This window comes from Fukomys damarensis, unplaced genomic scaffold, assembly GCF_012274545.1.
Source record: "Fukomys damarensis isolate Sample0158 unplaced genomic scaffold, DMR_v1.0_HiC HiC_scaffold_3, whole genome shotgun sequence".
Lineage (NCBI taxonomy): Eukaryota > Metazoa > Chordata > Mammalia > Rodentia > Bathyergidae > Fukomys > Fukomys damarensis.
The window spans coordinates 7,555,186-7,627,274 of record NW_022900915.1 but is presented as its reverse complement, the minus strand read 5'-3'; the positions used below and the strand labels follow the sequence as shown (position 1 = coordinate 7,627,274).

Below are 72,089 nucleotides of genomic sequence, written 5' to 3'. Positions count from 1 at the left end.
CATTGTTATTAACCCTTACAGTTTGTGCCTCTGGGTTGCCCGGGTTCAGCTGATGGCTGTGGGAAAAGGAGTTTGGGCTTCTTCATTTTCGTGGTGGAGCCTTATCAGCTTGACTGGAACTTCTTGGAGATAGTCGGGCATCTCCCTCTTTGCTGTGTTACTCGTACATGAGTATCACAAGCTTCCTTACAGCACGGCAGCCTCAGGTACTCAGGCTTCTTCCATGGAGGGTAGCTTCCTACAGAGTGAGGTTCTGAGGGGTCAGAATCAAGGCAGGCTTTGCGAGTCCTGGCCTCGGAAGTCCCTTGGCATCTCTGGCTGCCCTGTACTGGGTAAGTGAGTAGATGTGGAAGGGGAACAGGGAGGGACGTGAACAATGGGAGGGGTGGTTTACTGATGAAGCCGTAATTCGAGATTAGTTTATAAGGCATAGGTTTTTTATTGTTTCAGTAGGTTGAGCCAAAAACTAATGTCAAAATGAAATGAAGATTTATAGAAAAACAAGTCCCAAATTAATGGGGTAAACATTTTTAGCTTTGTCACATTACTTGCCTCAGTGAGGTCTTGAAGTCCTTAAAGCCATACATTCTTCTGAGTTGATCTATGAAAAATGGATACATGTTGAGGATATGCTCCTAAGTGAAATAAGTAAGTCGCACATGTGTAAATGCCAAATAGTTTCTCTGGAGTGAAAAACTATAATGGTACATAAGATCCTAACGGTATAATTGACAATGTGAAATAGGAAGAAAAGGGCCAAAGGTGTAGGGGAAGTGGGTAAGGTAGGGGAAAGGAAATAAGGGACAAGAAAAAATATGAGAAAATGAAAAAATGGAAACAAAGTCTTTGTAAATAGGGGAGGGTGGGAGGGTGAAGGGAGGGCAGGGGTCTGGGGGAAAAATGAGAACCAAGACCTGTCATGTAAAGGTACAAGATCCCAATGATGAATGTAACTGTACTGTGTACCTAAAATGTACCAATAAACTCTATGAGAAAAAAAAGAAATGAAAAGTGGTTTTAGTACAGTGCCAGTTAGGAATAGGGAAGTTGAGGGAGCCACTCTCATCCTTCATTCAACTATAAACTTAAACCATATTAATTGTTCATCTGGGGCAAGAGCACTGCTGCTCTGTTGTCTGAGCAGCCCACCTGGATTGTAACTTAGCCCCATAATACATTAGAGGGGCAAAGTTTAAGGAAGACACTATTTATAATGAGGAAAAGGAGGGAGAAAGGAGAAGGTGTCTGGATAAGAGAGAGTTAGGGGGCTCTGGAAATATGGGGGACCACAGGCTCTTTGTTCTGTGCTGTGTTCAGGGTAGTGGGTGGTGGACTTTCTCTTCTCAGAACCTGCCATAACTGGATTGGCTCCCAGGCACCTCTGCCGAATGTCTTTCTTCCAGTGGTCTGTGTGCAGCCTTCTGTGTGCTTATTTGTCCTTCATCTATTTTTTAAGGCCTTATCTTTGGAGTGACTGGCTAGTTGTCAAAGGGGTGCCTTACTTATGGTTAGCTTAGAGTTAGTAAGGGGGCGTGTGGATGTCTACTGCATTCTATGATGACCCTAGAGTGAATAATGTAGTGACTTTAGAGTGAATGCACATGTATATAAGTGTGTACAATAGTGCATCAGTGTGAGCACATACTGTTTTAAAGTTAATCAGCCCCCTCTTTTCATCCCCTATACTTTATTGGAGGTAGGGGCTGCTGATAGTTTCTGCCTCTGGCTTTCTCTCTGTGTCCTGCCTGTCAGCTCTATTTTCTAGTTTCATGGTACAAGTCCCAAGGGCATTTGGTGCCTTTCCTTATCTTTTTTTTTCTTTGCTTCCCTGAGAATATCTCCAGTAAAGTTTGTTTTTAGCTCCTTCCAGTCTGGATCAGCTAGAAGACCTAAGGAGGCCCATATTTTATTTTATTTTTTTGTCTACAGACCCCTGTCCCTACGTAATTGTCCATGTTTAAATTTAGGAGGTCGCGATGCCCAAGGTGGCAGATCATCAACATCAGTGAGACAGAATGGGGGGCCCTGGAGTCAGACGTGTCTGACCACAGTGGAGCGCACCTGGGTCTGACCCTGGCTGTAACCCTGTGTCATCCAGGTTTCCCCTTTCTCCTCTTCTGGGGCCCAGGCCAGCCAGGAGCCCGCAAGTCCATGTGCCAGCCCGAGCGCACCCCCTTGGACAGCTCTCATCACTGCTACCAGCTCCTTTGCCAAAAAGTTCTCCACTCTAGCAGCAGCTTCATCTGCGACTGTGAATTCCTCTTTCTTGAAAGCTCCTCCTTTCCCCCTTTGTCCTTCCTGCCTGTCGCCGCTGCTCCTGTCCCATGATATTGGCGATTCTTGTTGTGCACCAGCACCCGGACTATTTTTGGCCCATTCAACTGTAACCGTTTTGTAGAATTAAATAGTCTAGTTGCAGGAATCCAGATATTATAGACCTTAGATGTTTTTATTTCCTTTCTCCCACTTTGTAGATAAGGAAACCAGGGCCCAGAGTAGTTAGACATGTCCTAAGCAATTGGTAGAAGCAGTTTGTGTTAGAAGCAGAAATAGTTCTCAGGACTTCTAATTTTCTTTTCTATTTCATTATGAATCAGTCTCACTGGGTGATAGTATGTTTCTTATAAGAAGGTGTTTTTATTCTTGTAAATGTCGGAGTAATGGTAGCATTTATTACTTTCAGATAAGGCTGTGAGTCTAATCCTTTTTGTAAACTGTTTGCAAATGGATTTTATGACCTATCCCTTAGGAGCACTGCATGCATCGCTTCATTTCACTTGGTGATATTTCACAAAAAAAGAGGTTTTAATGCGTAGTTTAGGACTGAAAAATCAGGGATCAACTTGTTTCACAATATGGAATCTAGAGGCTGATTGAAGGACTTTTGTTTCCCAGCTCATAGTTTATCCCTGTTGTTGGGACTGCCAAGAGAATATAAGCACGCTTCCTGCAGGGATCAGAAATACCTGGAACAGATTAGATACGATATTTCTAAGAAATCTGTTTTGGATTTTGTAATAAAAATCTATTAATTTCTTCCAGAGCGTCCTAGAAGTTTGATATGGATGTTATGAAGGATGGATGAGCACTAGGTGAGTCCCGTGATTCTCATGGCATTCAGACACCTATCAGGGATGGATGCCCAGACTTAGAGCTTGAAGTAGAGCTGAGCCATAGTGCTCAATTACTTTTCACATTTTTTGTTGTCGTTGCTGCTCTGGAAGGAGATAAACCTGAATGATTACCAGAAGCAGCTGCAGGCCAGATGGGACGGGCAATGCTTGCTGCAATCTAATTGCCAGGATCTTCTGAGCTGAGGAGGAAAGGCATATGGTTAGTCCCACTCTGCCTCCACTAAAGATCAAGATAATTCCGTCCTTCATTCTTTTTTTTCTCTTCTGGGTTCTCTCTTCCGCCTACTCCAACCTCACTCAGACTTCAATACTAACTTTAAGTTTCCAGACGGCTTTCTCCTATAACCTCCATCTGTACTTGGTTGCACAACTCCCAGATCTATAGATTATTTTTGCAAAATCTTTGGAATGGCTCTTCTACTCAAGTTCATATCTGCTCCGCCTCAGTGGCTGCATAGTAGAGTCATCTAGGGAGATTTCAAAACAAATTCTAATATCCAGATTGTGGCCCAGATCAATTAAATCTGGATGTGTAGAGATGAGATCCACCCACCCACATTGTCTTTGAAAACTTCCCCAGGTGATTTCAGTGTGCACCCAAGTTTGTAAAGCCTGCTCAGCATTTGTGTTGTCATTTCCGAGAGGTAGGGAGGGGGCTAACTTCTTTGTTGTGTGCCTCATGGTCCTTAGCACAGGCTTGGTCATAGAGTAGTGATTTACAAATGCTGGAGCTTGATTTATACCCTGGGAGAGCCCAGTCCACATGTCTGATTACTCAGGGACTTGGTTGCCACACCCCTTTGGCAGTCTGGGCAGGAAATAAAGAAGGTGTTAAGCAGAAGGATATGAAAGGATATCTGGGTTAAGATCCTGGCTATACCACTCGGTAGCTTGGGCAAGACCTTGGGCAAGTGAAGAGAGCCCTTTGCTTCTCAGATTAGCTATTTGTAATTTAAGGAAAAGCATACTGCTTGTAAGATTGATTCTTCTGAGAATGACTTTTGTAAATGTTGTTGTTAAAACTTGTAACACGAACTCTAATTAACACATTTCCGAGTGTATAGCACAGTACTGTTAACCATTTTTACATTGTCAAACAGCAGATCTATTAATCTCTTTTCATCTTTGCAAAACTGAAGCTATATACCCATTGTATAGTAGCTCCTCATTTTCTTCTTTCCTCAGCCCCCAGCAGCCACTATTTTACCTTCTGCTTCTGTGAGATTGAGTGCTTTCTACACATCACAGATAAGAATCATCCACATTTGTTCTCTTGCGACTGGCTGATTTCATTTAGCATGATGTACTCTAGCTTCATGCATTTTGCAGCACATGTCAGAAATTTCTTCCTTTTTAAGGGTGAATAATATTCCAAAACATGTATATACCACATTCGATTTATCATTCATTTGCCAGGGGACACCTCCCCCATGTTGTGAATAGTGCCATAATGGACATGGGGTGAATGTATTTTGCTTTTTTCAAAATTTTCTCTTTGCTTTTAACTTTTGACAATTTGACTATAACTCATCTCTCTGGTTTTTGAGTTCATTCCTGATAGCATCTGGTGAGCTTTGTGAATCTGGATGTCCCTTTCCTTCCCCACAATTGACAAATTTTCAACTAGTGTTGCTTCTAACAAGCTTTCTCCTTCCTCCTTTGTCTTTTTCTTCGATTCCCACAATGCTTCTGTTAATATGGCTGATACTGCCCTATCGTTCCTTCACTATTTTTATTCTTCATTCTTCCTCCCTCTTTCTGCTTTTTGGTACTCTGACAGAAGAATTTTAAAATCACCTCTGCTGTTTGATCAAGTCTGTTGTTGGACTCCTCTAGTTAAATATTGGAGTCATCTATTTTTTCTTTAACTCCAAAATTTATATTTCTTAATTTTAAATATGTTCTCTTTGTGTATTTCATTTTTCATACATCATTTCCCTGCTCTTGGTAGTACCTTTATGAAAATTATTAATTCTTTATTAGAAAATTGATATATTTTCTCTTATGGTTAGAACATGCTTTTCTGCCCATGCTTTGGACCTCATGTTGAGATACCTGAATCTGGAAAAGTAGCCATTTCTCTCAGTCTCTGCTCACCTCATGTAGGGAGAGCTATTTACCAGTCACTCCAGCTAGGGAATTTTAATGACCTCTCAAATTTTTTCTGGGGATGAATCTTCTCAGGGTTTGCACATGCAAATTTCCAGTTTCAAATTTTTGTTTTTAAGCTCACACTTTTATTGTCTATGGTATTTGTCTGCAGTATTACAGGACATCTGGAGCCACCATTTATTAACCAGCTCTTTGTGGTTCTCAGTGGTACCTGGTAACTACGGTATGAGGGGTCTCATTCTCAATGGCACTCCACAAGGATTAGACAGAAACCAGCCCTGCAGGCAACCTCTGGAGAAGCTGAGACATTGGACACATATCTGCCACAGCCCTTTCTAGAGAGAACCTAAGTTTTGTTGGCCTCTAGATGCTGTACTGTGGGTCCTCAGCAAGTCACAAGGCTTTGTGGTGGTGCTAATGTTCTTAATGGTTCTCCAGTGCCTAAAATACACTGAATCCCTTCAGTGCTTCAAGTCGGATGAGACAGAAACCAGTCTTTTGGTCTGCCCCATGAAAAGCTGAGAATGTTGGACACAGGCACCAAGTAATTTTTTCCCAAGGGAGGAATCAGAAGCTGTTGGTGAATTTTTCTCCCACTTGGACTAAGTTGGAGTTGGGGGGAGATGGCAAATGAATGTATGTCATTCTGTATCATACCCAGAAGATACTTGAACTGGTGTTTGTAGTGGGTTCCAACTTGGCATCATTTTCTGTCAGTACTTGTAGTCAGGTACTAGCTCTTTGGGTAACTCTCAAAACCTTTGCTCCTCTTCTCTTTCCCACCCCAGGAAGAAGCTGGGAGATGGGAATTACTTCCTGAGTACATTGTGCTGTGTTGGGGAAAGGGACCCTGCTGAGTAAATACCACAAATTTTTTTACCAGTTTTGATTGATTGTTTTCATGCTTACGTGGGTTTCTTGATTTCTCACAAAGGAATCGGTCCCTGTACTATGGTGGAATCAGTATTTCTGCAAGGGAAGGAGGATCTAAGACTTCCTATTCTGTCATTTTGTGGAAGGGTGAGTGTTAATGCTGAAAGGACTTAGAAAAGCTCGTGGCATTCAATAAGCACTCAACAAATCAGAGCTTCTTTTCTGCTTCTGCCTTGAGGCTGATGTTGTTTTTTCCTTTACATTCTCTTATGCTTCTTCAAAAATTCAGAAAGTGACATAGTGAGAACTGCAATAAGAATAAAAAATCCTAGTATGCCAAATTCAACCTCAAAAGAGTAAGCAGAAGAACTAAATGTAAACCGCCTCTATTTCTTCTATAGCAATAAAATGCTCAGGAGACGTTGCAATTACTGGGCCTGATAAAGTTGGCCTGAGGCACATGGATAGGAAACAGGAAACAGTGGGGCTGCATGACAGTTTCAGGACAGCATAGCGATGTGTGGCCTAAGCCACCGCAATACCGAAAGAACTGGACCAGCAGCACTCTCAAAACAAATGACGTCCAGGCCGAGCAGAGCCTCTTGACAAACTACGACAGAGTCAGTTCTTATTGAAATCAGTGAAGTGCCACTGACTTCTACGACTTCTGTGCTTAGACAGGTGTTACCTGACTTTGAAATGATACTTGGAGAGGGCTTGTACACAGGAGTGGGTTTGTATGTTTATACTCTGTGGATATGTTGAATATCGTCGTGGCAGTTTCAGAGTCACACTGTACAGAAGATATTATATGTGAACTGGAGCATTTTTGAGAGCAGTAGAGGGCACTACTACTAGCTGTGCCAGATAAGGACTAGAGTACCCCAGAACTTGTAATCATCCTGAGGTCACTAAGACATCTCACATCCACGCATGGCAGAAGGAAGACGTTAAAACTTGGGAGATTGCCCCTCTTTGACTCCCTCCTGAAGGCTTCTCTGCTTGGTTCTGTTTTTCTGTATGTCCCAACCTTTGTATACTTCTGGCAATGACTGATTACCTAATACTATAGATAAGAACAGTTTTTTAAAATAGCATTGGTTTTAAAAATAAAAGATTGTAGCAGCTGTATGGAGTTAAAAATTAGATACTTTTCTCTAAAGGAAAACAAATATCAGAGGAAGAAAGCCATTTGTCTTAAATTGTAATGGAGAACTTAGCAGCTATATTTGTGCCTATGTGTCTATTTCTCTCTCTTTTATTTATCTTCTTCTTGGTCCAAGCAGGCCTGTCCTGTATCAGTTAGGGAAAATTACTCTTTGGTGATAAATTAAAGAGAAATTAAAAGTAAGCAACACAGTGACAGGGAAACCACAGTACAGGCCTTCCTTTTCTCTGGAATTTTTCTGTGGTGTGACACTGATAATACATAAATACTTTTTAAGCTTTGTGCCAAATTCCTTATGAATCTTTCTAGGATGCTTCTATGTAAACCTAGAAACTGCTGGAACTTAGTACAGTGTTGGGCTCCCATGGGGCCTGCAGAATGTGAGAAAGATGATGTCATTATTTGAGTGAGACCTCATTTCGGTTGCTTGAGGTTACAGGCCAGTTAAGCAGCTGTGGTTTTGTGAGGTGCAGCTTGTCTGCGTGCTGCATGTTCCCTCTTGGAGTTTCAAAAGGCATATTCATGAGGCTCTGCTGCTCTACACAGCACAGTAGAGTCCTGGTTTTCCCTTTTCACTGTTGAACAGGTGATCTTTTTCGACCTGATACAAGTGACCCTGAAATGGAGGCGCTGACCCCTGGGGGTCTTAGGTTTCAGACCATTGTGTTTTCCTCTGTAGACTAAGAAGCATTGTCATGGTGTGCATTGGCTTACTGAAGATTCTCTGGAGTTTTGGACTATGCCACTTTAAATTTCCTGCATTCTTTCTTTATATCCTTCTCCGCCCCCCCTGCAATGTAGCATCAAGGCAAGTTTTCTGACGAGAACAAGTGCAAAGAATGTACCTCTATGGGGAAAGGAAGTATGAGTAAAATGACCTCTGGTTTTCGAAATACAGGATGCTTTTTTCTTGTTGAAATTTTTTCTCCCTAACAGATTACCTCTAAAAAAACCTTTATATGAAACTAGCTGCAGCAAGTGCATTAAAAAAAGCCTCATCTGTAGGGAATCATATTCTGGAAAGCCTATTAAAAAGCAGAATTTTAATTAAAAGATCTTTGCATGACTCTTATATCCTTGGTTAGTATGAATCTACTTTCTTATAGCCAGCAGTGTAAAGGCTGGTTAGTACGGGTGGCTGTGTGGATACGGAAAGCTCACATAAGCCCAGAGAAGCAGGACAACAAGGTAGGAAACCTCCATTCTTGTGTTTGAATTCCTAAACCTGTGCTTGCTGGGGCGGCCTTTGGCATGTTACGTAGATTTTCTGGGTCATAATTTCTTCATCTATACAATTGGGTAATGATTACATGCTTCTCCTTGCTGTTGTGAAGGTTAAATGAAATAGAGGAATAAAGCCCAGTACCTGCTACATCAAAGCACTCAATAAGCACACGACACGTTTTCTCATTTATAGCACCAATGAATGTGGCAGCGCAGTCTGACCTTGCCATACTTCTTGGCTCATTTTTATTCTGCTGTGTTGTCTTTCATCAGTACTAGGAAAAGTAAAGCCTCCCACCACAATGCAAATGAAATCTCTTGAAAGTTTAAGGGCCATTTAGATAACTAATCTGTATTTTTCTTTTCTAACCCTGTTCATGTTTATACTCTTCAAAGAGTGTGGATACAGCCAAAGAATCTTTAATAACTTCGTTTCTCAACAGCAACAACACACACAGGGTTACGTAAATCAATATAACACCTTTTCTTTTATTACCAAGAAGCTTGCACATTGCTTCTCAATAAAACTCATACAGCGTTGATTTATTACAGCTGCTATTTAATATAATTTTGTTAAATTCGATAGCAAATTATAGCTCATGTAGAAGGCTATGCACTCAACATGTGTTAAGCGCATCCTGGAGATGGGGTCTTCACAACAGTTTTCCTTATTTTATGTCATCTGATTAATAGGTGAGAAAACTGAATTTGAAAGAGGTCTGGGAGCACAGCCAAGCAGGAGAGCTGGCATCTAGGAACTTTGCCTGGAAAGGTCACAGGTCCAATAAGCTGTTGCTGTACACATGGTTTACAGCGAACGCCTGCCTTAAGTGGGAGTCTAGAATTTTGGCAGTCAGGGCCAGGCACAGTGGAGTGCTTGTATGACCAGACTCGGTAAAACCCTGGATCTGAGTCTCACACAGGCTCCCCTGGGTAGAGACAGCTCTGTTTCAGTGCAGGTGGGGCGTGAGCTCTTTGCGGCCCCCACAGGAGAGTAGAGGAAGCCTGTGGATAGCTGCTCCTCCCTGCTGAGACGTTTTCCCCCCTTGCACATCTGGCCGTGCAGCCTTGCTGTAATTAATTTTAGCTATGACTACAAGTGTACAACCACACTCCGAGATCCTTCAGTCCCTGTAGTGAAGTACACATGTGTGGTCATGGCGCTGCTGAAACAAGTAGAGTCTGAAGTGTCAGCACTGCTGTTGATGGGAGATAAATGACCCACCCGTTAAGAACTTTCTTTGGTACAATTAGTAGGGCTAAAGTTCCAAGCCTTGTAGGAGTCTCACTACCAGTGACTCTTCTTGAGTTATTATTTGGAGCATAACGTGCACTTTAAAAAACATGCGCATACTAACACATGATGGTTAGAAAATACACCAATATATTTGTTTGCCTTCTCCTTGTGTGTCTTGTGTGTCCTGTGTCCTCTGTTTCTAGTTTTACAGCTGAATGCCCAACATCAAATAGAATTACAAATATTCAATTACACAAAAGAGGGCATAAAGTACAAATGGGAGACATGACTTTAAAAAATAAATACTTAAAAAGAATTCAAGTTCTACGAACCTTAGGGCACTTTGTCTGCTCAGCTGAGCTGCTTCATCTGTGGGCTCAAGGTGATGGTCATAACTCCCTCCTCTGCAGTGCTCAAGACATGGAATTAGTGCCAGTGGTTGAATATGATCATAATGAGCCCCTTTTCTAGAGCTTTATCTCTTTAGAGACAATTGATAGTCTTCTTAAGTAAGATTTTAAGTGATTTTTACCTTTACATTTCCTGTTTTCCAAATCATATACAATGTGTTTACATTGTTCTTATGACAATAAAACTTGAAAACTTGACATTTAATAATCAGTACTGTAACATTTTGAGTGTACCAGATAATCAAAAAACAAACTTTTACACATCTGCAAGATTGCAAGGGGATGAACAGTAAAAGTAGGATCTCTGGGTCATAAAATTATTTTAAAAACCCCTGTTTTCCTGTTTTTACTTTCTAGTTTTGTTTTTCACAACTTCCCTGAGCAAACGTTACTTTTATAAGGCAAGCTATCTTATGTTAATGCTCATTATTTATTACAAAAGCTAGAAATCTTATAGGATGTCATAAAGATGAAGCACACTCATCAAAATATTTCTTTTTGAGAAATAACCAATGCCCAGTGTACACAGAACACATAGGTGCTAGAGTGATGGAGGAAGGAGAGGAGACTTGGGCCCCACAGAGGAGAGGAGCAAAATGTCAACACCACAGCCTGGGAGCATCCAAGTATTGCTTTTAGTGCTAGGTTTCAGGATTGGTTTCATTGACAAGGTATCAAGCTATGTGATACATACACAATTATTTTCAGTCATCAATAAACTAATTTTATTTCATAAAATTTTATAGTAGAAGCAGCTTTGGGAAACATTTATTCTTCGTTATTAGCACAGTGGGTTTCATTGTGACATTTTCTCATACATGAGTATAACAGGCTTTGATTGGTATCCTGTTCCCCATTACCCTCCTTGGCTCTTCCCCCTCACCCCACACTGATTCCCTTCGTCTTCTCTAATTGTCTTTATGCCACTTTCATGCCAACATTGTTTTCTTTTCTAGATACACATATGAAAAAGAACATGCAAAACTTGTGTTTGAGTCTGATTTATTTGCCTTAACATAATGATCTCCAGTTCTACCCATTTTCCTGTAAATGATATGCATTTGTTGTTCTTTATGGCTGAATAATACTCAGCTATGTATATGTTTCACATTTACTTTCCTGTTTTCCCTTTAGTGGGCACCTAGGCTGATTCTATAACTTGGCTGTTGTGAATAGTGACACAGTAAACGCAGGTGTTCAGGTACGCTGGTAGTATGCTGACTTTCATTCCTTTGTATATACACAAAGAGTGGTATAGCTGAATCATACGGCAGTTCTATTTAGTTTTCCCCCAGTTTTTTATTAGTTAATTTTATTGGTACATTTAAGTTATACAATGCAGTGACATTCATCATTGGAAATTTGCACCTTTACATAATCCATCTTGGTTCTTATTTTTTCCCCATTCCCCTGCCCTCCCTTCAACCCCTCTACCCTTCCCTATCTACAGAGTCTTTGTTTCCATTTTTTCTTTTTCTCATGTTAATTACATTCCCATCTTTCTTTTCCCCTACCCCTCCCATTTCCCCTTCTACTTTGTACCTTTTCTTCCGATTTCAAATGGTCTATTACACCATTTAGTTCTTATTTACACTTTCAGTTTCTCACACTAGAGAAACTATTCAGTATTAACACATATGTGTCCTATTTACTTCACTTAAGAGTATCTTCTCAATGTTCATCCATTTAGCTACAAATGTCTCTAAGTTTCTCATTCTTTATGGCTGAGTAGTACTCCATTTTATTTAAAAAAACACATTTTCTTATCCAGTCTTCTGTTGATGGGCAATTTGGCTGCTTCCAGGTTTTAGCTCTCATGAATTGTGCTGCTATGAAATGGGTGCACATATATCGCTGTGGTATGATTCTTTTAATTCTTTGGGAAAGATACCCCTCAGGGGGATAGCAGGGTCAAATGGGACCTCCAACCCTAGGTCTCAGAGGTGTCTCCATGCTGATTTCCACCGTGGTTGCCCCAGTCTGCACTCCCACCAGCCGTGGAGCAGGGTTCCTCTTTCCCCACAGCCCCACCAGCATTTGTGTTTCGTTGATTTCTTTGTAGCAGCCATTCTTTCTGGGGTGAGGTTGGATCTCAGTGTTGTTTTCATTTGCATCTCTCTAATGCCCAGTGATGTTGAACATTTTTCATATGTTTATTTGCTATTTCTACCTATATAGCTTTTTGAAGAACTTCCATTCTGATCTGCATAAGAGGCTGTACTATTTTACATTTCCATCAACAGTGACTAAGATTCCTCTTTCATTCTTGCTGGTATTATTTTTTGATGATAACCATTCTCACTGGGATGGGATGGGATCTCAGAATAATTTTGATTTAAAGTTTTGGTTTAAAGTTTCTTGATGGCTGAAGATGTTAAACTTTTATTTTTTAAAACATTTATTTATTTATTTATTTATTTTGGTACCGGGGATCGAACTCAGGACCTTGCACTTGTGAGGCAGGCAGTGGAACCACTAAGCTAAATCCCCGGCCCTATACTTTTAAATGTAATTATTGGCCACTTGTATTCATTCTTTTGAGAATTGCCTGCTCAGTTTTTTAGTCCGTCTATTGATTGAACTATTCTTTTGGTTTAAAATTTTTCTAGTTCTTTGTTGTTTTGTTTTGTTATTTTGGTACTGGGGATTGAATTCGGGTTCTTGCGCTTGTGAGGCAGGCCACCAAACCACTCAGCTAAATCCCCAGCCCTCTAGTTCTTTATATATTCTGGATATTAATCTTTTGTTGGAAGAATATGTGACAAAAACGTTCTCTCATTTTGTAGCTTTCTTTTTACTCTTTTGTTTCTTTTGTTATACACAAGCTTTTAAATTTGATGTAATCTCATTTTTTGATTCTTGCTATTATTTCCTGAGCTATTAGAGTCCTGTTCAGGAAGTCACTGCCTGGCCTATAGGAGGAAGTGTTTCTTCTGTTTTCCTCTAGCATTTTCAAAGTTTCACATCTTCAGCTCTTTGATCCACCCTGAGTTGATTTTGTAGCGGGCGAGAGATGTTTGCCCAGCTTCCATCTTCTACAGGTGGATATCCAGTTTTCCCAGTGCCATTTGATAAACAGACTGTCTTTTTTTCAACATATGTTTTTGCAACCTTTGTCAACCACCAGATGACTGAAGCTTCGTGAGTTTATTTTGGGTTCTTCTGTTCAATTTCATGCTTTGTATGTCTTCTTATGCCAATACCTTGCTTTTTAAAAAAATAATGGCTATATATATCCCATTTTGAAATTAGTATTGTAATACTTCCAGCACTGCTCTTTGTGCTGAGTCTCTGATAAAATGATTTTTCACAAGGAATAATAAAGGAGTGGCACAACTAAACTCGAGGCCTTGCTTTCATCACTGCCATCTGGTCTATTTGTACTGAAGGTATTAACAGTGGTGACATCCAGTGATGACTTTGACTTTTGAATTTGAGCTGCTTTATTCATAGAAAAGCTAGACAGTGACAAGCATATCAAGTTCCTCAGGGCTTAAGGAATGTTGAAGAGTAACCCAAAATTTGCCCTTCCCTGTGACTTACATAAAGTGTGTACTAAGGTGAAATGGTCATGTTTTGAGGCACCGTGTTTTCTGATGAGATCCATCTGTTCCAGATGAGGGCAGTAATACTCCGTGAAGATAGTTGAAACGCGTACTGGGTTTGTGAGGCAGGGTTTTATGTTACTTTTTGTACATGCTCTTCAACTGTTGGCTTTCTTCTTTATAAATGATAGGAACAATGTTTTAATATTCCTTAAGAGAGGAAAGAGAAAGGAAAAAGGAGAAATAGTGAGGGGGAGAGAGAGAAAAAACTTCTTCTACATTTTAATAAACTCTACTAAATAGAAAACTGTGGTTTAACAGAGCTAAGAGCCAACCTACAATGTGGGAAAAAAACTTTTACCAGCTGCTCCTCAAAGGACTATTATCTAGAATAAAGAACTAAAAAAAAATCAGACCCCTCCCAATATAAAGGCCCAGTTCTAAAATGAGCATCTGAAACGATCAGACATTTCTCAGACAAAGAAGTAAAAGCAGCAAATAAATATATGAAATAATGTTCCACATCACTGGTCATTCAAGAGATGCAGATGAAAACAACACTAAGATTCCACCTCATCCCACAAAGAATGGCTGCTAACAAGAAATCAACCAATAACAAATGCTGGTGGGGTTGTGGTGAGAAAGGAACCCTTCTCCACTGTTGGTGAGAGTGCAGACTGGTGCAACCACTATGGAAATCGATATGGAGATACCTCAAAGAGCTGGGAGTAGAGATTCCATTTGACCCAGGCATCCCTCTGCTGGGTATCTTTCCAAAAGAATGAAAAGAATCATACCACAGTGATACATGAGCACCCGTGTTTATAGCGGCACAGTTTGTAATAGCTAAAACTTGGAAACAGCCCAATTGCCCATCAGTTGGAGACCGGATAAAGAAGATGTGCTTTTTCTATAAAATGGAATACTACTCAGCCATGAAGAATGAGAAATTAGAGTCATTCATAGGAAAATGGATGCATATTGAAGATATACTTCTAAGTGAAATAAATAAGTCACACACGTGTAAATACCAAATAGTTTCTCTGGTGTGAAAAACTAAAAGTTTAAATAAGATCCAAATTGTGCAACTGATAAAATGAAATAGGAAGAGAAGGACTAAAGGTGTAGGCGAAGTGGGAAGGGAAGGGAAAAGGAAATAAGGGACAAGAAAAAATATGAGAAAATGAAAAAATGGAAACAAAGTCTTTGTAAATAGGGGAGGGTGGAAGGGTGAAGGGAGGGCAGGGGGATGGGGAAAAGTGAGAACCAAGACCTGTCATGTAAGGGTACAAGATCCCAATGATGAGTGTAACTGTACTGTGTTCTTAAAAAGTACTAATAAACTCAATACGGTTAAAAGAAAGAAAACAATTTCTCTTGATACCTATTACATTTTCTTTTCTTTTTTTGGTACCAGGGATTGAACTCGGGTCCTTGTGCTTGCAAGGCAGGTCACTGAACCGTTGAGCTAAATCCCTGGCCTCCGATTACATTTTCAATTAAATTTGATTTAATAGGAACAAATTATTTAGGGTGAAGTTGTCATAAAAGTATACTAGAAGAATTAAAATCAGGAATAATTTTCTAATTGAGGTTATTCTTGTGTTTAAAAGATGAAGTCAGGAATGAGACCTAACAATCTACTTTCTAAGGTTACATATACATATTTCAGATAAAATGGCCATTACCTGCGCTGGCAGGCCTGAAAAGAGGCATCCTCCTCATGTGGAGAATGTGGTCTGACTTTTACATTTAGAAAATGTCCAGGGGAATCTGAATGAACTCATCTAGAGACCAGTTTCCACCCATTATTTTTCCTCTCTTTTCCTTGTTTGTGGTTATCATCTTCTAGGATTTATACCACAGGAAGCAGCAAGATGAAGGAGGGATGAAAAAAAGTTTTTTTAAGACATCTCTGGAAGGGGAGAACATCATTTTTTATTATAATCTTGTGCATAAACATTAGTCACTTGGCAATACCTAAAGTAAGTGGCTGGGAAAGTTAGTTCATATTCTGAGCAGTCAGATGCTCAGCAGAAACCAAGCATTCTATTCCTTTGAGACTTGATATGGGGGAACAAGTAGTAGTCTCTTCTATACTGTTTGATAGTAGCATCACTTTGGGAACTTATAAAACACATAGTCCTAGGCTATAATCCTGAAGATTTTGATCCAGTAGGTCTGGTTTTGTCTCACTGGCAAAATTATTTCCATATTCTATCTTAGTGATAAGGTAAATCACCAGAAATTAACATTCCAGTAGAATTTGCATTTGTAGAAAATCTATTCCTTCAGCTTTCAAAGGGAAATATATATAATAAATAGCTATATATGAAGCATCTTTGTAGTTTTTTCTATTGAGAACTTTCATGAAAGATATTACTAATTTCTTTCAACATTCAGACCTAGGCAAACGTGTTTAATTATACTCTAGGATTCTTTTACTAGACAATTGGACCCGTGTAATATACTGAAATTTGCCCTTTGCCTGAGCTGTAGAAAGCAAAGAACTTTATGTTCTACTTTTCTTAGAATTTGTGCAGGTAATTTGTTTTATTCCCAGATCCTCTTAAATATATTAAGTATTGTTGGACTTTGATCTTTCCATTTATATGCATCTTTTATAGGGTTCCTTAAATTCCAATTAGATTTATAGGAGCCATAAAATAATAAAACAGGAATTTCTAACCTTTGTGAGTATAGAATATATGGTGAAAGCGACAATAATATTTAATTTTGAGTAATTCATCTGTGAGAATTATGCTGTAAGCATTTTGTAACACTGACCTACATATCACCAATCGGTGTGGTTCAAATAAATTTCCATCCCAAAGTGATTCAGTTTTAGTGTAATATATGCAGAAACATAGTCCAGTCTAACAAGCGTAATAAAAAACAAGACTCAAGCTTTACTTAGATATCTCCAAGATGTCCATTAACAGAGATACAAGTAATTAAGCTCGGCAGAAGATCCCTAAACTCCACTTTCTCTTCACATTTCTTGTACCCTCTAGAAACCACAAGTTGCCAAAATTCCTAGCCTCTCTGACACTCAGCCAGTTTTCTTCCCTTCTCTTTTGGTTTTTTCCTGTGCAACACTGTGTCATCTGCTTTCCAAGAGACCAGGATTCATTTCCACTCTCACCCACTGTCAGTTTAGGCAACTCTTCGCTTCCTATGCTTTCTCACTTCCCACAGAGGGAATTGTGGGACTCCCGGACACGTCTCCTCTCCGTGGGTCCTCTGGCTGGTCACACTGTAGAGGTATTCCCGTTGTTCTAAGGCACTAAGGTGCTGCGAAATTAAGCAACCTCTTCAAAGTTAACTGGCTAAGAATGAAGATATTAAAGTACAGGAACACAACTTGAAAAGTCTGCTTCAGAGTTGCTTAAACTGTATTCTCTTGCTGCACCTTATGACAGAGGTGATCGCGTTTCAAATATATTTCTAGAAGCAGGGTTCTTCCTCTCAGACTACTTATCGTGTTTGCTTTTCATTGCTCAGTGCTGTCTTCCACTGTATGCGTTGTAAGTTCAGTTAGATAGTTTTGTCTTAGTGCTGAATTTTCAGCATCACATGCACTGCTGGGTAGAGAATAAGCAAAAACTATGGAATTAATAATCTGATGATTGGATTAAAAAAGGGTGTAGCTTCCCTACAACTATGACTTGTCATTGAGTACTTATCTCTGTCATCCCAAGGCTCTTCAGAAATGAAGAATACGTTACTTGCCACAAAAATATAAGGACTCTGGTACATAGTTATGAGTTTTCTTTCTTTATTGGTTCATAAATTGATGTTGAAGGACATTTCCAAAGGATGGCTTAAAAATGTTTCAAGCAGTGACAGCACTGTATATGCCATAATGGTGAAGCCACAGCATTTGGTAGGCAGAAAGTTAAAATATAAACCGAGCTGTGAACACTCTAGGGTAAAAACACTGAATAATTTGAATTTCAAACTTTCCACTTTAATTTGGGGATACCACTTGCAACGCATGGTTTATTTGTTGGTACCCAATGTGGGATATTGTGTGCCGAATTTCTTTGAAAAATCTCATAATGTTTTCTTATGTGAATCTCAACATTTTAAAATTGATAAAATGTCACAAATAATAACTACATCATCTTTGGATGCATAAGTGTACAATAGTGACTCATTTGTGTTTTTATTTTTTTGTTTTTTTGCCGGACATTGAACTTGGGACCTTGCACTTGCAAGGCAGGTGGCGGCACCACAGCTAAATCCCTGGCCTGTGTTTTTATTTTTTAAAATAAAAGTTTCAAGAGAAAAGGATGTATGGAGCTTTAACTTTCTTCATCTATTTTTGAACAATAAATATGCCTGTTATCAAGTGTGTTTTTAGTGGTGATTTCCTAAGCTCAGTGATACACTTATCATACCACACATTTTATGGAGTAGTAAGCCACCTTGATTTGTATAAATATGGCTTAGCAAGGCCATTCTATGGTTTTATAAATATTTAAAAAAATAGAACATTATTTATTTTAGTAAACATTTAGCAAAATAAAATCAGATTCTAATTCTCCATCTCGCGTTTGCTCTGAAGACCTGTTTCCAATTTTCCATCTTATCAAGAAATACAATTTGGACAATAAACATCTCCATTTTGACAGAACTAAACAGTTATAAATCTTTCATAGTGTTTTTCTGGTTTCATCAAGATTATGAAAATCATTATATGTGAAAGACTGAGCCTAATGAAGCATAATTAAGTCCCACCAAATGAACAATGAGTGCACTTCAGCAAAGTCAGTAATTCAGAATGTGTATTAAATAAAATTGGAACTCAAGACAATTACTTTTAATTAGGTTATAGAATTTGAGCGATAGAGAAGTGGCAAGTCTCTGTAGTGTAGCAGCAATTACATTGAAAAGGTCAGTGGAAAACAAATATATTAGGGTGCAATAGGAGAATAAACATGATGAGCTCTAATTTTACAGTGCTGTACTATTTTTTCAACATATTCCCATAATGTGCTTCCACCTTTATCCTAAGTATTGAAGTGAAATATGCAGGTTTGCCATAACATTTATGCAAAAACACAATGCAAAGGATAGATGACATCCTTGTATTTACTTTCAAAACTTAACTCTAAAAATGTATTTTGCTAGCATAATATACATTGAACTGGTACACGTGGCCAAGAAAACTATCTTGCAAATGTGTGTATCAGCTAAATCACTTCCTTCTCAGGGTTCCCCTCTCGCTTGTTTTAAGCTAAGCATCATCTTCCCAGGTTGTTTTAAAATAAATTGCACTGTGCCTTTTCCCTCATGTTCTTAATCTAAGAGCTCATCTAATTTACTACACATGCATGAACTGTAAAACTATAAAAACTTTAGTACCAAGGCCTCTTTTAAGCATCATTTTAATAAGATTGAGACTCTCTAAGCTTTGAAGAATTGATTTGATTAGCCCTTTGGGAAGAATTAGACCCACATTTTGGGATGAAATACAAAATTGTAAATCATTAAGCACAATTACAAAAAGACCATGGGTAGATTTCTATGTAACTTTTGGTCCATTATGAATTATCTCCGACTTAGATGTGATCAAGACCAAAATGTTTTCCTGGTTCTGTTTGGGAACTTGTAGGACGGAGTGCATTTTATTTAGCATCATTTGCACGTTCCTTTTCTGTGTCTTGCACCCATTGTATCTCATGTGGTTCCATGACGTTTTACATTGGACAGACGGATTAGGCAACATTTGTTTTATTCCAACCAACAGAAAGAAAATGACTGAGAAACTCAAGCAGAAAAGGGAGTCATTGGAGGTTGTTAAATAAAATTCAAAAATAGTTAGACAGTCATGCTTCTGGGTGGCCAGAGTGAGGGGAAGACCTGGGATCTTAGCAACTGCTGTTCATGGAGACACTCAGTCCCCCCAAAAAGGACCATGCGTCTTTTGTTTAAACTTCAGATTCTCAGGAGAAATGCAGACATTAATCCAATGTTATTACTAATGTTCCTACCTCTACGTCCATCATCCATGGCCACCAGTGTAATGGAAGGGCACAAATATGGCAGGGTTGTGTTGCTGTGGGCCAAGATACACCCTGATTCTGTGTTTGTCCCTGCTGTTCACTATTGCCGGGTTGCTGGTGAGGTTATATAAGGAAGAGTTTCCTTTCTTTATATCAGTGATTCTCTACATTTCAGCATTTGAGCCCTGAGTGCCTCTTAGGTTTTTGTCCACAACTCTGTGTATTTCTCTTTGTTAGTTTCTTGCTCAGACTGAGCGATGCTGCAATTGTGACTTTTGCCACCAATTAGGGCACAGTGATCCTTTCTGCACTTCTGCGGAAGGTGGACTCCCATGGCTTTTCATGGAGGAGATATAACTTCTGAGTGGAGGGCCATCTGCAAGATACTTTCAGGGTGAGAATCTAGCCACCCTGGAGTTAATTCCTAACTTTGTTACCAAATATTTTCTCCTCAATTTCTACAGATCTGCTCGTAATGGCTTGTTGGTCTCTTGGAGTCTTTGCTATTTAATTATTTTATGTTGATGGATGCATGAAATCAGCCTGAATAGTGCTTCATTTCAATCTACCTGCAAGGCCCAGGAGAGATTTACTGACTACGACGAGCTTTGCTTTAATGTTCATTCAGTTCTTTCATGTCCACTTACCATGGAAAAGAAGCACTGAGATAAACGATGGCTCCCTGGCATCTTTTCTTGTCCAGCTGAAAAATTCTTGCTGCTGCTTTCAGAAAAGCCTTCAAACCTAAATTATAGCCATACTCCTTAAATTTAAAGTGCCAAGAGATAAACCTATGAATATTATGAACTAGATACTTGTTTTCAATAGCATGCTTTTTGATAATTTCTTTTAATTTTCTAGTGTTTCAGTTTTAATGAGTCAACATGACACCTTTTTCATATAAATAATAGTATTAATAGACACAGTAACTAATTGTATTTCTGGTTCATTGCATGAAATTAGGCATGTCACTTGAACTTTTTTTTCTTTTTATTGAGTTCATTGCTACATTCTAGGCATACAATACAGTCACATTCATTATTGGGATCTTGTACCTTTACATGACAGGTCTTGGTTCTCATTTTTTCCCCTTGTCCCTGCCCTCCCTTCACCCCCTCCTCCCCCCCCCATTTACAAACACTTTATTTCCATTTTTTCATTTTCTCATTTTTTTCTTTTCCCTTATTCCCTTTCCTCTACCCTTCCCACTTTCCCTACACCTTTAGCCCTTTAGGTCACTTGGACTTTTGAGGACCCCGTTACTAAAATCATGAGGCCATCAGTATTTATATTTTTCATGAAAGTGAATAGAGTTTTTGCATGAAGCATCATGGGTGCGGCTGAGATGTTAGTTACACCCACTACTCACTGCGTTTCATTTTTCCCTATTTTCAAAGGGTCCGAGTCTGGGTATGTTTGATAATTGTTTCTTGTGTCACAGAGGCAGTTATTCTGACAGTTATTCAGATCACGATGGTATGAAAGATATGCATAAAAGCAATTGGCCTCAGATTCCTTCGGTGGAGTCATTACCCGGGCCGTCATGTGGAAGGTAATTTTGATTTGCGTAAGCTATGAGTGTATTTTGGGTACTAAAATGGCTTCCTAATATTAGAGAAACCCTTTACTTCTTCCAGAGCCTATTAAACCTGATTACATTAATTATATTTTAAATATCTCCACAATTCTCTCATTAACATATGGAGCTTTAAAACAAAGATTACAGCAGACAATCTGATATGAAACTGCATATCTCTGGAACTTTCTTCAGCTGCTTTGTTTGCCCTCTCAGAGTTTACAGTTGAATAAGATTAATATCTTTTTTATTATCAGATTGCCCAGAATCTAATTGTACACCTTTGCTGTCTCTGATATTCACTATAAATATTTTAGGTCTAGGACGTTGCAAACACTTTGGAACTATAAATGGTTCAATAAATATTTTCCACTTTTGCAGTTTTCCACTTTTCATTTTTATGAACAAATGGGCTGGCATTGCCTATCTTTCAGAATAACTTTGCTTATAATGATCATAGCCTCTATATGCTGATAGCCAAGGATATCTAAAACACCAACTACACATATTTTCTGATGGACAGTACCAGATTTTCAATTGTTATAAAGTGAAATTATTATTCCCTAGATATTAAGCATGTACTAATTATTATATAAAATATTACTTGGCAGTTATGCTATCATTGTAAGTGGAGAATCTAGTTGATATTAGAAATGGAATGATTTTTTAAATTATTATTTTATTCTATTCTCTAGGTCTTTGAATAATTTGTGATAATACATAATCAGGCATTAATGAGAAAGAATTATTTTATTTCAAATCATTTTTTGTCTGTTTATATTTCACTCCCTGACAACAACGTTCTGTAACATTTAAAATTGTAGTTATGCAGAAACTGCTTATTGTTCATGTAAGGTTAAGTATGGAAATGTAAATAAGCAGACAAGCTTTGAGTAAATGCTATGGGAACACCTGAAGTATTGTTCTGTACTCAGGAATCTTTACTCTCATTCCAATTGAAATCATTTCAGGCAGTGATTAAGTGACAAGATCTAAGAGCATTTAATATCTTTCCCATTTGTTACTATTTGTATCTACCTGTTTCCCCGAAAGCTTCATGTGCTTGTAGGTGGGACTTCTGGGAGGTGATGGGAACACGGGTGTGTGACGGTCCACGGATAGGTTTATAGCTAGGTGTGATGTTGAGAGGGGAGGCCTGGAGGGAAGGAGGGCACTGTGGGTGTGGACTGGAGGGTGTACATCTTTCATTCTCCTGATCGTCTGCCCTACTTTCTGCCTGCCATGCCATGAACTCTTTCTCTGCCATGCTGCCCTTCCTTCAAGCCTGCCAACTATGAGCTGAAACCTCTACAAACTATACAAAGATAAACCTTTCCTTCCTTAACCTGTGTGTGCAATCAGGAACTAAGACGCAGTTGAAGTTACTTGGGATCTGTAATAAGTAATAGGATCTGTATTCCAACTTCTTGGCTAAATTCATGCTCTGCACTTTCTTGCTGTATGACTCTAGCCAAATTAAACAAATTCTCTGTACTTCAGTTTTCTCATAGGAAGAATAAAAACAATAACTTTTTCTGAATTTCCCTTTCTCCACTGCTATTTTCTACGAAGTGTCCAGTTTCATTGACTCTTTATATCTTTCATAAAGTCTGATATACACTGTTTGGACAACTGACTAATCCCAAGAAGCAGAGTATTATTACTTTATTAATTGACTGTATCAAAATGGACTATATCAATTTTTGAGTTCTGTGGGGAAAGAGGAACCAGTATAAGTGGTATAGAATAGGAGATTATTCTAAAAGCACTTTAAAACTTTTCTACATGAATGGGTTTTGAATTTTATCTAAAGTTTTACTTCTTGTTTCAAAAAGCTAATTTGGTTTCTATGAGTTCAGTGGGTTAAGGGAATAGAATAAAGCATCAGGAATATCCCAGGAACATGTTTGGTAGAGTTAGCATTTAAAGTCAGTAGAGACAGAGAGACATGGCAGCGGATATAACAATCCCCAATTTGAAACTATACTACAAAGCCACTGTGATAAAAACAGCATGGCACTGGCAAAGAAACAGACCTGAGGATCAGTGGAATAGATTGGAAGATACAAAAACTACTCCAGATGTACTCAGCTACCTCATCTTTGACAAAGGAGCCAACCATCCTCACTGGAGGCAAGATAGCCTCTTTAATAAATGGTGTTGCAAAAACTGGATTTCAACCTGCCAAAGATTAAAATTGGCCCCTTATCTTTCACCATGCAGTAAGCTAAAATCCAAGTGCATTAAAGATCTAAATATTAAAAAAGTGTTACTAAATTTGCTGGAAGATAAGTTAGGCAGAACTCTTCAAGACATTGGCAGAGGAAAAAACTTTATGAACAAATCCTCAGTAGCACAGGAACTAGCAGAAAGAATCAACAACTGGGATCTCATCTTATTAAAAAGCTTCTGCACTGCAAAAGAAACCATCAACAGAACTAGGAGACAACCTACAATGTGGGAAGAAATTTTACCAGCTGCTCCTCAGACAAAGGACTATTATCTAGAATATATAAAGAACTCAAAACAATCAGCCCCCCCAATATAAAAACCCAATTCAACAATGGGCATCTGAAATGAACAGACATTTCTCAGACAAAGAAGTAAAAGCAGCAAGTAAATATATGAAAAAATGTTCCACATCACTGGTCACTCGAGAGATGCAGATGAAAACAACACTGAGATTCCAGTTCACCCCACAAAGAATGGCTGCTATCAAGAAATCACACAATAACAAATGTTGGCCTGGTTGTGGGAGAAAGGAACCCTTCTCCATTGTTGGTGGGAATGCAGACTGGTGCAACCGCTGTGAAAATCAATATGGAGATACCTCAAAGAACTAGGTTTAGAGGTTCCATTTGACCCAGCCATCCCTCTGCTGGGTATCTTTCTGAAAGAATTAAGAATCATACCACAGTAATATATGCTCCCCCGTGTGTATAACGGCACAGTTTATAATAACTAAAACTTGGAAACAGCCCACTTGCCCATCAGTTGGAGACTGGATAAAGAAGATGTGGTTTTTTAATAAAATGGAATATTTCTCAGCCATAAAGAATGAGAAATTAGAGTCAATAGGAAAATGGATACATATTGAGGATATACTTCTAAGTGAAATAAATAAGTCACACCAGCATAAATACTGAATAGTTTCTCTGGTGTGAAAAACTATAATGGTACATAAGATCCTAATGATATAATTGACAATGTGAAATAGGAAGAAAAGGGCTAAAGGTGTAGGGGAAGTGTTAAGGGTAGGGGAAAGGCAATAAAGGAAAAGGAAAAAATGAGAAAATGAAGAAACGGAAATAAAGTGTTTGTAAATGGGGAGGGGAGGAGGGGGTGAAGGGAGGGCAGGGACAAGGGGAAAAAATGAGAACCAAGACCTGTCATGTAAAGTTACAAGATCTCAATGATGAATGTAACTGTACTGTATACCTAAAATGTACCAATAAACTCAATGAGAAAAAAAATAAAGTCAGTAGGGAAAATATAAAATACTAAATAAACAGTTCTTATAGAAGCTGGTGATTTATCAGAAAATAAATAAGATTTTAAAGACCTTATATACAAAACCTAAGCCATAAAAGGAATACTAGAAAGTGTATGACTATTTATGACTTGGGATTGCAAAACCTTATTAAAGTAGGCAATAAATGCCATAAAGAAAAAGACCCATAAATTTGACATAAAAATTTCAACTTTCTTTATAATGAAATTATAATAAATAACAGTGGGAGAAAGTATTTATAATATATGTAACTGACATTAGATATGCATTATGAGTATGGAATAATTATGGAAGCCAAGAGGCGAAAGAGTGAATACTTGGGTCCCCCTCCAATTCATATGTGGAGATTCTAACCTCCAGGGTGATGGTGTTAGGAGGCGGAAGCTTTTGGGAAGAGGTTAGGCCATGAGGGTCGGGGGGATCTTGTGAATAAGAATCAGTACTGGTGTATTAGAGACACCAGAGAGATACCTTTCCCATTCTCCCGTGTGAAGGTACAGTGAAAAAACAGTCTAGGAAGCAAGTCCTTGCCAGACATCAGATCTGCTGATGCCTTGATCATTGACTTACTAGCTTCTAGAACTATAAAAATACATTTCTATTGCTTATAAGCTTATTGGCCTATTTTTTTTTTGATGGAGTTGGCAGCCTGAACAGACCAAGCCATACAGTAAAAGGAAAAAAAAAAAAATAGAAAAGTGGAAAAATTTTATCAATATATAGGGGGTGGATGTCTCTTAAGAGGGACCTGGGACTTGGGGGGGTACTAAAATAGGGCTTACATTTTATATATAGTGTTATAGCTTTTTTCAAGGATCATATATACATGAATTATTTATTACATGTATGTTTGAATGTGGAGCATTCCTTAGCAGCTCTTAAGTAGAGTCCTATGTTTTCTTATTCAAAGGCTACCGTAATAAATATCCTTTACATATCTCCTTAAAGACATGAGGGCGTTTTTTCCTTAAGATAGATTTCAAGAATGGATCTGCTGGCTCATAGCACACACTTACATTTAAGCTTAAAATTGCTTTCTAAACGTGTCTGAGACAATTTATCCCCTACGAATCAGTGTGTGCCTTTTCTAGCTTTTCTACACTCTTACAGGTAATGGCTACGCTCATTCAGAGTAAGAAATACGACCGCTGAGTAGAAATATTAGCAAAGTCTGTGCACAATCACTTACGGAAAAGTAAACATAGTGGATAGTAAACAAGTGAGATTGTGCTTGCTCTCCCTCACAGTCATGACAATACAAAATTGTAACAACTGTAGGGTACTCTTAACCATCTGTTTGGCAGAAGTTAAAAAAAAGTCCTTGGAATTCTGGAAAAGCATGCCGATATTTTTATTATCAGGCTTCCAGTTTTTTTTGAAATTAGAAAAATGTTTGACATCAGGTAGTGGGGAAATGGCCCATGGCGTTTGCCCAGAGAAGTGAATCAAGAGCAATCAAATGTTGGAAGCCAGCTCTGTCCCCAAACTGCAGGCAGGGAAATCTTCCACATTGTTCCTTTTACAATTTTATTGTGTAGAAGCAGAAAAAGCTGACGTTAAGAATTGGCAGAAGAAAAAAAAATAGTTCACCCCACAACTGGGTAGAAGAAATGGTGTGCCCGAGCTTATGTGTTGGTGGACGCTGTGGTTTGGGTTTGTCCCCCCTCCCCAAAGTTTATGCACTGGAAATCTGATCCCCACTGCAAGTGTTGAGAGGCGGGATTGGAAGAGGTGTTCAGCTCGTTTCAGCTCATCCCTTGTGGATGGCTTATTACTGTTATTGTGGGAACAGGGAATGGGCTCCTGATTAAAGAACCCAAAACAACGAATTTAGTCCCCTTTGCTTATTTTTTCATTTCTAAGAGGGACATGAAGAGCTAAATATTTTTGGAGTGTTGATGCAATAAGCTAAAATGTTTGAAAGACTAAGAAGGATCAGAGTGTTTGAGGAGAAGACTATTCTTGCTGTGCCTGTGAGTTTATGCATGGGGCATGGAAGCTTTCAATAGAGAGAGAGAGGAAAAATCCACCGTTCTAGAAATCCTGCTCTCATCCATAGCTTCATCAATTAATGCTATGGAAGTAAAGCTGTTTAATGACTCAGTAGATATCATGAGGCAACAAAAACATCTTGTTGGACTGACTCAAGAGCACCTTACCCATCCAGAGACTCCCTGTGATTCTGCAGCCAGAGGCATTGAAGGTTAGGTCCACTGGGTGGTGTAGAATAATTTACACACATGACCCACATGATAATGGCTTAAAACAATTTTCACATATTACTATGATCGAGGTTACCCAGTTTTGTCTTCATTGTCTTCCGTAGCAACATACTAGCCCATCCTTTGCTTCTCCATAAATACACCATATTGACTAGACCCCATCTATTTCCCTTTAATTGAATGGAATTACATAAGATATATATGTACACCTATGTATGAATATTATGATTTGGTTTAGATGCCCCTCCTCAAAGCCTCACGAGGTCAGGAGGAGGATGGATTTAGAGTGTGTGTGTGATGCTGGAATTCATTCATGGTGCAGTGCTAGGCTCAAGGGTGCTAGGATTGAGAGTTGTGGTTACTAAATAGTACACTGATTGGTTTGGCACCGCCCTAATCCTGGTAGCTTGGGTACAAGGTAAGGGACAGAAAGAGGCTTGTGTTCTCCCTTGCTTGCTTGCTTGCTTTTGCTGTCTTCTGCTTGCCATGAACTGTTTGTCCTCTGTGATGCCCCTTTACCAAGTCACCCTGCCTTGGAGCCAGCTGATTATGGACTGAAACCTCTGCAAACTGTGAGCTAAATAAACCTTTTCCTGTTTTAACTGTGTGCGTCAGATATTTTGTTTCAGCAATGAGAGAAAAGTTACTAAGACAGTATATATGGGGGTACATATAGATATATGTTATATGTAATCTGTATTTTTGGTCATTATTCTGCAAAACACTTTTCTCATGGAAAATGTTTTGAACTTGGTACAAATATAATACAAACCTATATTCCTAGACTTAGTATAGATCTGTATTTTCATGGCTATTTCATATTTCTTGATTTTGGTGTATAAAATACTTTCAGTCATTCCCTATTGCTAGGTATTACTTTTTCCACACTTTTGACCAGTATGGACAATTCCTTGTCTTGATAAATATTCCTTTGGAAGTCTTTATTTTTTCAAAGCTGAAAGAGAACCTTAGGATATTCATTGTCTGTTTTGCGATATGTGATGAGGGGACACAGAAATGACTGATTTTCTTTACTGTGTACTACTAACTAGAGCAATGAATTCTACGTGGCTTATTAGTTGTTGATTGTGGTACATCAGCACAGTGATCCACAGAAAAAATAAAATCTAATGCTATGACACCAGCAGCAATGGGTTGGAGACTGGAATTTTGCTATGAAATTGAAGATCCTGGAATCCTGGGAGGACATAAACCATCTGCCTGCCAGAAGGGCTCCTCAAATTCTATGGAGAACCTGGTTAAGCTCCTTGTCACTTACAAAGTATATCAGGAGGCTGGGATGCAGCATTTAAAATAGGAAAGAATAGAAGAAGCATCCAGTCATAGGAATCTTCCATTATACCCAAAACCAGATCAATAGGCAGATATCTCTGAAATGAGGAAAAAAATATCCTGTTCTCTCCAAGAAAGAGACTAAGATGTTTGTAGAGGAGAAAAGGAGTTAGGATAAGATTGATTAAGGATAGGAAACCCATAACTTCAGTGTAGGAAAGCATATAGACCTGCCTACCCTTCTTCAGCAAGAAATAGTGGCCGTGGAACCCAAAGAACCACCCAGTACAACTTGGAGAAGGTCATGGTACTTGGAAAGTTTAGAGAAATCCAAAGTAAAAAAATCAAACAGGAATCCTGAAGAATGGACTCTTAAGGGCTGACCATGCTAGAGAACTTACTGCCTTGTATTAGAGTACAGAACACTTTACTCCATCCATAATCATCGGGAAAGAGGTGGCTGCACCTCCCTTTGTGAAAACTTAGTGAATTCCAACTAAGTGACTATGGCAAGATGGTTTTTTTTCCTTTCAACCAGTCTAACATAAACATACATATTATTACAGGGAGAATCCAGGGAGCCAAAAAGAGCTTTCATAATTTAGGAAGAAGTTGAAAGTTTTTAATAACCGTAATTCAAGAATATTTAGGGGGAGAAGGGCCATCTTGACCATGTGAAAAGCCTCATTTGCCCTTAGGTCCCGGGGACCCAGAACTTTTTTCCCACTACTCTTGATATATTTTAATGAAACCAGCCAGATTTACTTAACTGGCAATCTCTGCAGAAGACTGAAGGTAGTAGGCCTTCTGGAAGTGAGGAGTAGAGGGGAAGGGGAGAGAGAATTCCTTTTTTGTGAAGCGATTGTTTCTCCAGAAGCTAGGGGAGGCAGTGGTCATGTGTGAGGTTGTGTTTAAAATAAAAGACTTGGTCTAGTCGAGGGCCTGAGTTAGATCACTCCACTCCAGGACATCCATATCCATGTGCTTTTTGGAAAAGTTGAATGACACGTTGAATCAGAGAACTGCTTTGTAAATTCATATGGATTTAGTACGAATCCAGATCAGTTAATAATGAGGTTATTTAATAATGGACGGCCCTTCTCCATTCTATACCAAGTGGAAGCACAGTAACTTGTGGTACAACTTCCAGACTGTGGTTGGGAAGGCCTTGGAATACCGGTAAAGTGTCCAGGTGCACTAGATTCATGGCAGAACTCGGCGAAAGTGTTCTCTTTGTTCAGCAGTATTGAATTCCTGAGCATAATATTAGTGTCTCAGGAAATCCTTCCCAAGAAGTTATTTCCAGCCAGCGGGCAGTGGTTTATTCCAAATGTTTGACTGAGTTGAAGAGAGTTTCCCCTGGTCTGAAGTTGCTTGTCCTGGCAGGAAAATGTCTGTGCTGCTTCTTACTTTTTAACAAAATTTGTTTCTGCCGTACAAGACTTAAAGATCTCTCACCTTTGTGTGATTTAGCTGGAGACAGCAAAATAATGAGTTTGAATAGGAAACAGAACCTATCACAACTTCCCTCCATAATTATTTTATTTATTTTTTCTAATACGACTTTATCTCCACGTGTGTCTCTTATTATGGATGTTCCTGTTAGTTTTCATGCAATGCTTGGCATTAGCGTCATCAACCCTACTGTCTGCAAAGCTCTTGGGTTATGAAGCAAAGCCACAGTTGAAGCTGACTTTGGCAAGTGCACTTTTCAGACAGGCAGACCTCATTTCCCCTAACAATTGTCTAGGGCACTGAGACAAGACCATGTTCTGAACAACACAAAGCCCTCTCAACAGGTGTGAGGCAGTCCCAAAGTTAGTCTGAACACCACATTCTTTAAACCGAAGGAAGTGAAGGGTCTGAAGTAATTTACTAAAACTAATCCTTGCCTCTCACCTTCTGTAATTCTCCAAGAAAGGACCTAGTGCTTTTCTAGTATAGGACCTACTTAGGCAAATTCTGGTACTTTTCAGGCAGAAGAGTGAAATCATTTCTTTAGGAGAGTTTCTAGTGTTTTATTGGGACATTGTTGAAAGGCATTTATGGATAAATACTGTGAAATATACTGATTCATTAATTAACATTTAAAATTTGTTCTGCTCAAATTTCTTGGAAGTCTGTGTCTGTTTCTGATTAATTCATTTTTGCCCTCTCCAGTTATGACAGCACAGAGATGTCTGACTCATTTAAAAAGATTCTTATAAGGCTTACAGGTCATATTTAGGAGCCTAGAGAGAGAGCTTCTGGTGGATGCTGCTGGTGAGGCTTCCTTAATAAGTGCCTGTCTACTGGGATTTTCTTCTCGCCAAGTCTTTTTGGTGGCCCCCAGGGTTTTTACCCACAGTAACCAATCCTACCACGCATTCGTCTTCTCGAACACCTTGTCTCTTCATTGCTGTACATGAAATATTTCTGAGGACCTCTCCTCTTGTGTCTTCTTCACGTGACTGCTGCTTATCCTCAGCCATTCACACCAACCCTGGGAAGGGAAGCTCATACCTCTAGCCTTCCCAGTATCACTTTGGAGCTCCCTTCTTCCACTTTGCTGAAAAAAAAATTCCTCTCCTTGATGCTCATATTCTTCCTCCATGAGACTACTGCTGACTGTCTGGTCACTCCTTTTGCTAATCACGGCAATTAATGTTAACTGTCAGTTTGGGTGGATTAGAGACTTCTGGAAGGATGACTGGATTATAGGGAGCTACACTAACCAGTGGATTTGTTCACTGATGTTTGTAGCTGAACGTGCTGTTATGAGGTGGGGTCCCTGGAGGAAGTGGGTCACTGGGGGTGAGTTTTGGAGAGGAGATTCCTGGGTGGCACTCTTCCTCTGTGCCATGAAGCAACTAGCTTTGTTTCACCACCCTTTCTGCCATGATGTTTCTGCCTGTGAGCCAGCTGACCATGGACTAAAATGAGACCATGAGCCAAAATAAACCTCACGTCTATTTTAAGGTACTGGAGTCAGGTATTTTGTTTCAGCAATGGCAAAGCCAAATAACACACTAATGTATATTGGATGTTCTGTTCACACGCTGCCTCACTGCCTTAAGCACGCAGTAGTTTACCTCCAGTGTCACTTGGTCAGTGCATTTGTTGATATACTGACTATCCCAAGTGTCACTTGGGCAGGTTTCATTTCAACAGTCGATAGTTGTATTGAATAAATTTGATGTAATTGTTGTTTATATAGTTCCTATTATCTTGTGAAAATTAATGAAATATATGCAACTTTTGGTTGTCCTATATTTAAATAATTAGAATGATAAGTGGTTAAGGCATATGCCTGCTTTGAAATCACTGTGTTGTGTGATTTCAGTTTCCTGGGGTGTCACCATCCACAGTCGTATTTCTGATCTCTTTAATCCCAAAGCTTAAATTTCTCTCTCACAGCAGCCATATGCTTCCTTCTCCATGCCCTGAGCACCATAACTCTGAATCTCGTAGTAGTAATTCTCTTATGGATGAAGCACTTACTGTGTGCTTCGCTTTTCGATTTATTATTTCATTTAATTCTGAAATCAGCTCTGTGAGGTAGGTACCATCATGACCTGTTTTACAGAGAGGGAGCCCGAAGCTTCAGGAAATTGCTCCGGGTCACGCAGGATGAAAATGTTAAAGCTCGGGTTAGAGAACAGTGACATCTTCTGTAAGTTCAAGCTTCTAACTCCACAGTACAAACAGTCTGCTGTGTGATCCTGCCTCTCACTGCCCTGTCGCTGTCAGTGTCATCCTTGCCGATGCTCGGTCTCAAGGGAAACTCTGCTCCTCGGCCTCTCTACTTCTGTAGTGCACCCTGGCCTCTTCCCATTGCCTTTGCTGGTAAGTAAGGATTCCATGAACTCTCACTGGACCGTACTCTCTTATATCCTCCCCCTTCCTTTCCTGGTGTCCTTCCTTTACACCTGCCTAGAGGATCTCTAACACTCTCCAGAAATGGATTGACAATCATTTGGAGAAACATTACCGAAAGCGTAGAAAGTGCGGGTCTTGCTTCCCCAACTTACTAAGCAGTTAAAATAACTCTTCCTTCTGCCAGAATAAATTGTCTTCTAATTCAAACTCCCAGTGCATTGGTTAGTTGGAACTCTATTTCAGTCAACTTTCAGATTTGCCACCTTTTCCTGAAGTTGTAGCTGATTTTCGGGGGATTCTATTTGCTAACACGAGGAGGGATCCGATTATAGGTGCTAAAATGAGGGCAAGAGGAGGAAGACCATCCCCTGGACTTGTCTGAAAACCAAATTGTAATCCTTGAGGTAGCCTCATTCGGGTTGGCTTTGTTGATGAGGGAGGTACTACTGCACCCTACTTCATTGAGCACTCTAGATCATCCTCACATCGGCCACTATTTGGGTCATTTGTCCATGCTCGGCTATGGCACTAGAGGGTCCAGAAACACCCAACATCATGTGTGTCCAGAAACAACGAGTGATGTGCCTGTGTACACAGCCTGAAGTACTGTTTAGTCTCTCCATTTGCAGCCAACAGCAGCCCCAAGCCAGATCTCTATAACCTTTGACCTCAGCTGCACTTGCGATATCTCTGGATCTGTACTGTTTACTTCATTCACGCCAGTTCCTTAAGAGTTGGTGACGGTGGTGGTTGAATGGAAAGGAGATGAACAGGCTACCATGTATTCAGGCCTTGTAACAAGCTGTTGCTTGTGTCCTTGATTTTCATATCTCTCTGCATTTGTCTATCTACAGTTTACTTTTTCTTTAGGTCTGAAACTTAGAGCTTAGTTGCCAAACCTACTGGAACATGATTAGCACCATCTTCTGTGGTTCCCTTAAATTCTTATCAGACTGCTTTACTAACCCCTCTTCATTTGTCTGCTTTGTCTTGCTGCCTGTGACATCCTGGGGATCTGGTATCCTGTGAGTTTATCAACGATATCTTACAGAGTGTGGTAGATAGAAACTCTATAATTTAGACTTTCCTCTTTTTCAGTTACACAAAATAGAAAATGGTCTTAGTTTTCATGTAAGTATGCATATATTTAATGAAAATATTTTGTTGGTGGAGGGCTGTTTGTAATTAAAACATGTTCTTCAGAAAACTGGTATGTTAACTTCTTTTTTATTAGTACATGCTGGTATCCTGTGACGCTTCTGTTCCTCTTGAGGAGTTGGCACATGTACATAATACATCTTAATTCCTTTCTTACATTCCTTTCCCTCCCCTCCTTCCCCCGTCTATCCATCTCCCCTTCCTTTTTTTGTACATGTCAAAAATGATTTTTGAGTGGTGTATTTATGGATCTTTATATGTATATATATTTGAATAAAAATATTTTCTAGACCTATATAGCATTCCAAGCATTTGATTTTTAATTTAATACTCAGTAGGAATCGATATATTGTTACCAAAACACTTGTTTTCACCTCCACACACTACAAAAGTGAAATGCTCAGGATAAATGAGAAAATAGCTACCTGTATCTTCGCTGGTGAAATCAGTACAAAATTAGATTTGAATCACAAGAGAAAATATTAAAGACCGCAGATGGTCACACAGAAAAGAGACACTCAAAGGATGACTTGGTTTGTTAACCTCTGTCATAGAATTTTTATATAAAATATTTTAAAAACATCAATGAGATGCTACTATACTACAGAACAGTTAAAAGTAGGAAACTTGAAAATAGTACATATTAAAAGGGTGTGAAACTGCTGTAACCTGTAACTTTCTACCTCCATGAATGGGAAAGACTCCCAAGGAGTTTTACAGTTTGTCCTACTTTGTACCTGCCTCAGTACATGGCTTTGCTGTATAAAACATCTTTGAAAATTAGGGTGAGCGGGCAACCTGCTTTCTGGTCCCCCTTCTGTCTCTGTTAGACAGAAGCTTTCCTTCCCTCAATAAATTTTTCCTGCTCTTAAAAAAAAAAAAAATACTCCAAGGATTTAGTTAACTCCTTCTACCACTTGAGGGTGCAATGAGAAGGTATCGTTTAAGACCCACAGAAAGCCCTCACCAGATCTCAAACCTGCTAGTATCTTGATTATGGACTTTCCAGCCTCAAAAGGTGTGAGCAATAAATTTCTGTTGTGTATAATCCACCTAGATTATGGTATTTTTCTTATGGCTTTTGAATTAACAAATACAATTTTAAATGTAGGCAAGTTAATGTTGAGAATTGTTTTTCTTTAATTCATTGAGTGTCTTGGGACATTTTAGTATACAACATGACATTCATCACTAGGAATTTGTATCTGCACATGATATATCTTGGTTCTTACTTTTTGCCCATTTCCCTGACCTCCTTTCAACACCTCTACTCCTCCCTATTTACAAAGATTTTGTTTCTGTTTTTTTTCTTTTCTCATATTTTTTCCTTTCTTTTCTTTTTTTTCCTCTACCCTTGCCTCTTCCCCTTTGGACCTTTTCTTTCTATTTCATATTGTGTATTATATGTTTTGATTCTCACACTCTCACACTGGGGAAACTGTTTGGTATGTATGCACTTGTGTCCTATTTATTTCACTTAAGAGCATGGCCTCACTGTGCATCCATGTAGCTCTAAATGCCTCTAATATCTCATTGTTTATGGCTGAGCAGTGCTCCATTTATAAAAAAGCCCCACATCTTCTTTATCTAGGCCAAGTTGATGCGCAGGTGGGCTGTTTCCACGTTTTAGCTATTACAAACTGCCGCTATAAACATGGTTGCACTTATATTGCTGTGGTATGATGATCTATCAGGGTCAAAGTTATTGATACACTGTTTAAAAATAAAACAACTTTATTGAACTAAAATTTGCATTTCACATAATTTTCAGACTTAAAATGCAAGATTCAATTGATTTTACCACATTGACAGAGCTGTACAACTATAACCACAATCAAACTTAGGTCATTTTTAAAATCTCAAATCAAAACACTGTACCTATTAGCTGTTACCTCTTAACCACTCTCCCCTAAATCTAAGCAACCAGGTTATTGATGTACTTTTATATATAATCGCAAAAGAATGCATTTTTTAGGAATTTAAGAAATCTTGGAGCTGGCTAGTTTGGGGAAATTTAAATCAATTATAAAGATTATGTCTCAATAAATAATTGTAGTAGAGAATACCAGGGAAACACATATATTTAGTCCATTGGAGTAAAATTTATCACTCTTTGGTGACAGAATGACTGTTATATGTCAAGGAGTTGGCCATTTATGAGTGACTGTAAGTAGGAAGATCACAATCACATATGATATAGTGGCAGATCTAATGGTCACTGCAATTTCTTTTTTTAAAAAAGTATTTTTATTGGTACATTTTAGATATACAATAGTTACATTCATCATTGGGATCTTGTACCTTCACATGACAGATCTTGGTTCTTATTTTTTCCCCATTCCCCTAGCCTCCCTTCCTGCCTCCCTCCCTATTTACAAAGGCTTTGTTATCATTTTTTCCTTTTCACCTTTTCCCTACCCCTCCCATTTGCCCAATATCTTTGGACCTTTTCTTCCTATTTCAAAATATCAATTATACCTTTTGATCCTATCTACACTTTTAGATTATTATGCCAGAGAAATTATTTGGTATTTGCACATGTGTGTCATTTATTTCACTTAAGAGTATGTCCTTAATGTGCATCCACTTAGTTATAAATATCCCTACCTTCTCATTTTTTATGGCTGAGGAGCACTCCATTTTATAAAAGAACCACATTTTCTTTATCTAGTCTCCAGTTGATGGGCAATTGTGTTGTTTCCAAGTTTAAGCTATTACAAACTGTGCTGCTATAAACATGGGTGCGCATATATCACTGTGATATGATTCTTTTAATTCTTTTGGAAAGATACCTGGCAGAGGGATGGCTGGGTCAAATGCAACCTCTAATCCTAGTTCTTTGAGGTTTCTCCATCTTGATTTCCACAGTGGTTGCACCATTCTGCACTCCCACCAACAATGGAGAAGGGTTCCTTTCTCACCACATCCCCACCAGCATTAGTTATTGGTTGATTTCTTGTTAGCATCCATTCTTTGTGGGTGAGGTGGAATCTTCGTGTTGTTTTCATCTGCATCTCTCAAATTACCAGTGATGTGGAACATTTTTTTATATATTAATTTGCTGCTTTTACTACTTTGTCTGAGAAATGTCTGTTCATTTTAGATGCCCATTTTTGAATTTGGGTCTTTGTATTTGAGGGGTCTGATTTTTTTAAGTTATTTATATATTCTAGATAATAGTCCTTTGTCTGAGGAACAGCTGGTAAAAATATTTTCCCACATTGTAGGTTGTCTCTTAGCTCTGTTAGTGGTTTCTCTTGCATTGCAAAAAACTTTTTAATACAATATCTCAGTTGTTGATTCTTTGTGCAAGTTCTTGTGCTGCTGAGGATTTCTTCATAAAGTCTTTTCCTATGCCAGTGTCTTCGAGAGTTCCACCAGCTTATATTCCAACAAGTTTAATGTTTCTATTTTAATATTTAGATCTTTAATCCACTTGGATTTTAGTTTAGTGCATGGTGAAAGATAGGGATCTAGCAGGTTGAAATCCAGTTTTTCCAACATCATTTATTAAAGAGGCTATCTTTCTTCCAGTGAGATGGATGATGGCTCCTTTGTTAAAAATGAGGTAGCTGAGTATGTCTGGATTTGTTTCTGCATCTTCTAATCGATTCCACTGATCCTCAGGTCTGTCTCTTTGTCTACCATGATGTTTTTATCACAGTGCCTTTGTAGTATAGTTTCAAGTTGTAGGGATTGTGATACCCCGTCTCATGTCTCTGTTGCCTAGAATGGCTTTTGCTATTCTAGGCCTCTTCTGGTTCCAAATGAATTTTTGGATTGTTTCCTCTAGTTTGAAATACACTGTTGGAATTTCAATAGAGATTACATTGAGTCTGTATAGCAGTTTTGGAAGTATGGCCATTTTCACTATGTTGGTTCTTCCTCCAGAAATAGGAACGCTTCACAAATTGTCATGTCATCCCTGCACAGGGGCCATGTTAATCTTCTCTGTACTGTTCCAGTTTTAGTATATGTGCTGCTGAAGTGAGCATTGTAATTTCTAATAACAGGAGAAAATACCAATCTTTGATGTATATGCAACAAGAACCTATGAAAGTATCTTTGGTTTCTATTAGTTGTAAAGTCACATGTATTATGATATTTCTGTGGTGTATTGCTATATTCATAATGAAAGACTACATGCCATTTAGAGGTTAATAAAGCAAATATGAAGGTAAAGATACAGTTTTATGAGTCCCTTGATTTGTAGTAAGAGCATTGAGCTGCTCCTTTAAAGTGAAGGTATGGATTTCTGTGCATCAACTTCCTTGAGGAAAGAGGTTGGTAAGAAAAATGTAATATAAAAAGGTGTCAGTAATCAGTAATCACAAACAACACCTAAGGATTTCCTTTTTGTAGATAGAGTCAAGAACTGAGGTTAAACTGAAACAAAAATAAATATTTCAAGTGTGAAGAGCCTTTGGGAGATCTAAATCTCTGGATAAGAGTCCATTGACCTTGCTCCTTATTATTTATGCTAAGATATGTCTATAGGATGGGGCATTGGATGCATAAACTGACAAAAGAATTTACATCTTTCCTTAGGATCTGGGATTTTCACATAAATTGAGACCATAGCATAATTTAATAACTGCAGCTCATCCAATCTCAGAGCATCTCCCTTTTCACCTTCCCTGGAACCTGGTTCCTCTTCCCAAGGCACCTACAGCTTCCCTATATGTAGCTTTACCACCTTGTTAGGTTTATGTAGAATTTGTTCTTTTATTTCACAAGATTCTAAGATCTGTGCAGACTCACATCTGTCTTATTCATTGCTTTGTCCCTAGCCAGTAGTAGAGCAAGTGACATGTGGTAGGCACTCAACAAACATCCAGAAGACAAGTACATAGGTTCCTAAATGCCTCTCAAACCGTATGTCTCCTGTTAAAGTTAGTCATGATGCAAGGAGTGAGGGGGAAAGGAGTGAGCCACAGTCCCTTGTTCAAAGCACAGTGAGAGTTTCTCTTCATGCAGAACACATTACATATATAGTCTCAATGCAGAACGATTACTGTGCAGTACAGGCTTTCAAAACATTAGAGATGGGAATATCAACATATCAACCAGATATCCCTTCACTGACTGATGGAATCATTAATACAAATGAAAGTGAAGATTCCTTATCTTTTGTATGGGTAAGCCTCTTATATTTTGTATGTATTTTTCTCAGTTTTACTCAAAAGATAATGATTTTGTTACCCTTTTAAAGTTAGATAACTATGTTAATAAAACATAGGGCTGTATTTTGTTGAAAGTAGCTATTTTCAAAGGGTTTCTGAGAATTGCATTGCTGAATAAATTAAATTCACTATAGAAGGAGATCAGCTGTGACTAATCCAGGCCTTTTTTCCTACATAATTTTTTTATTTATTTTCCCTGGTCCAAGAGACAAAATTAGCTTTCTTTCTGAGTGATTGTGATCTATGTTTTAATGCAAAATAATTTCTTTGTGTTCCAATTGAGTAGCTCATGTAACAAGAAAAGGACAACTTTTTTAAAACTCAGTTTGGCACTGTCAATATTAACTGTAATGTAAGATCTGTGGCCTTAATACATGTTCTTGATATTGTTGTGTCCTATAAATGTATACTTTAAAAATAACATTACAATGATTAGGGCAAGGAAGAATGACCCTCAGCTTTATTATTGACCTTTAATTTTATTTTATAACTTTATAGTTTGGTAATATTAGCTGAACTCAATTTATGTCCGCAGTCCATGAAGAATTCAGAGTAGGAAATTTATCCTGGCAATATTGTTTATCAGCATAAGCCAAAAGTAAAATTAAAATGTAATTGGCCTTGTCATCCAAATTCTGCCATAAAAGAATCCTGTGACATTAATTAAAAACGAAATCCCACAAACAAGCAACATTTTCTGTAGTAGGTTTCTTCAAAATCTGAAAAGTCAGTAATGAATAACTCTACCTTACAAGGAAGCTAATTTTTTGATCAGAGAATGCATTTTAGTTTTAATAAATTTTGGCTTGCATGATCTGAAGTCATGGAGATTAGAGATAGGTGCCGCGGGGGAAGTGTTGAAATTTATCTCCACCTATGGGATCATGGCTGGTGACTTCCCCAAATCAAAACTATTCTTTGTTAAAGTATTTCTCTTGATCCATGAAGCTGGTGTTTGGGAGCTCATTTGAACACTGTGTTGATCAAATACTGAATTAGGGTCAAGGATTTTTCCAAAGGAAGAACTTGTTCATATGTGGAGTTACTCCTGGCCTGCAGCTTCATACATCAGAAAAACCATGTGAGCCCCAGCAGTTGCCCTCTTTGTGTCCAGTGAGCATCGGTACTGCGCTCATCCCTCCCTGATCCACACACACAGTGCCACATCATCTACGCTTCCCTTCATGGAGACGAATCCCGCGTAGGAGAGGGTTTAAACAAAGGTAGCATTCATCTCTTATTGGTGCTTTTGATCCTGTTCTAGGCCCAATTTAGGCATGAAATGGGCTGTATAAGAGGACAATATTCACTTAGCCTTTTATACAATCATTTCAACTAATTTGCGTCTTCATTCATTGTTTGATCTATTCAAATAGTTTCAAGAAACAACTGAGCAATATCTTTTTCTATTTCTACTGGCATTTTGAAAACTGTATGCTAACACTTTCTGTTATAACATTCTCAATATAAAACTTAGAGGTAAAAGGCATTTATTTTATTTTTTAAGCAAAAACATTCCCTCAACAAAACAAATGAAGCAAAACCTTTTTTCCAAAGAAAAACCTATTTTATTGCTTTCTTTTAATGTACACTCAAGATACATGTGTCTTTTAAAATCTGTCTATAGGAGACTCAGAATTAAATCTGAGGTTTCTTTATCAATTATATTAATCCTCATGTTTAAAACATTTAAATTTATTTTCTCTTGGTTTTGATTTTTCATTCTATTTTATTGCCCAGGTATATACCTTTTATAACAATTTTTGTCAAATTATTTTGGAAAGAAATTCCTATCACTGGACTTTCACTGCCAACTTTGACAACAGAAGTGACATATATTTACACACTCATTTATCTTAGTAGAATTGCAAAATAGTGAAACTGAAGAAAGCTTTTACTAAGAAGGATTTTTTGGTAATTTGAGTGCGGGAGGACAAGTCAGAGATTGAATGGGCAAGTGTGCATGTGTGTGTGTTTGTGTGTGTGTGTGTGTATGAGTCTTCATGTGGACGTGTATTTTCATGTGTGTTTGTGTTTTTGGAAGACAGAGACTTTCAGAGCAAAATCAAAAAGACTTAAAATATAAAACTCTCGGGTCAGGGATGTAGCTCAGTGGTGCTGCACCTGTCTGATGAGCCCAAGGTCCTGAGTTCGATTTCTGGTATCAAAACACACACACAAACCTTCCCAAAACAAATGACAAACAACAAACAAACAAACAAATCACACCAAAAGCATCTTATCATATCTAGTAAGAGTGGAATATGACAGAAACATTTCTCTTCTGCATGAGAATTTGACTTCCAATTAAATTTCTGTTTTTTACACCCCAGCAACTCTACAAAGGTAAAATAATTGCGGAGGAGCAATGCTTATGATAGTGACCTTCTCTTGGTAAGTCTTATCTGGTCTGGAAGAATTATAAAGATACAATGGGAGCTATAGTTCTGGACCTCCCTGAAAGTCCTGATAGCAGTTACTGTATTGTGGGTGGACATGTTCCTTTCCAGACTAATAGAATTGTTTCTTGAAATACAGGCTCCTGTGGGGCAGGAGATAGGCAAGGGAGTGTGCAGTTCACCTTGCTGGGTGCATTCTCTTGTACCTGGCCGTATCTGCGGATGACCAAGATGGCCTAACATTGCCCTCCACTTGACTAAACTTCAGACAGGTTTCCCTTGGCCTCGGGCCCCTGACCTCCCCTAGAGCATTTACTTCACAAAAGTTGCATTGTTCTTTGAGCTATAAATCTACTTCTCAGAATGTCTGCTTTAAAGACCTAAGAGCCATCTTTGAAAGGTAATCATCAAGAAAGATGGCCCTGCATCTCTCAGTTTCCTTGGGAGGGTAAGAGCCTAACCCTGATAAGGGGCAATTTACAAGCAGAGATGCACAGGCAGTGTCCTCAATGAAATTCTCACATTCCCTTTACTCACCTCGGAAGGGAAAAATCTGCACACCTGTGGAACCCGAGGGATTATATTGTGTTGTCATCACAGCGGTCTTGAGTAAAGTCTCCCCTGCCATTGTATTTATTTATTTATTTATTTTTGTACCAGGGATTGAACACTGGTCCTTGCACTTGCAAGGCAAGTGGTGGAACCACTGAGCTAAATCCCCAGGCCTCCCCTGCCATTTTAAACATGTTTCCAGTGCAGTTTTGTTTTACAGAGGCGCAAAGAGCACGGCTGCTGCATGGCCCTCTGCCAAGGCTCCTGGAAACAGCCTGACTCTACTCTCCCCTGCTGGCATGCTTTGCCTCTTGTCCTGTATAAAGCTTTCAGGATTGGCCGAGGCTAGTTCAGCCTGTGATAGATTCATGAACCGAATGCTGAGTTGATTTAAAAATTTTTTTGAGACAGAGTCTCTGTTTGTAGTTCGGACTGGTCTTGAACTCACTAGTAGCTCAGTATGGCCTCGAACTCAGTGATCCTCCTGCTTCAGTCTCCCGAGTGCTGGGATCACAAGTGTGTGCCACCACATCTGGCAACCTGAATGTTTGGTTGAAGAGAAGAACATCCCTCCCAGTGGGTTATGGTGACCTCATTCTACTGTCTCACTGATAATTTGCATTTTGCCCCTGAAGAATCAGCAAGTTAATTGATGAGTCCTGATTTGTTCCATTATTTTCAGCAGCCTGATCTTTTTTTCATCACTATAGGATTCTGAATTATTGTTTTATATTTTATGTGAAAACCCTTTGGGGGCCAGGGATTTAGCTCAGTGGTTCTCCCGCCTGCCTTGCAAGCTCAAGATCCTGAGTTTGATCCTGGGTACCAAAAAAAAAAAAGGAAAAGAAAAAAGAAAAGAAAAGAAAACCCTTTGACGATGGAGCTGCTTGTGTGGGGACTATGGAAGAGCAACTCAGATATTTTAGCTCATGAACTGCAAGCAAACCTGCTTATTCCAATGTAAAGGAAAGGATTATGACACTGTCATCCAAGAATTAGATTTATAAGAAAGTGCACAGAGGAAAAAGTACAGATATTCTGGGATCTGTGATGTTTGTTTCTGCATTTTTAGGGAGTAGTGTAAACTGATCACTGGCAGCTAGTTGTTGAGCACACTAGCTGGGATCAACTTCAAAGAACTTTGAGACGTTGGCGCAGAGTGTGTGGGACAGATAGGTTCTTTCTGTGTTGTCTACCATGGTCCTCTGACTGGTAACTTTCTCTTAGTGCATAGTCCAGGGCTACTGCATCTCCTCATCAGAAGTCCTTGGCACATTCTGCAGCCTCTGCTTGGACAGGATGATGGGAGATGTTCCTTCCTGAGGGGTGAGTGTATTTTTCAAAACATTTACTTAGGCTCAGTTAACCCAACCAAGAAACACTCTTTACAGATCTAGAGGCAAGACAGAGGGCTACCAAAAATAAATAATAATAAAAATAAAAGGAGGAACTTTTTCACTCATTTTAGTCTTTTTAATGATCCTTTAAAGGTAGGCCAGGTATTTGAAAGGAAGAATGTTTAGGACTTGGGAAAAATTATTTCAAACATATAATTAAAATTAAAGTATATTCAGTCAGAGAATGGATTGTGCAAAATTATAATACACACTTTATCCAAAGAGCTGTCAAGAATTTATAAATGAATACCACATTGTCTGAAGTAGAGAATACGGATTCCTTGGTGTTAGCTGTGTGTTGTTAACGCATAATAATTATGTCTTGACTGATAATTTTTCCAAGAACTCTGTATTTGCCAATTGTGATTCTCTTCTTTTTCTATGTCCTGTTTTCAGCAGTTTTGGTTTTGTTTTTTAATGCTTACTCTATGCAAAGATGGATTCTCTAGAATAAATAAGAACTTAATAGGTGATGGTTTGTAAAGACATGGATGGCATGTTTAAATATATAAAAATGGCATAAGCTTACATAGGAAAAATATGAAAAATGCCTCTGGAACTATTCCTGACATCTTTGCATAGAATAAATAGGACTTTAAGGTGCTACGTGATATTATAGGAGAAATTTGGATTTAAGCTATGGGGAAATAGGAGTTTGGCAGAAACTTAGTTAAATTTTTATGAGATTCCATTAAAAATAAGCAGAGTTCAGTTGCTATAGGAGTTACAAATGTAAAACCTCATGCACCTTTATGGTCAGAATTTATGGTCAGAATGAGTTCCTTATTACATTACTCAGAAATCCTCTTCTTGAGAGCAGAAGTAACTTCTAGCAATTTAAAATCTCTAGGGTCTAGTGTGAGGAAAGTCAATTCCCAGAAAATAGTTATTGAACTGAAGCATACAGGGGTGATTTACAGAAATAAAAGTTAGAATAACAATGCAATGGGCAATTTGTAATAACACTCCCATATGAATTAATCAAGAAATTTTCCTCTGCAATTTCAGTAGCTTAAAATGTATTTCTCAACTTTTCTCCTTTGAGATAATGGAAAGCATCATTTTGATCTTACAGATGAAACAAAACAAATAAAAATAAAAATCATAGCCAGTTATTAAGCTATTGGGCCCCTACATTGACCTGAGTTTTCTAGAGTGCTTTAAATTTTTCATATCACTTTATTCTCTCACAAGCATTTGATTATACAGTCAAGCAACTGAGGCTCTGAAAGGTGATTATTTTTATATAACCAGTAAATGGAGAAACCATAACTACAGTTTGTTTTTGTGAATCTCCAAAGCCCAGGTTGTTTACATTGGTTTGGTCTGGTTTGGAAGCAAGAGATTACCTACAGCCATTTGATGTATGCCTCAAATAAGCTGGAAGAAACTTTAAAAGTGCTCCTAGTTGAAGGTTAATGCATGTGGGACCCACTGGGAATTGTTCACTGATAGATGATAAGGTTCACTGATAGATGATTTTCCTAAGTGAGAGATCTGAAGGTAAAATTTAAGACATTATTTCTACTTATTCCCAAACCCATTACACCAAATATTATATTACAAAAGCATTTGTGAGTTTTGACTGCGACTTCCAAATAGATGTGAATTTTTATTGCTGCTCTCTTTCTAGGTTAATGCATCAGCCAGAAAGTGAAGAATGGTAGGGAGATTGGTAATTAATATTTTAGATGTTTACAATGCACTAGGTACTTAATATAACAGCAGTATTTAATGTCCAATACCCCTACCTTTTCCATTATACTACACCAACTTCCCAGAAGTTGTGAATAGATTTGACAGTTGTTAAGTGGCAGTTGCACTAGCTCTGCTAGAATCTCATGGCAAATTTTGAGGCAAATGTCTATTAGTATCAGTTTGCTCATCTGGGAAATGGGGATAATACAAATGACTATCAAAATTTTAATTAAAATTTAATTAATTTAATTAAATACTTTAACTTTTGAGAATTATGTGGAACAAATTCAGTCAGTTCAATCTTTCCATCACACTGGCTGTGTAAGATATGTCACATTTTCTATTTGTCTAAACAAAATCAATTCTTTAGTAACGACACACATGTCTGGCTATACCTCAGTAAAATTTGGGGAATCATTCCTCCATTATCTAGAAAGAAGTTCCAGAGTTCACTCGGTTAATAAGTAAGACTAAGGGACATTTTCTTTCTTTTATCCATGAAGCTTTGGCCCCTTGCATTGTTACATGACCTGTGCACCACTATGTACGGGCACAGCTGGGGACTGAGGCTCTGTTGAGGCTGGATTCTTAGCACCAGCCACGGGAATGTCTTTGCAGTACCTAAGACCAAGGCTTCAACCTGCACAGGCATTCATGGTCAGTCACCACCATCTCAGAGCTGCTGTGCACCAAGGGATCCTGCGCTGTTTCATCTCTTTACCCTCCACTTAAGGAAGACTGCTGCAGTCTGCTGAGGCTTCACCCCTGCCCAGACACTGCACAGCCTTTATTCCTTCCTCTCCGAGTCAGCTCATCTTCTCAGTAGACCAGACTTCACAAAAGGGAAAAATCCATGGATTTTTCTTTGGGGTCACTCTAAATGAAATTTCCATTTCAGGCATGAAACCCAGAAAGGCTGTGAACAAATTCCCCTCTTCCCATACGTTGTGACAATATCAACAATGAAGATTACAAAGATACAGAAACACAGAAACGCACGCACACACACACACACACACACACACACACACACACACCAGCTCAGAAGTCAGGAATAGTCTCTCATTTCTAGGGACTAGGATATGAGGCCAAGAAAAAGAAGAAAAAAAAAGGATTATTTACCAAGTTCTTAGAAAGAATTTTCAAAGAATTTTATATTTTAAACATATGTATCTTTGCTTTTTGTTGAGTATCATATATCAGTACTCCTCAAACTCTGTAGTGTTGTTCTGTGTCAGTAGGGAGTGATCAGTTTAAAATAAAATATTCAATCAGATACTGAGCAATAATTAAAATATACCAAAAAAGGAAACAAGAGATGGAGGGAGAGGGGAGGCAGGGTAGGGAAAGGGGATTAAAAAAAGAATTGAAACAAGGAAAAAATAGAGCCTAAACTTTTGCACATGGGAAGGGGACCAAGAAATGAAAGAAGCAGAGAAGGAAGGGAGGAGTAGGTGACAAGAACAGAACTGCAATGTGTTACAAGCACCAAATCCTACAGTAGATGGAGTAATTATGCCCTGCAAATGTACTAATAAAAATGCAATCGTGAAGACTAAATAAATAAATAAAAATAAAGGAGACTATGACAGTGTCACAGAAAGCTTTCCAAGTGTTTACTCTCAGTTCTCTGTGCTCACTCCGTTGTGAACCAGTACGGTCTGCACACTGAACTGGAGGGTTGCACTGTTACCGTTGGACATTATGTTGCAAAGATCTTTCAGGGATAATCCAACGCAGATAAATCTATAGACGACATAAAACTAAGAAAAGTTTACTTGTTATACTCGTTTTTGTAAAGTACTAAGATGCTGGGAGTCATTTGTAGCACTATATTACCTAGTAAAAGCTGACCAGTACATGTATTTTCACTAATATTCAGAATTAGTCAGCATTAATTTCTTCAAAACAACTAAGGGAATGTGTTTTACTAGCTTGTGTTTGACATTGTTTCTCATGAGTCAGTTCTTCCCCTTGAATTTGATTTTATTATTGCTGAAATACACTTTAGATTGTTTCAGAGAAAGTCTATTAGTAATGAACTGAATTAGTACATTTTTTTTAAATTTTGAAATTTTGCCTTCGCAAACACATTTTTTTTTTTTTTTTGGTGCAGTGGTGCTCAGTTCAGCATTGCTCCTCTCAAGAAATAAATTTTAAAAAACAATGGAGGTTAAGAGTAGGAAAACATTTTGGAAAATAGGAATAGCTCCCGGGAAATAGCAGGAGTCCAGAATGGGTTGAAAATGAGCCTACTTTTCTAAGAAAATTTTATAGAGCTAAATCAAAAGGTGGGCACAACGTGGGTCAAAAGTGCAGTCAACCAATATGGTTACAAGTGTAGACACTTGGCTAATATTGATTCAGTTGTAGCAGGGGTACATGAATGACATCATTAACCTTGGCCAATAATCTGTAGTCTTAGCCTTTAGTCTTAATTTTAGTGGGTGGGAGAGGATGACCCAACCTCAATGAGATAATGGTTTATTTATATGGGAAACCTCAAAAGAGTGATTCCAACAATCTCAAGCTTCTGTTTATCCCTTAGGGAAGTCTGTAAATCTGGCCGGTGTGACTTTAATCTTCTTCAGAAGTGCATCCAGCCACAGTTTTGATGTGTTCTCATATTCTGCACTGATTCCCTTGAGGGCCTAGCCCTGTCTGACTGCCTGTGATATTTTCTTCCTAATTTAGCTGTCTACAGTCATAGTTTAACACTAGCATTTTTGTTTATTTAATCTTAATAAGGGAGATGCTGCAGTGTTCATGATAATGGAAATTGATATGTAGAAGGGAAGCAATTGATCACAGACATATGGATGACTGACACTGCATAGGATTTATGAAAGGTGGGAGGGAATTTAATTCAGAGCAATAGCAGAGAGATTGCCCATGGCCAGAGGCATGGCCGTATCTTTTGTTAAAGTAGGAGGGAAGATGGGAAGATGGCTGTTGCTACAGGAAGGTTTTAAAATTTGGTGGTGGGAGAATGATCAAGATTTCTTTTTGGTGGTTTCTGTTTTATCCATGAGGTTTGAAAGGAAGATATCAGGCTACTAGTTGCTGGCTGGATGTTTTGTTAGGATTGAGAACATTAAAATATTAGAAATCCTTTTAGTGTTGTCAAGAACTCAAAACATCTTCCCTGTGGTTCTTGACATATTTAAGTGATTAGCTCAAATTCCAGGATTCTTCTTCTATAAAATAGTTCATGAAAGTAGAAATCAAGTCTAAATGCTTGACTTATTGCTTGCAGGTGAATCCATTTTACAGACTAAAAAATGCGAATCTCTCAGATGTTAAATAATTCGCTCCATGTGATGCAGCTGGGAGGAGGCATTGGCTTTCGGTCCCTCATTGTCTCTGTTCACTGGAATGCTGAATCCCAACCCTCACACTGTACACCATGAAGAGGTTATGGCATAGGTGCGACGCACATGTGATGTTTTTCTGGTTACTGTCCTTACCTCAGTTGTAGTCACTCCTATAACCTGTCACCAGTTCTTATTATGCATTTTTTTAGATTCTGAGTAAAATAGATTCTTCATTTCTAAATTACTGAAGTCAAGAGCAGCAGAAATAGAACTATATATTTTCACCTTAGCATTTTCCACACGTATCAAGAGTTTTAATCTTAAATCTTTGTTAATGAAGCAGTGACAAAATATCCAGAAATTTGACAGCACTCTGTAACTGACAGTATGTATTTCTGGGAGTAATTTCTCCTCCTGATCTGATGTTAGCATTTGCTTTTATGAATATGTTAATTTTTTTAATGTGATAGTTTCCTTTAACTTTTCATTTTCAAAAAGACAAAAACAAGAATTCAGAGACTCAACAGTATCTATAAAAAGCAAAGAAGAACAAAAAGATACTGTCTTGGAATTTAATTAATGAGGAATTTTATTTAAAAGAGGCATGAGAGATGTTAGAATAGTGTGGGTGTGTTATTCATGAATCCTGTTTATTTCTCATTTTTTGTGTAGGAGTGGTGTCTGAAATCTGGATGCGAAAGTTTGATTTCACACTTCAATTATTAAATATAATGATTGGAGAACTGATCTTTAGCTAGAGAGGAAAAGGATACAAAAAGAAATAATTGTCTTGGAAAGAACAAAAGAAAATTAACAAACTTTATTGTTTCATGAATCCTCTAGCAGATTGGTCATTAATTACAAAATTTTGTGAAATAGGCCTGAGTTATGGCATTTCGTGAAGAAGATAGTGAAATAGCAAAAGCATGCATACTTTTCTTTGGGTGGTGAGCAGTATATTAAGCATGTATACCTTCTAAAATTTGTTTTTCACTCTTTTTTTCTGACATTCTGCTTGCTCACCTTGATTCAGCAAGTGTCTTAGTCCTACGGCTAAGACACCATGCCCGACACCTGCACCTTGATAGAATTTATTTTGGCTCACAAGGTCCACCTGTCAGAGCCAGCTCAGTGCCAGGGTGAAGAGCGGCTGCTCATCCCAGGCCAGCGAGGGAGCAAGCTGAGAGCGGAGGGAGGAGCCATGGAGGGGTTACCCTTTCAGATCATACCACAGTAAGCCACCTCTTGTTTTTCCATAAGTAATATTTTGTTGGAACACATTCACGCTCACTGGTTACTTATGAGGGCCAAACTGCGTAGTTGCAACAGAGATCATATGGCCTTCAAAGGGCCTTTAACAGGAAAAGTCTGTGAATCTCTATTAGATTTATCTGTTTTCTTGGCCTATAAATAGAGTCCACATATGCTACCATTTCTGTGTTATGAGTAGTAGACAATAAGGAGATGTCTTTTCATATCTTAGCACAGACTCTTCCTCTATGATATGTGAACATTTCTCTCTTTTTCAGCTTTTTTCTGTTGCAGATCTTCTGGCATTTACTCGTCTTCAGTCTCAGTGTCCCAAAGGTATCAGTTTTGTATTGTAAAAGAATATCACTGAGTTCTGGAGAAGTATAAAAATTGCCTGTAATTAGACAAAGTCTCATATTCAAGAGTGGTTTACTGTTAGTCAAAACAATTCTTGTGCCTTGGAATGATCTTTATCATCGTTATCAAGTACTGTGCCTTTTACAGTGTGAATTACGAAAGACCAAATATACTCAGATTTGGATTCACAAAACATGTAAGATTTAATACCAAATTTACTCTTTTTAGGGCCATAAACTGAATCCATTCTGATCGATCTTTATATAGGATTAGCTTTTCATCAATTGTGATAGTGTAAGTGCAGTAGGAAACGTTTCATTGAGATATTCAACAATTGGCCATAACTTACTTAGTTTAGGATTCAGGTGAGCCCTAGCATCCAAAGTAGAATTATCTACAAAATGAATATAATGTTTCAATAAAGTGAAATGTTTATATGACATCACTTTACTGAGAAGAAAAGGTGTTTCAATGCAGTTTTTCTTAGATCAATACTACTCACATGTTAGCTTAAATAACTTCCTTAAAGAGTACGGAGAGAAAAAAAATTAAACATTTCTTCATCATCTGTTGTTTCCACATTTCTGGCCTCACCCACTTCATAGGGTCTCCAGTGAACTTCTGACTTCGCTGTCACATCTTCTGTCAGGCCTCCCAGCCCTCTTTTGAAATCTGGGTGAAAGCTTCCCTGCCATCCAAACCCTGGTATTCTGCATTCTTATAAAGTAATACCACACAGATGATGCCATGATCCTCAGCCAGGCCCCTTTGGATTACATCTGCAGGGGCCTCTGAGTGCCTGGATGGCTCAACCTGGGAAACATTTTCCTCTCTGGCTCTGATTGGACAGGGTGCTCTGGATCTCTTTTTGAATGAGATCTTTACAATTTTGCACCCTTCAGTCTGCAAAGGATAGGCTGTTGCAGATTTCTGAGATGCCTTCAAACCATCTTTCCTAATGTCCCACGGCAAAACACTTGGTTTCTTTTTTTACATTAATTTTATTGGTATATTTAATGTGTGCAATATAATGACATTCATTGTGGGAAATTTCTAACTTTACATAATCCATCTTGATTCCTATTTTTTCCCCATTCCCCTGTCCTCCCTTCAACCCCTCCCTCCCTCCCTATCTACAAAGATTTTGTTTCCATTATTTTTCATTTTCTCATATTCCATTCCCTTTCTTCCTTTTCCCTACCCCTCCCATTTCCCCGTCCTCTTGCTCCTTTTCTTCCTGTTTCACATTATCTATTTTTTAATGCTAGTGTTTTTGGTAGTCATGCTGTCCTTCACCCTAACTTTGCAGAGGCTTCACTTTTGGCAAAATGGAAAACTCTTCAAAAGGGCTTTTTTTGCTTTTGAGTTTCACTGTAAATCTGGATAAAAGCCCAGCAATCTTCATGCCCCAGCCTAAATACTGAGCTCCTTTGAAACTTCCTCTGCCAGATTAATTCATTAACATCCCTTTATTTCAGTTGCTTCCAAAGTCTCAGGACATGAGCAAAATGAAGACAAATTTTTGTCCGGGTTTAACATACCTGGTCTGCCAACAGAGTTCTTGTTCCCAAATGAAACCTCCTGCATTTTTGTCAACATTGTGGTCTTCTTAGCTCTGACAAGTTTTAACCATTAAGCTCGACTTACGGCACCCTAATGTTTCTCTAGTTGGCATCTCCAAATCTTTTCAAACTTCTCCCATGCACCAGTTCTGAGGGCTTCTAAACTTACATGTTTAGGTACAGTCAGCAATGGCTCTGCTACTCGGGTGTCAGAATTCGTGATAGTCGCTTTTCCATTGCTGAAACATAATGCCCAACACCCACAAGTTAGAGGCCTGGAGATTTTACTTTGGCTCTTGGTTTCATTTCATTGTTGGCTGGCTCTGAGGTAGAAGGGGCTGAGCAGAGGCAAGCACTCATCTCATGGTGGCCAGAAGCAGAGGGTGGAGGGAGGGGCCGAGAAGGGAGGCATTCCTTCCCACGTTCGCAGTTAATCACTTGTGACTAGATCTTGCCTCGGAAGTGTCAGTACAGTAACGCCATGATTCAGTCACCCCCCGAAACCCTCATTTCTGAATATGTTAAGCTTTTAGGTGCACATTCTAGATCTAAACCTTAACAAGAAGGGTTGGGGAAATTGCTGCTGACTAAAGTCAGTGCTTGAAATTTATACCCATATTGGGAAGAATTAGAGGTAAGAAAATGAAAGTGGAATAATTTGTGAAATAAAGTTTAACCTGATGTTTCAATATCATGATATTATACCTGACTTTTTTTAGTAGAACTTTCGCCTTTTAATATAGATTTGTAAATTTAACCGAGTGCACCTCTTCATAAGAAACATTTTTTTAAAATTTCATTTTATTGGTCCATCTTAGATATATAATATAGTGACTTCGTCACTGGAAATTTGTGCCTTTCCATAACCTATCTTGGTTCTTACTTTTCCCCCACTCCCCTCCACTCCTCCCTATGTACAAGGACTTTGTTTTCATCTTTTCGTGTTGATGCCGTTCCTGGCTTTTGTGTGGGAGATCCGACAGTGAACACTGGGTCACACACCTGAAGGAGAGATGAGCAATGGAACGCTCCCGTGTCTTCTGCTGTAGCCCAGTAGTCTATGTATCTATTTTTGGGGGGCCAATATCATGGTAATTTTGTTGCTATAGATTTGTAATATAATTTGAAATCTAATCTCTCCCACTTTGCTCATTTTGCTCAGAATTGCGTGGGCTATTTTGGATTTCTTCTGGTTCCCTATGAATTTTAAGAATTCTTTCTCATTCTGTGAAAGTGTTTTTGATATTTAAATAGATATTGCATTAAACCTATGGTTCTCTTCTGGCATTATGGCCATTTTAATACTATTCGGCTGATCCAAGAACAAGGAATGTCTTTCCATTCCCTAACATCCCCTTCAGTTTCTTTCTTTAGAATTCTGTAGTTTTCATTATAGAGGTTTCCCCTTTTCTTGGTTAGGTTGATGATTAGGTGTTTCATGTTTTAAAGCTATCATGAATAACATTACTTTTCTGATTTCTTTATGAGGTCATTATTTGCTGCACATGAATGCTATTGATTTTTGTGTGTTAATTTTGTATCATACTGCTTTGATGAATTTTTTTCTCAGATCTAACTCTTCTGGAGGAATTTTTTTGGAGGAGATTGTCTATGTAGAGTCATATCTGTAAATAGGTTTAACTTGATTTCTTCCTTTCTTATCATATTTCTTTTGTCTTTATCTTACTTGATTACTGTGGCAAAGATTTTGAGTACTGTATTGAACAGGAGTGGTGAGAGTAGACACCCTTTTCTCATTCTTGATTTCAGAGGAAATGCTTTCAGTTTTTCTCCATTCAGTACAATGTTCCTGTGGGTTGTCATATATCGCTTTTATCATTTTGAAATAGTATCTTGCTATGTCTATCTTTGTCAATTTAAATATCTATGAAGGGGGTGTTAGATTCTGTTGAAGGTTTTTTGGTGTTGAAATAATAATGTAAATTTTGTCCTTAATTTTATTTATGTCTGTAGTGCTTTAGAGTTATTATTTTAAAAGTTGTACCATACTTGCATCCTTGGGATGAAAGTGACTTAGTTATGATGTATGATCTTTTTAATGCGTCACTGAATTCTGTTCACAAGTATCTTATTGAGAATTACTGCTTCTATGTTCATCAAGGATATTGGCCTGAAGTTTTCCTTTTTCATTGAGTATCTTATTTTCGTATCAGCATAATGTTGGCTTAGTGGCATTGGAGCAGGGGGATGGAAAATGTAAGGGAGAAGGGTGTAAACTGTTCTAAAAGGATCAAGTTATGTTACATGCATCTGCCCATTCCCCAAACTATTACTCTTATACATTGCAAACATACCCTAGTTTAAAAAGGAAACATGTGAGACTAAGAAGGATTGAGGTGAGGGAATCTTTTTATTATGATAACAACCTCTTGTCTAATAGTCTTTGATTTTATAATCAGCATATGTTGTATAGATAATAAAAATAAAACATTTAAAATTGAACAGAATGCAATACTTGGCTACAGGCCAAAATGCCAGCTTTGCTATTCAAATGCTTCTTCTTGGTAGAGTGAGTATACCCGAGAACTATGTTACGCCAGACACCAGGACCTAAGTAAAAGATTTTATGCACTACTGGAAGGCATATGTACCTAATCCTCCATCAGGATTTTTTTTTCCTTTCAATTGAGTGACCTAATTTCACTTTGATAAGATACAGAGTTTTAAAGAGAAATTAATCAAATATATATATATATATGTGTGTGTGTGTGTGTACAGATATATATATATGTGTGTGTGTGTATATATATATATATATATATATGTATACACTGTATGTTTTCAAAAACTGCTCATGTAAAGGGCTATGTATCAAGGTCAGTTAATTATCTCTTGTAAGATAGTGAAGGAGAGTTTTATTGGTCTTCAGTCAGAATTTCAAAGTAAAAAAAAAATAGGAGAGGCGGGAGATTGATTCCAGCAATATTCTTAGAACTATATACACATCCTTATTGCTTTTGGCCTCCTTGTTGTGGCAGGCATAACAATATATATGCGTCCCTTTGAAAGATGAAGATATGGAGACTCCTTCTTTAAAGAATATTGTTTTCTTCAGAAGAATTTTAGGACAGAATTTTTAGGTATTCCACTCTTATGTAACCTTTATCAATATTCTTTACCCTGCAGTTTCTAGTTAACACATTCCCATAGCTTGTACCACTGGTGGTTCAAGCGGATCTAATCACTTTTACTGGAACTTTTATTAATAAAATTAACAAAAAGCCATCTGATGGGACAGTCTTTTTTTGGGAAGAGCTTTTTAATAGCTGAGAATAATACCACGTGTTCCAAAGGCAATATAAATTAGAGCGTGCAGGATATGTTAACTGCTGCGGTAAAGCACACTTTCTGCCCCACACCACCATGAGGGGAAATGCATGCAATTCTCCTAGAAACATCTCGCTTGTCAAAATGTCCCCTAGAAAGGCTGCCCAGAGTGCTGTGGAGCTCACCCACGCTGCATGACCGTGCAAGCCGCGGTCACTCGCCCTGCCCAGGGCGCTTGCGACAGGCATTGCCTCCCTATTGCTTGTCCAGCGCTCTGTCCAGGTTGCTATGAATGGTGTCCAGAGATCGGTGGTGTTCAGGAAGTGCGCGTTCAGCTTCTCATTGCTCAGCCTGCCAGGTCCTCGTCACGACTCCACTCTCCAGTTTCCCCACACACCTCAGCATCTGCGCAAACCTGATGAGGTCCTCGTTCCTGCCCAGCTTACCGCGGTGCTCCAGGACAGGAGTCCGTGCAAGGATGCTGGCTATGGAGTTGTGCTGGAAGCCTGGCCCTTCTGGTTCTCTCCACAGTGGCGAGCGATGGTCCCGTGAGCAGCCTCTGCCTTGATAGTCTTCCCACCTGGGCAGACCAGTGCGGACATCATCCAGCCAAGGGAGCCAAAGCCCTGCACCAGGATGCCTGACCGCACATCTCCGTTGTGGTTCTTGCAGGCCCGCACAAAGCCGCTGGAGGATTTGAGGACCTGGGCACCATGTCATCGATTAGCCGGTGCTCGTACCAGATCTCAGGCTTGTCAAAGTCTGTCTTGTAGTGCTTGTCCAAGATCTGGAAGACGTCCTTGAAGCGCCCGTCGCGGGCCTTCGGAATGGTGTTCTCGGAGCTCCTGCACAGCGGCCACTTCCGGATGGTGTACTGGAAGCAGCCCCCGTGGAACCTCAGGCGGACTCATCGGCTGTTGCACTGCCCGTGCCCATGCTGCCCGCAGGGAAGTTGTACACCTCTCACCCCTTGGCCCCGCTGCCATGCTTCTGGTTGAAGACTATCTGGAACGCGCCAGGGCTGTCCACGCGGAAGTCGGTGGCCTCGCTCTGGTGTGTGCGTGTCTGCTATGGAGACGGGCTGGGGCCGGCCGGGGGCCGAGGCGCGGGGCCGGACGAAGGGCTCTCGGCAGATCGCGCCCTGAGGGTGTTGCGGAGTTCAGTCTTTAGTTTGAACTCTCCACGCAGGCCTCACGGCGGGGGGCGGTGACGCCCTTGACAGCCACGCTGTACTTCTGGGTGGCCAGCGCAGAGTCAGTGGTGACCTGGTGCTCACGATGCGGGCCCCCGAGGTCGACGTCCTGGAGCTGGACGTCCACATGGAGCAGGGTGAGCTTCTCCTCGATGAACTGCAAGATGGTGCGGGCCGTCTCGTCGCCGTCCATCACCGCCGGCGTAGACACCTGATCCTCTCATCAGCGTAGTGGTGCCGCGGTGGCTCCTGCAAGCCAGGGGTGGACAGGATGGCCAGCTCCCAGGCTAGCCCAGGGCCTGAGGCCCCGAGGAGCAAGCGTGGGACCCACAGGTAGCCGGCCATCGCGAGCGGCTGAGGAGACGCCGGCTCATAGCAGCCACCGGCTGCACCGCTGGCCTGGGGTCGGGACAATCTTCACCAGCGGGTCAAGCCAGGAGACAAATTATGACTCATGTGAAAGTGTTCACGGTGTGTTATCTCAGTAGAGTTAAACTTTTAGACAGGGTTCTAGCCAAAAGAAATAAAGAGCCTTCTTCTGAATCAATAATGATTTTCTTTTTGAATGAATTCAGGACTTTTGCACTGAGCTGCATACTCAACCCCCTTTTCTATTTTTTATTTTGAAACAGAGTCTCAGTAAGTCTTCCAGGCTGGGTTGAAACTTGTGATCCTTCTGCTTCAGCCTCCCAGAGCGCTGGAACTACAGAAATGTATTACCGTGCTGGGCTAACAATAAATGCTTTTTGTGGATGAACCTTTAGATTACATGCTACTTCATGACCCAAAAGATGGAAATGCTTTGAAAATGTGATATAAGCTAAGATTATTAAAAATATGTAGAAATTCTTGTGTATTTTATAAGTAGGATTTTGCTGCTGTATTCCATTGCCAAACAGTAATAATAGAGAAAAATATTTTTTTTCCTTTTTGATTCATGCATTTTAATATTAGAGTTCTTTCCATTTAAGTATTTCATTTATGTTTTTATGGCAGTCCATTGAGATAAATTTGAATTGTCATCCTCACATGTGAGGAAATTTCTTTAAGATTCACTGCTTTGAGGCAAATCACCTCAAGGAAATAGTAAGAATTAGGTGCCGGCTTCAGGGTATCAAATATTTCATATACTCCTGTTGGCCTCAGTTCATATGCTTTCTTATCTCCAATTGATAGGAAGAAGTTATTGGTAAGCTGAAGATCAAACTAGCAGCACTAAAAATCAAACTAGCAGCGCTAAAAATGAAGTGGCAAGGGGAAAACGATATATTTTTGAAGGTGAGCCTCAGGAGAAATTGGATTAAGTTTCATCTTCTGTCTCAGGATCCCGCCTCTGCTTTTTTTTTTTTTTTTTTTTTTTTTTTGTTCTGTGCGTCCCTTCTTTTTTTTTTTTTTTTTTTTTTTTTTTGTAATTAAACTGCATGATGGAGAGTGGGGGGGGAGGGGGAGATAAAATGTTCAAATCATTATTTTGATTTTAAATATCAATTTAAAACAGTTGTAAGTATCTCATCTTTTTAAAAAGTTTCTGCACTGCAAGAGAAACTACCAACAGAGCTAAGAGACAACCTACAATGTGGGAAAATATTTTTACCAGCTGCTCCTCAGACAAAGATCTACTACCTAGAATATATAAAGAACTCAAAAGAATTAGGCCTGACAAATATAAAGACCCAATTAAAAATGGGCATCCGAAAATGAACAGACATTTCTCAGAAAAAGAAGTAAAAGCAGCAAATAAATATATGAAAAAAACATTTAACATCACTGGTCATTCAAGAGATTACAGATGAAAACAACACTGAGATTCCACCTCACTCCACAAAGAGTGGCTGATAATAAGAAATAAACTGATAACAAAAGTTGGCAGGGTTGTGGGGAGAATGGGACCCTTCTCCATTGTTGATGGGATTGCAACCACTTTGGAAATCAATATGGAGATACCTCAAACAACTAGGATTAGAGGTCCCATTTGACCCAGCTATTGCCCTGTTGGGAATCTTTCCAAAAGAATTAAAAGAACCATACCACAGTGATATATGCACACCCATGTTTATAGTGGCACAGTTTGTAATAGCTAAAGCTTGGAAGAAGCCCAATTGCACATCAGCTGGAGATTGGATAAAGAAGATTGTGTGTGTGTGTTTGTGTGTGTGTGTGTGTGTGTGTGTGTTTAAATAAAATGGAGTACTACTCAGGCACAAAGAATGAGAAATTAGAGACATTTATAGCTAAGTGGATGCACATTGAGGATATACTCTTAAATATAATTAATGGGACACACATGTAATTACTGAATAGTTTCTCTGGTATGATAAGCTAACTGTAAATAGGGATCAAAATATATAATTGATATTTTATAATAGAAATAAAAGGTCTAGAGGTGTAGGGGAAGTGGGAGGGGTAGAGGAAAGGTAAGAAGGGAAAAGAAAAACTAAGAGAAAAAGAAAAAATGGAAACAAAGTCCTTGTAAATAGAGAAGGGTAAAGGGGGTGAAGGGAGGGCAGGGGAATGGGGAAAAAATAGAAACCTAGATCTGTCATGTAAAGGTACAAGATCCTGATGATGAATGTAACTGTATTGTATACCTAAAATGTATCAATAAAAAAACCCCAAATGTAAGTAGTATTAACTTTAGATAATATATTGGCTTTTTCCTGAAAAGAATGCTGTCTTCCTGTGCCTGAGGAGATTATGATCAAGGTTGTACATTGGTAATCAGTATGAATTTATGAAACAAAATAGAAAGTAAACAGTTATTAAATTTGCATCTCTATCTTTCAATGATACTTGGTTGTGAAATAGTTTTAATGTTGAAAATCAATAAAACAAGGAGATAAATAAGTGAAACACAAGTTTTAAACAAACAAAAGGAAAAATCCAACAGGTAAAATCAAATTTTCTAGCAGAGTAGTGTGTCCTGTAAAATTATTCTGACTGCCTACCTCTCCAAGATATAGAAAACTGGTCTTCATGACATATTTTATACATGTCCTTGTGCTGCTTGGCTTAATTACCAAAATAAAGATTTACACAGGAAAAAAATAGAAAAAATAAACAAAAAGTGCAAAAAAAATTAAAAATGATACGGCCAACTTAGCTATTTAAGGGTGTTCTTTTTTTTTTTTTTTAAATTGAGTGTTGATCAGACCCTCAGCTACATTTTAGTGGGAATGATGAGGAATAAAAAAAAAATGACAGAGACAATTTTCAAGATATAAAGGGGAGACTGGGAGGAGACCTGCCTCTAGTGGACAGATTTGAATAGACACCATGGTTGGCCCATTTTTGTAAGCTAGTGAGAAGCACGGGGGCATGCATTTCATGGAACAGCATCTATAGAGAATGGGTGGATAAGTTTTAAGTCAATGTGGAACCAGATTTTCTCTATACCCAAATGCCTGTATATTAATAACTGTCCTCAGCAGATGCTGTCTTTCCTCATTGCTGATCATGGGCATTTTGCCCATAGCCAGGGGACAGCTGGCCTTCCACATACTTCCCTGTTTCCAAGGCAAGATAAAACATCAACCTCAAGACTATGAGATCTGAGTTGCATAACCTAGTCCCCAACAGTTCTTTTCTGGTTATTGTTTTCAAATTGCAATGTATTGCAAATTATTTTGTGTTTTCTCTTTCATGATTACACAGAGAAACCCACATAAAAAGAAAAATATAGCTTGATTTTTAAATTTTACATAGAATATTGAGTATATATTTCAATGAGTTCATGTTTGACAGTAGAATACTGTTCATTCAAACAGATCATTAGTATTTTATAATTTGTGGTAATTATTAGAAAGCTATTTCATGCCCAATATTCTCTTCTTTCTGGAAGAATCTCAATTTTATTGAGGGAAGCAGTGTTCCCAGCTAAAGCAAATAAAATTGAATTTATTAGTGTAAAGCCAATTGACACAATTCTGGCCAATGAGATGTGATCAGATATATGCTAGGGATTTCAGAGAAAATTTTGTTTTGTCAGTATAGATATTGTCCCTGATTTGTTCATTTCTTATTTCTTGCTCCCTGAAACACAGATGTAATGGCTGGAGCTGCAAGTGTCATGAGTCCACTAGGAGAGAAAGGTTATGGACTCACTAACAAAATTTCCCTTACATTCCTGAGCTATTAAATAAACTAACTCTTGCACCCTCTACTTAGAGATTATAAAGTCCTAGTTTAAGTAACTGCTTACTTACAACTGTTACTCATAACTGAATGCAATCATTGTGTAATTCAATGTTTAATAAATTTGGATACACCATGAAATATTTAACAAAGAGCATTTAGAATATTTTAATATATTTCAATATATAGTGATACAATAGGCATATTTATATGTATACATGCCAGTCAATTTTTCTACATATTTTCCATTTCTTTGCTATTTTACCATTTTTCCCTCCAATTGTTATTTGTTTTATTTGTTAATCTGTTTTATTAATCTCTACTAATGTTTTCTTTTCTGTACTTTAGTTGGCTTTAATTTTTTATTCATTTTCCACTGTATTGAAATATTTAGCTCACTGATAGGTTTTATATCCTCTTAAATATGCATATAAGTACGTAAATTTCTTGCTTTATCCATAATTGCTAAATTTTGATACTTCAGATTTTTATTGTATTCTATATACTATTTGATTAAAATTTTTTCTCCATTTTATTTTTTGACTCATGGGTTACTTAAAGTCCATTTTTCATTTCCAGACATAAGAAATTTTTCTCTCTCTTGTCTTTTCTTTCTTACCTCTTTCTTTCTATCCCTAGTTTAATTGCATGTTTGTCAGATAATACATAGATGAAATCCATGTGATTTTGGTCTTAGAAATTTGGTGAGATATTCCAATGACCTAGCATACAGTATTTTTAGGGAAGTATTTCATATGTCCTTGAACAAAAATTTGTTGTACAATCTCTGTTTGAGTGGTTTTATATATGTTTACTCAGTTTTACTATATTCAGGTTTTCTGTATTTTAAATGTTTTTTTCTTGATTTACCAGTTATTAAGAAAAGCCCATCATTTTCATGAATGAGAGATGTCTTATAGCTATGAATATTTCTCCTCATACTTAGGTCAATGTTTGTCTTATATACATTGAGTCTGATTTATTACAGATGTACAAATTTACAACACTAAATCTTTTTGGAAAACTGCTTTTAAGAATAATTCAAGTCTCTTTGTTTCTAGTAATATGTTTAAATGCTTTAAAATCTAATTTGTATGATTGATATAACTACATCAACTTTCAATTTGTTTGTGTTAGATTAGAACCCCATTTCTTTTTACTTTCAAATTTTATATTATATATTTTACATAAATAGCATAGAATTTATTTTATATCTTGTCTGATAATATCTGGTTTCTCAGGTGTTCTTTGTCATGGAAGTATCTTATTTCCCCATCCATATCAAAAGAGAGTTTTGCAGGATACATCAGTCTAGGTTGGAGGTTGTTTTTTTTTCAGTACTTGAAATGTCTCTTTCCAGGCTCTCCTTGATTTGAGGGTTTGTGTAGAAAAGTCTGCTGTGATTCTGATGGGCTTTCCTTTGCATATGATTTGTATCTTTTTTCTAACTGCTTATAGTATTTTATCCTTCTGTAGGGATTCTGGGATCTTTATTATTTTAATAATAATTTTAAAAAAATCATGGCTAGTTGGAGTCCTATATGCCTTAATTATCTGTATGTCAAATTCTTCCCCTCTGGTTAGGAAATTTTCTCTCATAAATTCCATGAACAGTTTTTTTATGTCATTTGTACTTTCTCCTGCTACTTCAAGGGTTCTTATCAGTCTTATATTATTTTTCTTTGTATCATATGAGAGTTTTTGGATTGATTTCTCATGATCCCATACTGTTCTTAAGAGATCTCTCTTTCATGGTCTCCAACCACAATCTTATCTTCTATATCTGAAATTCTAACTTCACATTCATTCATTCTGCTGCAAATGCTTTCAATAGAGTTTTTAATTTCCTGAATACCTGTTTGAATCTGTTTCATGGATTCTATTTCTTTCCTATGTTGGGCTTTCAGTTCTTTTCTATGCTGGGCATTCATGGTTTCTATAATGGCCCCTGAGGTCATCTATTTTTTTTTTTTAAATCTGTTTCTGTTCTAGAGTCTGTAATCATGTCTTTCATTCTTCTCACCTTCTTTGTGGTTATCTGGGAAATTATTTTTGTTTTGAATTTTTCTAGAGCCTCGTATATCTGTTTTTTTTTTTTTTTTTTTTTTTTTTTTTTTTTTTTTTTGGTACCGGGGATTGAGCTTGGCTCGTTGCACTTGCAAGGCAGGCCACTGAACTAAATCCCCGGCCCATCCATTTCTTTCCTATGTTGGGCGTTCATTGTTTCCATTTCTTTCTTATGCTGGGCCTTCATGGCTTCTATTGTGGTCCTGAGCTCATCTACCTTTTTGTCACTTTCTGTTCTGGTGTCTCAAATCATGGCTTCCATTTTGCTCATTATCTCTATGTTTATCTGGGAAATTATTTCTGTTTGAATTTTTCTAGACCAGATGATTGACTGTCAGAATTTTTCACCTCATTTTCCCCAGGGTTTACCTTTGGTGAGGTGAAAGTCTGAGTTTATGCCTTGTTTAAATGCCTTCTCATTTCTATTTTGGTCATTGGTACTATCCTTGGTTTAATCCCTGGGTTAATTCTTTGATCTTCCAGATGTAACTGGTCTTTACGTTTGAGTCTCTAATAACTCTGAGGCCATCTCATTTTCATAATACCAGGGAGGACAACTGATTAGATCAGTCACAACACCTTAGCCCAAGTGTTACAATCAGGACACGGTAGCATCAAGCACAGTTTAGAAAATGACAATTTGTGGTAGTTATCAATCTATTGTCTTTAACTATGTGAACTAAGTAAAAATTGAGGACCACCCTAAAATATGTTTATAGTGAATAAACTCTTTAATATGGCAACTTTACCCTTCAGGGTGGGGATTTAGAAGAAGTTGGGGAGGGAGCACTAGATAGATATGATAGAGAAAGGTTAGAAGTGAGGTCAGAGTACACAGGAAGATCACACAAACTCTAGGAAGCTGTTGAAGAGAAGAAGGGAAGACAGAACAAAATATACAAAGGAACAGAACACAGAGCAATAGGGAGGCTAGAGAGTATAATCACTTTCTGTTAAAACTGACAATTGAGAGAAGGAAAAAGAGAAGAAAAGGAAAAGAAAGAAAATAAATTCAAAGTAGGATAAGAACAGAACACAAAGGGAGAGAAATTAAGATCAAGGTGGAAGAGTGAGAGACAGAGAAACAGAAAAGATGATAAGAAAAAGAATATAGAAAAGGAAAAAATTGAGAAAAGAAAAAGAAAAATTTTTAAATGATTAAAAATAAGAGAAAACTATTATTTTGAAAATAAAAAATACAAATAGAGATAGAGGTCCTCCTTCAGGGTATGCCTCTTTTGACACAATAGACAGCATGGGCAGGAGTGTGCAGATCTAAGGTAATTAGTCTGCAAGCCAAGAGCTGTCACCTGAGGTTCAGGCTGATTTCTGGCTGCAAGGCCCAAGTTGAGATCTCTGACCTCTTGCTGGGTTGCACTACTGCAGGTTCCAGCTGTCTTTCTTTCACCTAAAGTTAGACCAGGTTTGTATGTGAGGTGCTGGTCCCTCTGACTTACCAACTATGGTGGTGTGGTGTGCCTTTATCACAGAGATTTTCTTCTCATTTCCATTGGGCTTCAATTTTCATCTAGGAGCTTCTAAGAGGCCCTCTTTCTCTTGTTTTTGAGCGGGGCATGGAAACTGCTGTGTTGGTGAGGCTGGGCTCCTGTGCTGAATTGGGTGGAAAGGGCGGGCCTACCAGAGTGTCTCCCACTGCTTCCAAGTTCCCCTGTTGCTCTTTGCAGATGAAGCAGTCCACCAGAGGGTCACAAGCTGCTGCAGGTCTCCTTCATTCCCTTTTATTTTTAAATTATACATGTAAAGATTTTTCTGTTTTATTAGTACTTTTACAGGATATTTCTATGATTTCTGAGATCAAGTTTTTTCTTTTAAATTGTTTTGCTTTTATACTTTTTATGTTTATTCCTTTTCATACAATGTATTTTACATTGCTCTTTAATTGGTACAGTGAACATTTCTGCATGCTGAATGACAATGCACTTTTTTTAAATTAAAGATTGCAAACATACATGACAACAAGAAATGAAAATACTAAATAAAAATTTCAAATATACATATATGTGACAGAAAAAAAGGATATGAAATAAAAATTTATTCAACACAGGCTGATAATCCAAATATATTATTAGTTTGATATGATCTTCAAACATTGTATGTTCTTTCTCATTTTCTTTTGTATAATATTTTAAAAATAATGTATTTACAAATAAAACAAAGTTACATATTATAGTTGAGAAAGTGTCCTCAAAATTTTATTATTTATAAACTCCTTGGTTTTATTAATTTGATAAATATATGCTTGTTGATTGTATCACTTACATTTTCTAACAAAACTTCCCACAGGAAAAAATATACTTATATTTGAAATCCAAAAACAACTAAAAGAGTTCACATTTTTAAGATCTGATTTTTCTGTTTCTATTTTACTAACTTTTTTTAACTTCAAGATTTTTTTCTTTAATTACTTAGAATCTTAATTATTGGGAATTATTTAAACTTTGGGAACAGTATTTAATTAGTTCTCTAATTTATTTTTAGGTTGTATTCATTCTATGATGCATTTCAGCTATCAAGTTCATTTAATTATTTGATTTTTTTATCTTTTTTATAATTTTACTTTTTTATACTTTTTTGTAATTTTTCATTTGTTTTTTCATATTAATGTCCTCTGTTATCTCTTTCAAAATATAAATTATGTTTAATTATGCTTACTGACATTTTCATACTATTAAAATATGGTCTGCATCCACTCCATTAATTCTGTTTATATGTTATGAGTTTTATTGGTAAGGATTTTTGGTTTGTGTGTTTTGTGTTTATAGGGATTTTCTTCTCTCTTATGCATTGTGGTTTTTTTTGTTTTGTTTTGTTTTATGGACAGTTTTTCCTTAGCGGTGCTATTAGGTACCTTTTTCAAACCTCTCAGGAAGAACAGGCAGACCATTTGGTAGAAAGAGAAGGTAGATGTGTCATGTACATGTACTGAATACCCAAAGAGAATGTAATCATTGTAAGTCTCAAACATGGCCCACATAAGAGTAACAATAATGACAACAGTAAAAATGAAAATGTGTAAAGGGGATTTAGCAATGAAGAGAGGGAGGTGGCTGAGGAGGAGAAGAGGAGTAAAAAGAACCAAGATGTGAAAGCACGTTGTTCTTACTCTCTAGGGTGAATGTAAAATTCATGTACTGCAAATATGGACTAATAAAATAAGGTTAAATTTAAAAAGATAGAAAAGTACTCATTCAAAAGTCACACCTTTGTTTTTATTCCACTTTGGTGTCTGTCTCCTCTTTCTCAGTTGTCCTTTTGCTGCCAGTTCATTATTGTCAGAATTTTCTTAGTATTTTATGACTTTTTTAGACTTATACAGTTTCCCTTTATTTTGTGGTATTTACTTATTTTTTATTTCTCTAGGATTAGTTTGAAAGAGGGAGTCACAAACTTCTAGTAATTTACCTTCTTTTCAAGAACTGAGTGTTTTCTATTTTACCAACAGTTCTGTAATGTTGTATGTTATACTATACTGGTTACAGGTATAATTTGATTGTTGTTAATTTATTATGTTTGAGAAGGGAGTTCTAAACATGGACTTTTTTGCAAAATGAATTATGAACATGGCTTTTATGATATTAAATTTTGATTTAATATTTCTTTTAGAACTTATTTTTATTATGCCAGATGTGTGAAAAGACTAATCTCTATTTTTAATACAACATTTTGTGTATAACATTTTACCCATATGCTTATTAGTTCAAGCTTGTGCACTATTATTCAAATCTTTGATATACTCGCGTCTTTCTTTGTGTTTGTCATTTTCTGGGAGTACTTAGATAAAACTTACTAGGATATGACTGCAGGTTTTTCATCTCTTTCTATCAGTGTTTGCTTCATAGTTTTGAAAATTATTTTATTGGGTTCTTAAGGCGTTCACAACTGTCCTGTTTCATAAAATGTTACTTGTTGCTTTTAACCATTTTCTCTTTGAAATATCTCTTCATATTTACCTATATGCCTATATGTTACTGTGTACATATAATTTTATATACAGAGTCCACCAAAATGTATACACACTTCAGGAAAAGAAAAATGTTATGCTTTTTCAACTGATGGTGTCCTCACGTGGGAGACCGTGCAAGATGTGCATTGCAGAAAACTCACTACATTGCTGGCCCTTAGAGAAGAAATTGAAACTACTTGGGCAGCAATCTCTGTGACCAAGGTTACCCAGACAGCCTTTCTCCATACTAACAAATGTCGGGAAACTTGTGGCCGTCACTCTGAGCGCCTCTTGTATTATGGAGGCCAGTGGTAATGTATTAATATCATAGTCTCTCAATATATTTAGCATTAAAATATTTAAACAAGTTTTTCTTTTCCTGAAATGTTTATCTATTTACTGGAGAACTCTGTATATGTGCATGCATATATACATTTTAGAAGTTAGGTGTTATCTGGTGTATCTTTTTCCATGTCTATTTTCATCTTTCTTGCTTGGTTTTGTTTTTGTGTTGCATGTGCATTGCTTACAAGCAACATAGAGTAGGCATCAATACTGGCTATATGAGAACCCATAATTTTAATAGATGATTCAATTATAATGAATCCTAACAGTTTTAGCACTGTTAGTGCATTTTGACAATTTATTAAGCTTGATTTTTTTTTTGCTTGTTTTCTTGCATCTAGTCTATTACTTTTTCTAATGCAGCATTTGAAATAAATGCGCTAATTTGGATTCTCTGAGAAGCAGATGTCAGAATGGGATTAAAATGTTCAACAGCTGGGCAAAGAAAAGTGACCAGAGCTGGTAGGGGAATAGGGAGAATTTACAGATCAACATGCAAGCCTATTAGAAAGGGAGAGTGTCAGGCTTCAGCACAGTTCTCAGAAAATGTTGTTGATGGGATCTCTTAAGTCAAACTGGCTTGTCAAAGCTCTGCATTTTGCAGAAATGAGCCTGCTGAGATCCTTAACCATGCTGGGTTAATTGTTGGGAGCAGGAAGTGGAAGCACAGTGTTAATTAAGGCTGGAGCCAGGAGAGAAGCAGCTGGGGCTTCCAATCCGTTATGTAGCTGAAGGTGCAATTACGCAGTATTGCAGGAGGAGAAACAATGCATACATTTCATGACCAACCCAAAACATAGGAATATACATAGTGTACATAGGTAAACTAGAAACACAATAGAGTATTCATTTGTAAATGCCATGTAGCTGAAGCACAATTAAAAAAAAATCACTGTAGTGAAATCTCGTCTATCCTTTCCCCCTTTATCCCTTGCTCACAGGCCTAAATACTATGCATTTACTGTTTATTGATTGCATTTAAAAATATTGATTAAGGATTTGTGGTACTAATACAAGGTGGTTTAGGCTAGCCTCAAATTTATGAGAAAATGATAATTTTTGATAATGACAAAGTTCCAAAAATTTTTTGAAAATGTCCTTTAGAAAGGAAGACCCATGAATCTAAAGTGGCAAGGAAAAGAATGCTTTTGTATAAACACACAAGAACATATGCAGGTGGTAAAAAGGCAGTCCTGTTCCTTTATGGGAAGAGAAGTTGAAACCACCACTACTAATACATCTTTTACTGAAATGTGGCCGAAAGTTTTCCGCTGTAGGTCATGTCCTTTTGCAAATGATTAAGCAATTAATTACTCTTCCTTAACTTGCTAAGCTAAATGTCACTTTGATTGAGAGGCTGTGAAGTAGTTTGTGCTGTTTTCTCAACCAGATCATATGTGGTTCTTATAAAAATTGTTCCTGTGACATTATACTTACCTATTTAGAAAGGTCAGAAAGGTGGAAAAGACGGGGTTTGAAACTTTTGGTTTATTGTATCTTTATGGAATCCACCTATATTTCCATAGAGCTAGAGGTTAATTAATGGTTCCGGTGATTTATGTTAGGAAACTCTAAGGGATTATTCTTACCTGCTAACATACTCTTTGCATTGTTTGGGGGTACATTCAAAAAGAAATGTAGCTTCCACTCATACATTTCAAGTTTTGAGTTGACTATTTTTGGAAAGGAGTTTTAATAATAACTCATTGCATACCTGTAATCAGCGAGGGACCTTCTTCATTGTAATGTCCTAGGATATTTAGTTAGAAACAGGGAAAACAGCCTCGTGAACAGCTGGACTCATGATAGAGAAGCAAGACAAGGAGCTTGCCGAGAACAGAGGGCACTTATATTTACCAACATAAAAGAGATGGTTCTAGCTTTGAGAGAACATTGCTGAGCACAGGAATGAAGGATCAATGGGAAAGCTGTCATTAATGCAATAACCATCATCCTTGAACTATTTAATCCACTGAAAGAATTTTATGGCTCCTTAGTCCTTAATCATTTTAAATGACTCAGCCCTGTTGAATAGAAATGATCATCTAGTTATTATAAACTCTGTAAAAAGTATTTTATTCAAAGACAACCGGATCGCATAACAATTAGGACTACGTGAGAAAAATGCACAGGTGTGCTCAGTCTTATAATGTTATTCAGAGACTTCTAGGAGAATACAATATTCTACAAGAATTAAAATAAATATATTGTTAGGGGCTGGGGATTTAGCTCAGTGGTTCTGCCACCTGCCTTGCAAACACAAGGGCCAGAGTTCGATCCCTAGTACCAAAAAAAAAAAAAAAAAAAAAAGAGGAAGGGGATGAATATATTATCATAAAAATGTATCCTCCTATGACACAGCACTTTAAAGATGCTAAATAAATTCTGGTTATTGGCATCAGAACTATCTCTTTTAAAATATATTTCGTTACTCAGTTGCTTAAAAATTAACTTTGAAAGCTTTTGGTTTTGTATTTAGTCTGGAAGTCTTTACAACAACAGCTCTTTTGCCAAATCTCCCACTACTCTGTGTATTCAGATCTAGCATGCTATCATATTTTTTTTTTTCCAGTCATGTCAGGTCTTGCAAATCTTATTTTACATGTTACACTCTAGGATGCTTTTCTCTTATTCCTTTGCAGTAAAAAATGAAGGCATTGCTTAAATGCAACATTCTTTTTTTAGCCTCCCTGGATTCTCACAGTTGGAATTAATTTTTCTTGCTCCAGGCTCTTGTATAACAACACTGGTATTTACATTTGCTACTTCATTTTGACATGCATTCTGGATAATTTTTAGTGTTTCTTCCAATGATTCGAAGTGTGTCATGAGTAGAATTTTTAAGTAATTCATCTTGTGTTCCCAAAGCTTAGCAATAACTAGCATTTATTTATTGGCCATTCTGTGCAGTGTGTTTTTAAATTGGGATACTGACATGAGAAGAAATGGTTTCTTGCATATGTTACATACTTATTAGATACTGATTTGATTGCATCAGAAGAGAAGTCTCTTAGTTGTCTGCTTATAAACTCTGTTATCTTAAACAATGTATGGTTCTGGAAAGTTGTAGAAAAAGAATGAGGGAAGATATTTTAAACCAGAGTATTTGCAAAGAAAATCAGTAGGTTGGGCTATGTAAAGACAGGAGAGACTTGGATCACTAATTTTGAGCTTTGTTTCTAATTTTAGTTCTAAATAGTTGAACAATTTGAGTGTTGGTTTTGTTTATCACTTGTGAGTATTCTAGATTAACATGCATAGATTACCTAAACAAATAACAGATTGGAGGGGTAGAGGTGAGATATGAATATAATTTCATAAGTGGCAAGAGATGCAGATAACTACAGTGAAAGCAACTTCGGAAATACAAAAAGAGGGAGCACAGAATTGCTGGAACATCTTTCAGGATTTACCAACAGAATTTAATGGTTAGCAGCAGACATGAGGAAGGGAGGAGAATGTAATGAAGATGACGGACCCTTGTTGGAGCGGGAGTGCCTTTCGTTTAGAGAAAGAACACAGGAGGAGGAGGAAAACTAGGGAATGGGGCGGGGGCTGCGGGGTAGAGTAAAAGTGTTCTTATTCTCTTAAATGCAGCTGTTCTTGGAATTTTTGTTCCAACAGGGTGTGTGACCACTCTGTTGGGTTCTTGAGCACCCACGTCAGTACTTTCGTCTGTGGGTTGTCAAAATTGGCATTCTTTCAGAAGAGATGAAAGCTGAAGGTTTCTATTTCAACATCTTTCTGCTGTCATTCCTTGTCTCTTTCCTGTGTTGGACTTGGTGGATCAGAAACTATAATTACTTAAAGCAAGGGAAGAAGGGGAAAAATCAAAAGGTAGAGTAGGGAAGAGAGGTGGAAACCTTCCTTTTCCTGCTTCCCAACTGCCAAGGGCACTAGCTAAAGGGGAAATCTAATCTTGAATGAAACTTCAATGAAGTTTGATTCCATAATATTGGGCACTTCAAATCACAAATTAAAATCTTGTGGCTGAAAGTAATCTCAGTACTGTTTAGTACCTAAAAGTGACATTAGAAGACATAGGATATATCTGAGCTTTTGTTTTGGGATAGAGTAAGAACAAGTCCTACTAAATAAATTTTACACCAATAGTAGAACATAACAATAAACTTGCTATGTAGCTTACTTTTTTTTTTTTTTTTTTGGTACCAGCGATCGAACTCGGGTCCTTGCACTTTCAAGGCGGGTGGCAGAACCACTGAGCTAAATCCCCGGCCCCAACGTGCTATGTATTTTATGAGGTATGTGTTTGATAAACCTTGAATAAGAAAGGCACCACAAAAAGTCTGATGATTGGGGCACCCGTGACTGGAGTCTTCAGAATTTTACAAGAAAAAAAATATGTTTAAAAGATCTTTTTCAAAATAAAAAGACAGTATACAAAAGTAAATTTTCTTTTCAGATATGTTAGTTATATGTAGCCCTATATAATTGCTTTAATGGAAGATTTTCTTCAATTGCATTAAAGTTTAAAGATTGTAACATCTGAGTCATTGCCATACTTACCTGTAATCTGATGAATAAGAAAATAATATGTATCATCTTTCTCTTAAAAGCCACTTGGTTTCTGATACAATGTTTGGCTAAAAAGAAAAACCAGATAAGAGAACATAATTTTGCCTGGGATGATTTCTTAAGCACGGAGGGTGGATTTTGAAAAGTTGTGAACTTTTACCATTGCTGATAATTTTTGGGCTTTATTAACTCTGGATGTCTGAAGGAGTCAAGGACAGTGGAGGACTGACACAACTAAATTCGACTTCTTGGGAACTGAAGGAACAATAATCCACCTCTGGAGAAAACTGCCAGAGGAATTTCTGATTCTATCCAGTCTTAATAAATTCTCTGGCTGAGATTGAATAAGAATTTGGGTAGCGCTTTAATTTCTTTGCATGTTAAACCATAATGGCCTTTTAGACATTAACATATGAATTTGGGATTTCAATTTAATTGGAACTTTAATTACTGAATTCTAATTTCTTTAAGGAAATGGTTTATATTTGAAGTTGGGACTGTTTTTTTTTTTTGTTTTTTGAGACAGGGTCTGACCATGTAGTTGAGACTGACCTGGAACTCACTGTGTAGCCCACTCGAACTCACAGGGATCCACCTGCCTCAACCTCCCAAGTGCTGGGATTACAGGCGTGCACCACCATGCCCAACTGGGGACATTTTAATTCATTATGTTATTCCTGGAATAGCTCTACAATGCCTTTGGATTTTACTATCAAACAGCTGATAAACTATGTTAAACCTTAAGACTGGAAAGAATTTGGGATAAGAAATAGAGCGGAATGTAAACTTTCAGCATTAATAGCTCTGAGGTTAATTTAGTTAATATATAGTTCTGAAATATCTCAGCGTCTTCTTAGAGCAAACTTTAGCCTGCCAAACTGTAGTTCAGGAGTAATGAAATAGGTGAAAATGGAGAGCTTTGATGGGCTGCTGGGCTCCAGCTTGGGGAGGGAGGGAGAAATGTCCTCTGCCCCTAGTTATGAGTAAGGTCATTGATTAAGCCTAAAGGTAAAGACAAGAAAAAGTGTGTGTGTGTGTGTGTGTGTGTGTGTGTTATTTATTCTCCACTACTGATGGCTCTTGTCACATGGAAGGACATCCTTCATTTCTGTGCTCCTTGCTTTTCCTCATGCAAGAGTCTGGGCAGGACCTCATTGGTGGATTTAGGACAAAGAAACAGATGTGTTTGGCATGCACTTTCCTCTCTAAAATTTTATCTCCATAGAGAGATTTGGCTTGCTCTGGGTGAACTGAAGCAGTGAGTGTCATTATTCACTGCTGCTAGTGACTGGAGGTTAAGTATCTAATTTTGGATCAGGTAGTTTTAGGAAGGTTTTTGTTCTCAAAGCCATCTCTTCCAACCCAGTTTAATTTGTAACATTTATTCATTTTTTAAAATCTCTTCTGCTTAACATTTCTGTTCTTAATTGGCTTATATCTGGCATAGAAGAGAGTATCATTTATTAGCCTACATCAAATGTGAGCAATCTTCATTTTAGCCTTTTTTTTCACTTGAATTTT

General features: G+C 37.9%; 1 non-coding gene and 1 pseudogene across 1 annotated transcript; both read right to left on the bottom strand.

The window, feature by feature from the left end:
• Nucleotides 1-37,220: 37,220 nt before the first annotated feature.
• LOC117287521 lies at nucleotides 37,221-37,327 on the bottom strand. Its single transcript, XR_004518805.1, has one exon. It is a non-coding gene; the product is annotated as a U6 spliceosomal RNA (small nuclear RNA).
• A 17,261-nt stretch (nucleotides 37,328-54,588) lies between these two features.
• Nucleotides 54,589-55,870, bottom strand: LOC104864366 (annotated as a pseudogene).
• Between the last annotated feature and the right edge of the window lie 16,219 nt (nucleotides 55,871-72,089).